This window comes from Hylobates moloch, unplaced genomic scaffold, assembly GCF_009828535.3.
Source record: "Hylobates moloch isolate HMO894 unplaced genomic scaffold, HMol_V3 SCAFFOLD_1, whole genome shotgun sequence".
Lineage (NCBI taxonomy): Eukaryota > Metazoa > Chordata > Mammalia > Primates > Hylobatidae > Hylobates > Hylobates moloch.
Window position 1 is genome coordinate 111,811,122 of NW_026652276.1, and position 72,089 is coordinate 111,883,210.

At 42.7% G+C, this 72,089-nt stretch overlaps 2 non-coding genes across 2 annotated transcripts; both read right to left on the minus strand.

Annotated features, from left to right (window-relative positions):
* Positions 1–33,890: 33,890 nt before the first annotated feature.
* LOC116809827 (U6 spliceosomal RNA) lies at positions 33,891–33,997 on the minus strand. Its single transcript, XR_004370010.1, has one exon. It is a non-coding gene; the product is annotated as a U6 spliceosomal RNA (small nuclear RNA).
* A 3,867-nt stretch (positions 33,998–37,864) lies between these two features.
* LOC116809802 (U6 spliceosomal RNA) lies at positions 37,865–37,971 on the minus strand. Its single transcript, XR_004369987.1, has one exon. It is a non-coding gene; the product is annotated as a U6 spliceosomal RNA (small nuclear RNA).
* Between the last annotated feature and the right edge of the window lie 34,118 nt (positions 37,972–72,089).

A 72,089-nucleotide genomic window follows, 5' to 3' on the forward strand; every position in this document is an offset into this window, starting at 1 on the left:
AAGCTGTTAAAGATGTTAAAGCTCACTTACTCTATTGTTTTCAGACTTTGGGAATTCCCCGGCAACTCAAGACAGATAATGCACCAGCTTATGTTGCTAAAGCCTTTCACTCTTTCCTTGCGCAATTTAATATTTCACATTGCACTGGCATCCCTTATAACCCACAGGGTCAGGGTATTGTTGAACGTGCACACTCCACCATTAAACATCAGCTTGAAAAAATTAAAAAGGGGGAACTTTACCCCCACACACCTGCGAATTATTTGCATCATGCTTTATATGTGTTGAATTTTTTGCGCCTGGATGCCGTAGGACGCTCTGCTGCCGAGCGGTTTTGGCATCCAGCGGCATCTACAAAAGCTCTTGTGAGGTGGAAGGACCCACTGACTGGACAATGGCATGGACCTGACCCTGTGCTAATATGGGGACGAGGGAGTGTTTGTGTTTTTCCTGAAGGGTCTGATGGCAGACCTCGGTGGATTCCGGAGAGGCTCGTCCGGCATGCGGAACGGATTTCTGGTGAGCCGGATGAGAAACCTCAGTCTGCACACTCCCCCGAGCAGCCCTCCGGGAGTTCGTCACGGAGCTCCTCGCCGTCGTCAGCGCCCTCGCTGTCTTGCCATGGAAACACGTAACTCTCCCTTTCCAACTTGGGGTCAAATAAAGCATCTTGCAGTTACCGCACAAGATATGCTTACTACTGAAGGCAAGCCCTTCACTCCTGAAAATTTGTTCCTGGCTATGCTGGCTCTCCTGAGCTTCCAGGTATTGCCCACTGAAGGGAAAACTTATTGGGCTTATGTGCCTGAACCCCCTCTTTTGTGTCCTGTTACATAGAATGACGCTAATGTGCCTGTATATACCAATAACACAGACTTATTTGGGGGTTTAGATGGAGACTTCATTATCCCTGTTTCTACCGTATATAATTATACAGGATCCACTGCTACACTGCCTATTTGCCTTTCCTATACTCCAATGGCTGGCTGCCTTACTCTTGGGCATGAAATTCGACGTGTGGCAGGATATCTGCCTACAGCGTTACATACTATTGTGCAGTGGCAGCTTTCATTCTGGGGATATTCCTTTGGGGCGGTCGCCCCAAACAGCCAACATCCGCCTCATGTTCTTCCCCCATGTCCTGTTATCAGGCCTGGACAACATGTTATCTCCAAATATCCTGAATGGCAAAGTTGTGCCTATCTACCTGGAACTCAACATCAAATTTCTCATTATGACGTTAATCTTACTGACTGGTCTCGCCCATATGCTTACCTTCCTTCCATTTCTGGGATGCGTAATGCTGCTACTGGAGATTGGACGATGCCTATTATTACCACTCAGAAGGGACGAGTACAAGAACACATTTGGCGAGCTGCCGCTGCTTTAGGAGTGGTAGAATTCCTCTATCCAGAACAGACCACTCCAGAACAGACCACTCTCAAGCGAGTTTGAACTGGGTTGCGTGCCTGTGTGCGTGCTCCCTATGTGTTCCTTTCTGGACCTTTTAATATTACTGTACAAGTCCACATGGGCAAGTTGGTGTCCCCACATTTAGCTCATAGCATTCCCCATCAAGGTGAAAAGGAATACATTATTCATTGCCTGCATTGTAACCTTACCAACTGTGTTACTAGAGACAATTTCAACTTAACTTTGGCTATTTTACAGCAGCCTCCTTTTGTGATGCTGCCTGTTCATCTTAATGAGACCTGGTATACTGATCCTGGTTTTGCTGCATTACAAATAGTTGTTGAGTCTCTCACCCGAACAAAATGATTTTTAGGACTCCTCATTGCAGGAATAGTAGCACTTGTTACTGCTGTAGCTACTGCAGCAACTGCAGCTGTGGCTATCACAAAAATTATTCAAACTGCTCACTTTGTAAACGATCTTGCAATAAATACTAGTACTGCTTTAGGAACTCAAGAACGAATTTATTTAAAAATCAATGCAAAATTGAATGCATTAGAAGAAGCTGTTGAATTTCTAGGCATGAAAGTAGAGGCCTTATCTACTAGACTCCCCTTAAAATGTCATGCTGACTATGAATGGATCTGTATAACAGCTCATGAGTATAATCAATCTCAATGGAGTTGGGAAGAAGTGCAAGCACACCTTCATGGAGTGTGGTCAGCTAACAACTTCTCTTTAGATGTTGCCTCGCTACATAATGAAATACAAAAGATGCAACAAGCACATTTAGATATCGTAAATCCAAAGGATGTTGCTGATAGCATTTTGTCTATTCTCCATAAATTATCCCCTGCATCTCATTTGTCTGCTATAATTGTCAGCCTAGCCACCCTTGCAGGTATTGTTTTATTAATTCTTTGTGTTTTCCCAGTCTGTCTCCAAGGAGCCTTCTCTGCCATCACCCAGCTCCGGATAAATCATCAACGGCTTCTTTTAGAAAGAAAAGGGGGAACTGTGGAGAGCCAAATTCACATTCCCATGCATTGGCAAAGCCTGCAGACAGGGAAGTAGGTGGGATGGCAAAGACCACCACTGAAGATCCTGTTATGGGTAGCTTCCTGTTCTTACCAGATCAGTGAAGTGTTGTGAATGGCTTCTCATAGTTCATAGTTAGCATAGGACAGACTGCAGAGGCCGCATCAAAGGAAGACAAAAATAATTATTGTCTGGACTGTTAACCCCTGGCATGTATAAAAGCACTGAATAAACCAGAGCTTGTCAGCGTTTCCCTATCAGGGAACCGTCCCTCCTAATCCCGCTTCTCTGTGTCTTTCTTTCATCATTCTTCTCACTACTTCTCGGTGCTTCCCTGAATAACCCCTGCGGCTGGACCACTAGAGAGGGCAGGGGAAAAAGAAATATATTTTAATAGTTATGGAGAAGCTCATTGTTCTCTCATTGCTCTTAAATCTTTTCAGTTATGCACAACAAAAATGGGCGAATGTTTTCTGCAAGGCTTGGTCTTTCTGCCGTGGGTGTGTGTGGCGGTAGCAGGTGAATAGGTTGTGCTTTAAAGGCGTATTCTCAAGATGCAGGTTTGATATGTCCAGAGCATCTTACCTGAAAATACATTTCAGAGAAAGAGGAGGAAAAGAAAAAAAGTCACTTTTTCTCTGGTGAGCATGTCCCAGATCAAGCGCTGTGTCCACTCTGCCTTTTGGAATGCCTTGTGTTCGGAACTTGGAAGTTTTTACTTCTCTACTTGTACTGTTGATCCCTAGTAAGTTTGTTTCAACTATTTTTTGTTATTTTTATGATAGTCAAGGGGTTCCGAAAAAAAATTTTTTTTCTATATACCACAGTGTTCTATACATTCTCTTCATCTTGGGTTCTTGTATGCCTTCCAGAATTCTCACCACAAATTTATGACCTGGAATATTTAAAATGTGCCCATTGTAGCTGTTGAACATGAGAAGGTGTGGATACTCAAGATTTCTATTGGTGAAACACAGTTGTCTTTGGATATTAGTGAAAAGTGAAACATGTCATGTTGAGGTTTAGAAAATGCTCATTTAAATAGGATAGCATTTATTACCCAGAAAGTTCTGAAAAAACTATTAGGAGGTACTTGCTCTCCAGGGTGCTAAGGAAAGACTACTTAAAATTACGATTACAAATTACAGAACAGGGAAGTTATCTGCACTTTCAACTTTGCATAAAACTGATGTTTCTTTATAATTAAATTTAGGCCAGGTGTGGTGGCTCAGGCTTGTAATCCCAGCACTTTGGGAGGCCGAGGCAGGTGGATCACATGAGGTCAGGAGTTTGAGGCCAGCCTGGCCAACATGGTGAAACCCAGTCTCTACTAAAAAAAAAAAAATACAAAAATTAGCCGGGCATGGCGGCATGCACCTGTATTTTCAGCTACTCAGGAGGTTGAGGCAGGAGAATTTCTTGAATTCAGGAGGCGGAGGTTGCAGTGAGCTGAGATTGCACCACTGCACTCTAGCTTGTGCGACAGAGCGAGACTCCATCTCGATAAATAAATAAATAAATAAATAAATAAATAAATAAATAAAATTTATATATAATTGAATTTAGATTACAATTTACTTTTCTGAGAGGAGAGAAATAGCAGTGGTGTTGTGTCCTGTGTGCATCAGCACATAATAAAAATGTGTCCCAGTGCAGTTGATAACAGTTTTGTTCACTTGGTTCAAGATCTTTATGACATTTTTTCCACTATAGAGTTAGTTGTTATTCTCTTAATTATTAAGTACACTTAGGAGATTTACTAGCTGAAGTGCATAAACCATCGTATTTAATCTGGAAGCTGTCCTTTCTTTTTAGATGACTTTTCATATATTTGTCTTTTAAAGATGAAGGCTCTTATCTTTATTTACAGGTGAGAGAAACTGGGAAAAACCCAGACTCTGCCACTTACTGGATATTTGACAAAATATTCTTACTAGGCTAGAAACATTGGTGAGCTTGCTAAAAATTCAGAAATTCAGACTTTCTCCTAAATCTCCTGAAACAAAATCTCACAAGAAGATCTTAATTTATTGCACATATTAAGAATTGAGAGGTACCTTCCACCTCATCATGAATTCTCTGAGAAACATACACAACTTATTCTGTATGATGTAAATACAGCACTCAAAAATAGACATGTTTGGCCAGGTGAGGTGGCTCATGCCTGCCATCCCAGCACTTTGGGAGGCCAAGGTGGGTGGATCACATGAGGTCAGGAGTTCAAGGCCTGCCTGGCCAACATGGATAAATCCTGTCTCTATTAAAAATACAAAAATTAGACAGGCATGGTGGCTCACGTGTGTAGTCCCAGCTACATGGGAGGCTGAGGCAGGAGAATTGCTTGAACTTGGGAGTGGGAGGTTGCAGTGAGCCAAGATCATGCCACTGCACTCCAGCCTGGGCAACAGCGGGAGACTCAGTCTCAAAAAAAAAAGAAAAGAAGAAAAGAAAAAAAACCAGATGTCCATGTTGATGCCCTTCATTTTATCATTTATCATCCAGAAAAATATCAAATCTACCATGGTATTGTGGATCTTACACTATCCTCTCAGAGTTAGAGAATAACTCAGTGTTAAAAATTATCTTACTGAATAATTTTAGTCACTCTTATAAGTGAGAACCACTTCTTTTTACTCTCTTTTTAAACTTGAGTCAAATAAAAATCTCTGCCTATGGCCACCTGGTGTTTGTGTGTTCATTTTTGTTTGTTTGTTTGTTTGTTTGTTTGTTTCAGGGACTGTTGACATTCAGAGATGTGGCTATAGAGTTCTCTCTGGGGGAATGGCAATGCCTGGATCGTGCTCAGCAGAATTTATATAGAGATGTGATGTTAGAGAACTACAGAAACCTGGTCTCCCTGGGTGAGGATAACTTCAATACACAATTCCTAACATATTGCCTTTCTCTCTTTTCTAAGATGATTTTGGTAATTTCTGCTTTGCATGAATGAATTGTAGCTCTCCAAATTTAAGAAAATCTTGGGGATTCATTGGTGTAGAACAGATTCTTCAGGATATTTTATCTTGACCTGAACTTTTCCCTTTCCTGAGCTTATGTATCTTTTGCTCTAGGTTAGTGGCAATTCCAAAAGTCTCGTGGCATAAAATATCATTGCCGACACCTTAGAATTCAGTTGCCACCATCGATTTTTGATTCAGTATTATTGAGTAGTGAAATTAAGGACCTACCCATTTAAAATAATTTCTAAATATTTAGAAAGTTCTGTTATGAATCAATATTAATTTTCTAGAACTTTCCATTATATCCTTTTTACTAAGCATAAGACTAGTTTGGTAATTAAAGAATTCAGCCAGATTTATGTTACTTTTTTTTCTTAATAAAACAGGTATTGCTGTCTCTAAGCCAGACTTGATCACCCGTCTGGAGCAAAATAAAGAGCCCTGGAATATAAAGAGAAATGAGACGTTAGCCAAACACCCAGGTAGGTGAGAGCAAATTAAGTCGATGACATGGATGAGAGGTACACAAGTTAAGAAGGCATCCAGTCCTTAAAATGTGGTCTGGGGAGTTGTGCTTTGGTGGAGACAGTTTCTGGGAAGCCCGAGTCATTTTTTTCTATTGCTCTCACATAGGGACACCTGTTGCAGGATTTAGGAGGATGAGAGAGACCTCGGGTTTAAAATAGGAGAATCTTTTATTGAGTGCAGACCCAGCAGACTCACCTCCAAAGACTGGGCCCAGAACAAAGACAGCACTTGAGTTTTATACACACTTCACAAAAGTGGGTGGGCTAGCTTGAAGCAGGTTTACAGTGGCATGAAAGCAGGGATACAGAGGCAGGAAAAAGACAGTTAATCAAATTGTAACAGGTTCATAACTCATGATTGCACATAACTATTGCCAGGCAACCCAGATGTCTGTTATCTAGGCTTGCCCAGGCACGGGCTTATCCCATAACCTTCACTATGGTGCCTAGACAGCTGTGGTTCAGGCCTGCTCAGGCTTCTCATGACTTTCACTGTACTTCTTAGATAAAACAGAATACTTGAAGTTACTAGTTACAGAGAACAGGAGTCTATAAACTTATACTATAAAACAAAGGAAAATTTGATTTTCTTCTCCCAATGTTGAGGGAGTGCTGGGAGAATCTCCAGAGCACATTAGATAATATTGTCAAGACTTTTCCTGGGTCTGGGCTGTGCCTGTTGCTGCCTCTGGGACAAGTCAGCCTAATACAAGAAAGCTTATTTCTCTTTCTTTTTTATTTTATTTTTCTTTAATTTCCCGCCTCACATCTTCTGCCCCATGCTGTTAAATTCTCTAAGGATTCTACTTTTGCTTCAATAATCTTTCTTCAAGTTTACAGTGTGAGCCAAAGTTTTCTTTATGGCTTATCAAGGACTGCACAAACTGACTGCTTTGCCATTGCTTTTGGGGACACACTAATTATCTGCATATTTTTGAGAAACTCTATTTTAAACCACTTTTAAAATTCTTTTTTTGCATCATGTCTAAAATGTGTGAGAACAGTAGTTTCTGTTTCATTGGTGGTTGTCCATTTTTCTGCACATGCCATTCTGTTTTTATTACTATAGCCTTGAAATATAATTTAAAGTTTTTTTACAATTTTTAAATTTTTATATATGTATGTATTTATTTACTTAGAGGCTGGGTTATGATATTTGCTGTGTGGGCATATGCAAGCAGGGTACCTCTTGTGTCTTCATTTTACTGTGCTGCATATTTTAGACATAGATTCATAAATAGTATTGCTGGATTATATAATTTCATTTTTAATTATTTGAAGAACATTTTGAAGAACATTCATGTTTTTTTAATGATGGTTGCACCTTTTTTCCTCATCAACAACTTACATAGGTTTGAATTTCTTTACATTATCAACATAGTTTGTGTTTTAAAAAAATTTATAGTGGCCATCCTAATTGATGTAAAGTAATTTTGTTTTGTATTGTGATTTTGTTTTGCATTTTTCTATAAATTGTTAATTTTGTGCAACTTGTCAAATGCTTCTTTTCATTTGTATATCTTTTTAAATTAAAATTTAGTTTAATCATTTGTCCATTTCTGTTTTTTTTTTTTTTTTTTTTTTTTTTTTTCGAGATGGAGTTTTGTTCCTGTTGCCCAGGCTGGAGTGCAATGGCATAATTTCGGCTCATGGCAACCTCTGCCTCCCAGATTAAAATGATTCTCCTGCCTCAGCCTCCTGAGTAGCTGAGATCAGGGATGTGCCACTATGCCCAGTATTTTTAGTAAAGATGGGTTTCACCATGTTGGTCAGGCTGGTCTCGAATTCCTGACCTCAGGTGATCTGCCCACTTCAGCCTCCCAAAGTTCTGGGATTACATGTATGAGCCACCGCACCCATTTCTAAATCAAGTAATTAATTTTTGTTGTCTTGTTTCAGGAGTTGTTTATATATTCTCAATATTAAGTCTTATCACATGTGATTTTCAAATATTGTCACCCATTTCTTGGGTGACACTGTCACTCTGTTAAATGTTTTATTTGATTGCAGAAATTTTGAAGTTTAGCCCAGTTAAATTTTTCTGTTCTTCTCTTTGTTGCTCATGCATTTGATGGCATATCTAAGAAAATGGTGCCAAGACCAATGTCATGTCTTTCCACTGTATTTTTTTTTCTAAGAGTTTCATTAGTTTTTTTCAGTCAAAGTATTTTGTTTAAAATATTTTTTGTATATGATGCAATTAAAGCATCCAACTTCATTGTTTCAATGTAGATATCCAGTTTTCAACACTGCCTGTTGAAGGGATTATATTTTCTCCATTGTTTGCTCATGGCAACCTTGAGGGAGATTATTTGGTCATACACAGAAGAGTTCAATTGCTGGGCTCCCTATTTTGTTCTATCATGTCTTTATCTGTCTTTGTGTGAATACCACATAGTTATTGTTATTGCAGCTTTTTATTATGATTTGAAATTATGAAGTATAATGCCTCTGTGTTTTTCCTGTGTGTTTCTCTAGATATAGTTCATAATAAAATTTAAAAATGTTAAACAATATTCTAGGAATAAATATATTTTTGGAATTTTGATACAGATTATACTAAATTAGTTCACCACTGTGGGTTATATTGACATCTTAACAAATTAAGTTGTCACTTAAATATGTTGACCCTTGAGCAAATATATTAAATTGTATTATTTGACCCTGTGCAAGAATACAGTGAAGAGTGTGTTTATTTCCATGTGTTTTTGATTTGCCAATATCACTTTTTTTCTTTTTAGTTTTATTCCGTTTTGGTTAGAAAACATACACTGTATGATTTTGCTCTTCTTAAATATTTTTGACACAGGGTTTCTCACTCTGTTGCTCAGACTGTAATGCAGTAGCAGAATCTTGGTTCACTGTAGCCTGAACCACTTGGACTCAAGTAATCCTTTTACCTTGGCCTCCTGAGTGGCTGGCACTACAGGCATACCCCACCATGCCCAGCTAATTTTTTTTTCTTTTTTTTATTTTTATTATACTTTAGGTTTTAGGGTACATGTGCACAATGTACAGGTTTGTTACATATGTATCCATGTGCCATGTTGTTTTGCAGCACCCATTAACTCATCATTTAGCATTAGGTATATCTCCTAATACTGTCCCTCCCCCCACCCCCCACCCCACAACATTCCCCGGAGTGTGATGTTCCCCTTCCTGTGTCCATGAGTTCTCATTGTTCAATTCCAACCTATGACTGAGAACATGCGGTGTTGGGTTTTTTGTCCTTGCGATAGTTTACTGAGAATGATGTTTTCCAGTTTCATCCATGTCCCTACAAAGGACATGAACTCGTCATTTTTTATGGCTGCATAGTATTCCATGGTGTATATGTGCCACATTTTCTTAATCCAGTCTATCATTGTTGAACATTTGGGTTGGTTCCAAGTCTTTGCTATTGTGAATAGTGCCACAATAAACATATGTGTGCATGTGTCTTTATAGCAGCATGATTTATAGTCCTTTGGGTATATACCCAGTAATGGGATGGCTGGGTCAAATGGTATTTCTAGTTCTAGATCCCTGAGGAATCGCCACACTGACTTCCACAATGGTTGAACTGGTTTACAGTCCCACCAACAGTGTAAAAGTGTTCCTATTTCTCCACATCCTCTCCAGCACCTGTTGTTTCCTGATTTTTTAATGATGACCATTCTAACTGGTGTGAGATGGTATCTCACTGTGGTTTTGATTTGCATTTCTCTGATGGCCAGTGATGATGAGCATTTCTTCATGTGTTTTTTGGCTGCATAAATGTCTTCTTTTGAGAAGTGTCTGTTCATGTCCTTTGCCCACTTTTTGATGGGGTTGTTTGTTTTTTTCTTGTAAATTTGTTTGAGTTCATTGTAGATTCTGGATATTAGCCCTTTGTCAGATGAGTAGGTTGCAAAAATTTTCTCCCATTCTGTAGGTTGCCTGTTCACTCTGATGGTAGTTTCTTTTGCTGTGCAGAAGCTCTTTAGTTTAATTAGATCCCATTTGTCAATTTTGGCCTTCGTTGCCATTGCTTTTGGTGTTTTAGACATGAAGTCCTTGCCCACGCCTATGTCCTGAATGGTATTGCCTAGGTTTTCTCATAGGATTTTAATGGTTTTAGGTCTAACATTTAAGTCTTTAATCCATCTTGAATTAATTTTTGTATAAGGTGTAAGGAAGGGATCCAGTTTCAGCTTTCTACATATGGCTAGCCAGTTTTCACAGCACCATTTATTAAATAGGGAATCCTTTCCCCATTTCTTGTTTTTGTCAGGTTTGTCAAAGATCAGATAGTTGTAGATATGCAGCATCATTTCTGAGGGCTCTGTTCTGTTCCGTTGATCTATGTCTCTGTTGTGGTACCAGTGCCATGCTGTTTTGGTTACTGTAGCCTTGTAGTATAGTTTGAAGTCAGGTAGCGTGATGCCTCCAGCTTTGTTCTTTTGGCTTAGGATTGACTTGGCGATGAGGGCTCTTTTTTGGTTCCATATGAACTTTAAAGTAGTTTTTTCCAATTCTGTGAAGAAAGTCATTGGTAGCTTGATGGGGATGGCATTGAATCTATAAATTACCTTGGGCAGTATGGTCATTTTCACGATATTGATTCTTCCAACCCATGAGCATGGAATGTTCTTCCATTTGTTTGTATCCTCTTTTATTTCATTGAGCAGTGATTTTTAGTTCTCCTTGAAGAGGTCCTTCACATCCCTTGTAAGTTGGATTCCTAGGTATTTTATTCTCTTTGAAGCAATTGTGAATGGGAGTTCACTCATGATTTGGCTCTCTGTTTGTCTGTGATTGGTGTACAAGAATGCTTGTGATTTTTGTACATTGATTTTGTATCCTGAGACTTTGCTGAAGTTGCTAATCAGCTTAAGGAGATTTTGGGCTGAGACAATGGGGTTTTCGAGATATACAATCATGTCATCTGCAAACAGGGACAATTTGACTTCCTCTTTTCCTAATTGAATACCCTTTATTTCCTTCTTCTGCCTGATTGCCCTGGCCAGAACTTCCAGCACTATGTTGAATAGGAGTGGTGAGAGAGGGCATCCCTGTCTTGTGCCAGTTTTCAAAGGGAATGCTTCCAGTTTTTGCCCATTCAGTATGATACTGGCTGTGGGTTTTTCATAGATAGCTCTTATTATTTTGAGATACGTCCCATCAATACCTAATTTATTGAGAGTTTTTAACCTGAAGGGTTGTTGAATTTTGTCAAAGGCCTTTTCTGCATCTATTGAGATAATCATGTGGTTTTTGTCTTTGGTTCTGTTTATATGCTGGATTACACTTATTTATTTGCGTATGTTGAACCAGCCTTGCATCCCAGGGATGAAGCCCATTTGATTATGTTGGATAAGCTTTTTGATGTGCTGCTGGATTCGGTTTGCCAGTATTTTATTGAGGATTTTTGCATCAATGTTCATCAAGGATATTGGTCTGAAATTCTCTTTTTTGGTTATGTCTCTGCCAGGCTTTGGTATCAGGGCAATGCTGGCTTCATAAAATGTGTTAGGGAGGATTCCCTCTTTTTCTATCGATTGGAATAGTTTCAGAAGGAATGGTACCAGTTCCTCCTTGTACCTCTGGGAGAATTCGGCTGTGAATCCATCAGGTCCTGGACTCTTTTTGGTTGGTAAGCTATTGATTATTGCCACAATTTCAGAACCTGTTATTGGTCTATTCAGAGATTCAACTTCTTCCTGGTTTAGTCTTGGGAGGGTGTATTTGTCAAGGAATTTATCCATTTCTTCTAGATTTTCTAGTTTATTTGCATAGAGGTGTTTGTAGTATTCTCTGATGGTAGATTGTATTTCTGTGGGATCGGTGGTGATATCCCCTTTTTCGTTTTTTATTGCATCTATTTGATTCTTCTCTCTTTTCTTCTTTATTAGTCTTGCTAGCGGTCTATCAATTTTGTTGATCTTTTCAAAAAACCAGCTCCTGGATTCATTAATTTTTTGAAGGGTTTTTTGTGTCTCTATTTCCTTCAGTTCTGCTCTGATTTTAGTTATTTCTAGCCTTCTGCTAGCTTTTGAATGTGTTTGCTCTTGCTTTTCTAGTTCTTTTAATTGTGATGTTAGGGTGTCAATTTTGGATCTTTCCTGCTTTCTCTTGTGGGCATTTAGTGCTATAAATTTCCCTCTACACACTGCCTTGAACGTGTCCCAGAGATTCTGGTATGTTGTGTCTTTGTTCTTGTTGGTTTCAAAGAACATCTTTATTTCTGCCTTCCTTTCATTATGTACCCAATAGTCATTCAGGAGCAGGTTGTTCAGTTTCCAGGTAGTTGAGCGGTTTTGAGTGAGTTTCTTAATCCTGAGTTCTAGTTTGATTGCACTGTGGTCTGAGAGACAGTTTGTTATAATTTCTGTTCTTTTACATTTGCTGAGGAGAGCTTTACTTCCAACTATGTGGTCAATTTTGGAATAGGTGTGGTGTGGTGCTCAAAAAAATGTATATTCTGTTGATTTGGGGTGGAGAGTTCTGTAGATGTCTATTAGGTCCACTTTGTGCAGAGCTGAGTTCAATTCCTGGATATCCTTGTTAACTTTCTGTCTCGTTGATTTGTCTAATGTTGACAGTGGGGTGTTAAAATCTCCCATTATTATTGTGTGGGAGTTTAAGTCCCTTTGTAGGTCAGTGAGGACTTGCTTTATGAATCTGGGTGCTCCTGTGTTGGGTGCATATATATTTAGGAGAGTTAGCTCTTCTTGTTGAATTGATCCCTTTACCATTATGTAATGGCCTTCTTTGTCTCTTTTGATCTTTGTTGGTTTAAAGTCTATTTTATCAGAGACTAGGATTGCAACCCCTGCCTTTTTTTGTTTTCCATTTGCTTGATAGATCTTTCTCCATCCCTTTATTTTGAGTCTATCTGTGTCTCTGCACGTGAGATGGGTTTCCTGAATACAGCACACTGATGGGTCTTGACTCCTTATCCAGTTTGGCAGTCTGTGTCTTTTAATTGGAGCATTTAGTCCATTTACATTTAAATTTAATATTGTTATGTGTGAATCTGATCCTGTCATTATGATGTTAGTTGGTTATTTTGCTCGTTAGTTGATGCAGTTTCTTCCTAGCCTCAATGGTCTTTACAATTTGGCATGTTTTTGCAGTGGCTGGTACTGGTTGTTCCTTTCCATGTTTAGTGCTTCCTTCAGGAGCTCTTTTAGGGCAGGCCTGGTGGTGACAAAATCACTCAGCATTTGCTTGTCTGTAAAGTATTTTATTTCTCCTTCACTTATGAAGCGTAGTTTGGCTGGATATGAAATTCTGGGTTGAAAATTCTTTTCTTTAAGAATGTTGAATATCGGCCCCCACTCTCTTCTGGCTTGTAGAGTTTCTGCTGAGAGATCAGCTGTTAGTCTGATGGGCTTCCCTTTGTGGGTAACCCGACCTTTCTCTCTGGCTGCCCTTAACATTTTTTCCTTCATTCCAACCTTGGTGAATCTGACAATTATGTGTCTTGGAGCTGCTGTTCTCGAGGAGTATCTTTGTGGCATTCTCTGTATTTCCTGAATCTGAATGTTGGCCTGCCTTGCTAGATTGGGGAAGTTCTCCTGGATAATATCTTGCAGAGTGTTTTCCAACTTGGTTCCATTCTCTCCATCATTTTCGGGTGCACCAATCAGACGTAGGTTTGGTCTTATCACATAGTCCCAAATTTCTTGGAGACTTTGTTCATTTCTTTTATTCTTTTTTCTCTAAACTTCCCTTCTCGCTTCATTTCATTCGTTTCATCTTCCATCAGTGACACCCTTTCTTCCAGTTGATCGCATCTGCTACTGAGGCTTCTGCAATCTTTGCGTAGTTCTTGATACTTGGCTTTCAGCTCCATCAGCTCCTTTAAGCCCTTATCTCCATTGGTTATTCCAGTTATCCATTCTTCTAATTTTTTTTCAAAGTTTTTAACTTCTTTGCTATTGCTTTGAATTTCCTCCCGTAGCTCAGAGTAGTTTGATCGTCTGAAGCCTTCTTCTCTCAACTCGTCAAAGTCATCCTCCATCCAGCTTTGTTCCGTTGCTGGTGAGGAACTGCCTTCCTTTGGAGGAGGAGAGGTGCTCTGCTTTTTAGAGTTTCCAGTTTTTCTGCTCTGTTTTTTCCCCATCTTTGTGGTTTTATCTACTTTTGGTCTTTGATGATGGTGATGTACAGATGGGTTTTTGGTGTGGATGTCCTTTCTGTTTGTTAGTTTTCCTTCTACCAGACAGGACCCTCAGCTGCAGGTCTGTTGGAGTTTACCAGAGGTCCACTCCAGACCCTGTTTGGCTGAGTGTCAGCAGCAGTGGCTGCAGAACAGCGGATTTTTGTGAGACCACAAATTCAGCTGTCTGATAGTTCCTCTGGATGTTTTGTCTCAGAGGAGTACCCGGCCAAGTGAGGTGTCAGTCTGTCCCTCCTGGGGGGTGCCTCCCAGTTAGGCTGCTTAGGGGTGAGGGACCCACTTTAGGAGGCAGTCTGTCCGTTCTCAGGTCTCCAGCTGCGTGCTGGGAGAACCACTACTCTCTTCAAAGCTGACTAGACAGGGACATTTAAGTCTGTGGAGGTTCCTGCTGACTTTTTGTTTGTCTGTGCCCTGCCCCCAGAGGTGGAGCCTACAGAGGCAGGCAGGCCTCCTTGAGCTGTGGTGGGCTCCACCCAGTTCGAGCTTCCTGGCTGCTTTGTTTACCAAAGCAAGCCTGGGCAATGGGGGGCGCCCCTCCCCCAGCCTCGCTGCCACCTTGCAGCTTGATCTCAGACTGCTGTGCTAGCAATCAGCGAGACTCCGTGATGCCCAGCTAATTTTTAATTATTTGTAGAGACAGGGTCTTACTGTGTTCGCAAGGCTGGTATCAAACTTCTTGCCCCAAGTGATCCTTCCACCTTGGCCTCCCAAACTGCTGGAATTACACCTGTGAGCCACTGCACCTGGCTGATCTTTTGAAAGTTTCTGAGACTTATGTGTTCTAACAGAATACATCAGGTGCAAATAAGAATATTGTGTATCCAATTGCTTTTCACTGGAGAGTTCTGTACATGTCTGTTTAGCCTATTTGGTTGGTCGTATGGAGTAGATGCCCTCCAAATCTCATGTTGAAATATAATCTCCAGTGTTGGATGTGGGGCCTAATGAGAGGTGTTTGCATCATGGAGACAAATCCCTCATGAATGACTTGGCACAATCCCCTTGGTAATCATAGAGTTCTCACTCTGTTAATCCACATGAGAGCAGTTGTTTAAAGGAACCTGGCTCCTCCACCTCACACTCACATTATCTTTCATTATGTGACATGTTTGGTTCTTTTTTGCCTTCCGCTATAATTGTAAGCTTCCTCATATCCTCACCAGAAGCAGATGCTGGCATATACTTCTTGTACAGTCTACTCAACTGTGAACCAAAGAAATCTTTTTCTTTATCAATTACCCAGTCTCAGGTTATTTTCTATAGAAATGCAAAATGAATTTATACACAATATAATGTTCTTCGGGTTTTCTGTTTTTTTAATTGATTTTTATTTAAATTTTTAATTCTTTATTGAAATTGAGGTATTAATGTTTATAATTTTTGTTGCTATTTTATTTCTTGCTTCATTTCTGTCAATATTTGCTTTACATATTTTGAAGCCCTGATGTTATATATGCATATACCTATAGATAGACATAATAGTTATAGATTCCTAGCAAATGGACTCGTTTTACCATTATATCATATCAATCTGGCTCATGCTAGTAATCGACTCATTTTCTTTTTGTGTGTCTATAAATGTTTTTTCTTTGTGCTACATTGGAGATTTTATAAAACCTCTTAATGTTACAACAGTATATTTTAAACTGGTAAAAAAATGACTTCAGTTGCATAGAACAATTTGTCCTCATTATATCTACCCTATACTTCATATTGATGTTGCAAATTATATCTTTGTGTATTTTATGATTATTTTTACTCCTATATTTCAAATTTTAAATTACTAACAATGCTTTCTGCACGATCACAATAATGCCACAGAATTTTATTTTTTGTATATGCATATGTTTTTCAGAAAGTTATGCATTTTTATATGATTATATATTTTTTCATCTTATTATTTTAAGTGGAAAGACCTCTTTTCAGCATTTTATTTAGGGCACATGCAGTGTTTATATGCTTTTCCAGCATTTGTTTATTCTGGAAGATCTTTTTTTTGTTGTTTATTTTGTAGTACATTTTTGCTGGTTATATTATTCTCACCATGAAGATTTTTTTCAGCACTTTGACCATTTTACACAGTTCTTTTCTGACCTGCAAGGTTTCTGTTGACAAATTCACTGGTTGTCTCGGAGGACTATGCTTATAAATAATACCTCACTTTTATCTTGCAGCTCCCAAGATTATCTTATTGTTTGTGACTTTTCAAACTTTGCTTAAATACGTGTTATGGATCTTTTTGTGTATACCCTAGTTTGTTTGTTTAGCTTCTTCATTTTTTATATTACTTTTTTCTTACTTTTAAATTTTGTCAGTTATTCTTTTTTACCTCCACAATTGTTTATTTTTAATATTCCAAGCCTTTTGTTGATATTCTTATTTTTCTGATTTTATTTAGGTGTCTGGTTTTCCATTTTTCTCATTGAGCATAATATGGATCATCTTAAATTTAAAAAATTAATATGTATCTCTTTATTTTTATAGTTGCTTTTTCACAAATTTTGATTTTTTTGGTTAGACCGTGTTGCCCAAATATTTTGTATACATTGTAATCTTTGGTTGAGATTTAGACATTAACATAAAGTTACCTTTCATGATCTTTATAATACAGCTCTTTCCTGGCATAGCCTGAAACCAATTGTCTTGGGTAAAGATTCTGGGAGTCTCACAAATATGTTCTCAGGATGTGTCTTGTCTGCAATTTTGTATTTATTTTTCAGTTAAAAGACTTCTTCATATTTCTTACTGGTCAGTAACTACTTTCTACACCTATTGTCTGTCCATGGTACTGCAGTCTTTCTGCTGTTGTAACATTCACTTTTGATCTCAGAAGAATTAAATCTGTCATTAAAGACACCACGTTCTTCTATTGGGGATGAGGAAGGGCTGTGTTGAGTAAATGTAGCAGACTTTTCTATCTATAAAGCTCTTGACATTGTGCTTACGTGGTGCACACACTTTATAAATTTCCAACAAAGGTATTTTGAATACTATGATTCTGTTACATTTATACATCTATGAAGGAATTATGGCCTGTGGTGTTTTGATATGCCATTTTGCTAATGTACCATATATAATTTTATATATTCGATTTGTAAAGTATATTTATCTGAGTCCAGTAAGTGGAGTAACTTGTGATTTTTATGTCTTTCAGTTATGTGTTCTCATTTCACACAAGATCTTCAGCCAGAGCAGGGCATAAAAGATTCACTCCAAAAAGTAATACCAAGAACATATGAAAAATGTGGACATGAGAATTTACAATTTAAAAAATGCCATAAAAGTGTGGGTGAGTGTGAGATGCACAAAGGAGGTTATAATGATGTTAAACAATGTTTGTCAGCTATCCAAAACAAAACATTTCAGACTCATAAATGTGTCAAAGTCTTTGGCAAATTTTCAAATTCCAATAGACATAAGACAAGATATACTGGAAAGAAACATTTCAAATGTAAAAAATATGGCAAATCATTTTGCATGCTTTCACACCTAAATCAACATCAGATAATTCATACTAGGGAGAAGTCCTACAAATGTGAAGAATGTGGCAAATCCTTTAACCGCTCCTCACACTGTGCTACACATAAAAGAATTCATATTGGAGAGAAACCCTACAGATGTGAGGAATGTGGCAAAGCCTTTAGCTGGTCCTCAAGCCTTAGTAGACATAAGAGAATTCATACTGGAGAGAAACCCTACGCATGTGAAGGATGTGGCCAAGTCTTTAGCTTATCCTCAAACCTTACTAGACATAAGCGAACTCATACTGGGGAGAAACCCTTCACTTGTGAAGAATGTGGCAAAGCCTTTAGCTGGTCCTCAACCCTTAGGAAACATAAAAGAATTCATACCGGAGAGAAACCGTACACATGTAAAGAATGTGGCCAAGCCTTTAGGCGCTCCTCAACACTTACTAACCACAGAGAATTCGTACTGGAGAGAGACCCTACAAATGTGAAGAACGTGGCAAAGCCTTTAGCTTATCCTCAACCCTCACTGACCACAAGAGAATTCATACTGGAGAGAAACCCTACACATGTGAAGAATGTGGCAAATCCTTTAACTGCTCGTCAACCCTTCAGAAACATAAGCGAATTCACACTGGAGAGAAACCCCACAAATGTGAATAATGTGGCAAAGTCCACCCTCAGGCCTCATAATACATAAAACAATTTATACTGGAAAAAAGCACTACAAGTGTAGAGAATGTGGCCAGGCCTTTAACCAGTTCCCAACCTTAATTGAACATAAGAGAATTCATATTGGACAAAAATCTTATAAATGTAAAAAAATGTAACAAAGCCTTTAACCCTTAAACCTAATAAACCTAAGAGAATTTATTGAAAAAAAATTTTTTTTGAGACGGAGTCTCACTTTGTCACCCAGGCTGGAGTGCAGTGGCATGATCTCAGCTCATTGCAGCCTCTGCCTTCCAGGTTCAAGTGATTCTCCTGCCTCAGCCTCCTGAGTAGTTGGGATTACAGGCATGTGCCACCACACTGGCTGATTTTTATATTTTTAGTAGAGACAGAGTTTTGCCTTGTTGGCCAGGCTGGTCTCAAACTCCCAACCTCAGGTGATCCACCTGCCTCAACCTCCCAAAGCCTAAGAGGATTTATATTAGAGAGACCCTAGAAAGGTAAAAAATGTGACAAAAGCTTTAAGCACAACTCAGGCCTTACACAATATCTTATAATTGATTCTAGAGAGAAACCCTACAAAAGCAAAGAATGTGGTAAAGCTTTTACCTAGTCTTGAACGCTTATTATACATAAGAGAATACTGAAGAGAAGCCCTACAATAAGGAATATGGCAATGTCATTAAAAAGTCCTCAAACCTGAACAAATTTAAGGAAATTGATATTGGAGAGAACCCCAGCAATTGTAGAAAAAAAATGTGGCAAAGCCTTTAACTGGTTCTCCATCCTTATTAATTTAAAAATTTTATACTGGAGAGAAACTCTACATACATAAAAAATGTGACAGAGCATTTAACCACACCTCAAACTTTTCTAAAAAAGAGAAATCATATTGGTGAGAAACTCTAGAAATGTGTTAAATGTGGCAAGGCCTTTAAATAGTAGTCACACATTTTGGTAGGTAAGATAATTTATACTGAAGAAAATTCCTACAAATATGAAGAATGTGGCAAAACTTTTAACAAATTTTCACATCTTATTGCACAGGAAAGCATGTATACTAGAGAAAAATTGTGCAAAGAATGTGAAAAGCCATTAATATCAGCACACATCTTACTCAGTATCATAAAGTTTATGCTTAATAAAAGCATTATAGGTTGGGCGTGTTGGCTCATGCTTGTAATTCCAGCACTTTGGGAGGCCAAGGTTGGTGGATCATGAGGTCAGGAGTTCAAGACCAGCCTGGCCAACGTGGTGAAACCCCACTTTAACTAAAAATACAAAAATTAGCCAGGCGTGGTGGCATGCACCTGTAATCCCAGCTACTCGGGAGGCTGAGGCAGGAGAACTTCTTGAACCTGGGAGGCAGAGGTTGCAATGAACCTAGATAGGGCTGCTACACTGCAGCCTGGGTGACAGAGCAAGACTCCATCTCAAAAAAACAAAAAAAGCACTATAAATGTGATTACTGTAAAAAGACTTTTCAGAAAATGTAGACCTTTAAAGTAAAAACTGTTTATTCTGAAGACAAACATACAAACATAAAGAGGATTGTTGTACCTTTACTTGCATTATGGATTTTATTGTACACATTTTATTTAAAGGAAAAATCTGAAGCAGTTAAACTGGTGAAACAGACACCAGTTTATACTAAACATTTTTGCAGGTCTAGTAAACGGGGAAAATACATTTAATCAAAAATTGTCTATATAAACATTTGAGGATTCACAGTAAAAATAATAAAGGCACTGAAACTTCAGACATTACACTAAATCAGACTGTTGAGTGTAAGAGAGATCCAAAGCTAACACTATATATATTTTAAAGAAGTAGATTGTTTTTGGAGATTTATAATTACATTCAAGGTATGCTTTTTCTGTAAAACAAAATTAGATTTTCTGAAAAGCAAATAATAATGTAACTCAAGTGTCAGATTACTTCATGTTGATTCTTCCCATTGTGAAAGTATCTCATCAATTGTTGCATCAGAGATATGAGAGATTGTTTTTATCAATGTACATTTATGTAATAAAATGCAATAAATTTTAAAAATTTTTAAAGATTATGTGTGATCTTAATTTTTCATTAAACAAAGTTGTTTTTAATGTGTTAAAACTATTGTACTTTGAATGAAGTGTAAATTTACCATCAACATTAATGTGTCCCATTTTACTTAAGGTTCTAAGTGAACAATGGTAACAATATACTATTTGGTAATGTAGGGGAATGACATCTCTGGTAATCTCTTTTTTGCCAGTGTTTTTTGTTTGTTTGTTTTGAAATGGAGTCTTGCTCTGTTGCCCAGGCTGGAGTGCAGTGGCATGATCTTGGCTCACTGCAACCTCCACCTCCTGGGTCCAAGCAATTCTCCTGCCTCAGCCTGCCAAGTAGCTGGGACTACAGGCATGCGCCACCACACCTGGCTAATTTTTGTATTTTTAGTAGAAACAGGGTTTCACCATGTTGGCCAAGCTGGTCTTGAACTCCTGACCTCAGGTGATCCACCCACCTTGGTGCCCTAAATTGCTGGAATTATAGGCGTGAGCCACTACACCTGGCCCTCTAGTGGTTTTAAGCTGCAAATAAGTTGAATAATTTTGTTCTCATAGGTCAAATTTGTATTCTTTTTTACCTTATTTAGATTTTTAAAAATTTTTGTGGGTAGACAGTGTGGCATACACATGGCATATATGAGATACTTAAACACAGGCATACATTATTTAATTATCACAGCAGAGTAAATGAGGTATTCATCACCTCGAGCATGTATTTATCCTTTGTATTACAAGCAATCCCATTATAGAGTTTTAGTTATTTCAGTATGTGCAATTGAATTATTATTAACCACAGGGTCATTTTATGATCATAAAAGTTACATGAGTGTAATTAATATGCATACATTTCTGAGTCTTGATTAAATAGTTATTGAAATTTATTTTATATTTCTTTTGTACATGTGGCCTCTCTGCTGACAAATCAAAACAGACTTTTAGTTTTTATTTACATAGAGTTACATATACAAATATATAACTCTAAAGATATATCAGCCAGGCACGGTGGCTCATGCCTGTAATCTCGAAATGCCATCTCTACTAAAAATACAAAAAATCAGCTGGGCGTGGTTGTGCATGCCTGTATTCCCAGCTATTAGGGAGGCTGAGGCAGGAGAATCGCTTGATCCTGGGATACAGAGGTTGCAGTGAGTGGAGATGCCACCACTGTGCTCCAGCCTGGATGACAGAGCAAGACACAGTTTAAAAAATTTTTTAAAAAGATATACCTTACACATAAGAAAGTTATGTAGCAAGTGGGTGTGTTTGTGTGTGAGTTTGTATGCATTTCAGAACTGAAGAACAATATTGAAACAAAAAAGATTATTTTAATAAGGTGGATAATTAACGAGAAACCTGGAAACCTCAGAGATTCTCCAAAAAAATCTATATTCTGTGCCTTGTATTGAATTTGTTACTGTAAAATCTTATCCCACCCAAATCTTATCTCAAATTGTAATCCCCATGTGTCAAGGGAGGGACTTGGTGGGAGGTGATTGGAACACGGGGATAATTTTCCTCCATGCTGTTTTTATGATAGTAATTGAGTTCTCAAAAGATCTGATGGCTTTATAAGTGGTGGTTTATTCTGCTCTCCCTCTCTCCTGCTGCCTAGTCAAGAAGGTACTTGCTTATCCTTTGCCTTCTACCATGATTGTAGGTTTCCTAGACCTCCCAAGCCATGCAGAATTGTGAGTAAGTTAAACCTCCTTTCTGTATAAATTACCCATTCTCTGGTAGTATCTTCACAGTAGTGTGAAAACAGACTAATACAGAAAATTAATCCTGGGAGTTTGGGGCACTGCTATAAAGATGATTGAAAATGTGGAAGTGACTTTGGATCTGGGTAATAGGCAGAGGTTGAAACAGTTTAGAGAGCTCAGAAAAAGATAGAAAAATGTGGGAAAGTTTGGAACTTCCTAGAGACTAGTTGAATGCTTTTGACCAAAATGCTAATAGTGATATGGATGATAAAGTCCAGGCTGAGGTTGTCTCAGATGGAGATGGGAAAATTATGTTTAAAATGGAAGCAGAACATAAAAGTTTGGAAAATTTACAACCTGACCATGAAGCAGAATATAAAATCCCATTTTTTGGAAAGAAGTTCAAGCCACTGCAGAAATTTGCAAAAGTTAGAAGAAGCTAAATGTTAATAGCCAAGACAATAGGGAAAATGTCTTCAGGCCATGTCAAAGATCTGAGATGGGTCCTTCCATCACAGGCCAGAAGCCCTAGGAGGAAACAATGGTTTCATGGTTGAGGCCCAGGGCCCCACTGCTCTATGAAGCCTTGGGACTTGGTGCCCTGCATCCCAGCTGCTCCACATCCAGCTGTGGCTAAAAAAGGCCAAGGCACAGCTTGGTTTATTTCTTCAGAAAGTGCAATCCTCAAGCCTTGGTGGCTTCCATGTGGTTGGGCATGTGAGTGCATATAAGACAAAAGTTGAGCTCTAGGAACCTCTGCCTAGATTTCAGAGGATGTATAAAAATGCCTGGATGTTCAGGCAGAAGTCTTCTACAGGGGCAGAGCCCTCATGGAGAACCTGTAATAGGGCAATGCAGAGGGAAATGTGGGGTTGGAGCCCTCACGCAGAGCCCCCACTGAAGCTGCCTGCTGGAGTTTTGAGAAGGCCACTATGCTCCAGACCCCAGAATGACAGATCCACCATGAGCTTGCACTCTGCATGTGGAAAAGCCACAGGCATTCAATTCCAGTCCATGAAGGAGCTTCCAAAGGCCATGAGGGCCCACCCTTTGCATCAGCATGCCCCACATGTGAGACATGGAGTCAAATGAGATCATCTCAGAGCTTTAAGAGTTACTGACTGCCCCGTTGAATTCAAACTTGCATGGGGCCTGTAGCTCCTCGGTTTTGGCCAATTTCTCCCATTTGAAATGGGAGAATTTATCTACAGCCTGTACCCCCACTGTATCTTGGAAGTTACTAACTTGCTTTTGATATACAGGCTTATAGGTAGCAGGGACTTGCCTTGTCTCAGATGAGACTTTGGACTTAGGCTTTTGGGTTAATGCTAACATGAGTTAAGACTTTGGGGGACTGTTGGGAAAGCATGTTTGGTTTTGAAATATAAAAAGGGCATGAGATTTGGAAGGGGCCAGGGGCAGAATGACACTCATGGTGTTCTCATGATAGTGAGTGAGTTCTCATGAGATCGGATGGTTTTATAAGTGGTAATTTTTCCTGCTCTCCTTCACCTAGTGAAAAGGATACCTGCTTCTCCTTCACCTTTTCCCATTATTGTAAGGTTCTTGAGGCCTCCCCAGCCACGCTGACCTGTGAGTCAAATTAATCTCTTTCCTTTATAATTTACCTAGTCTTTGGTGTGTCCTTATAGCAGTGTGAGAATGGACTAATAGACATGGTAACTTAATAATAAAAGTGTCATTATTATCCTCAATTTATAAAGAAAGAAACAGAGCCAGTGAGAGAAATAAATTCCTCACAACAGCAGAGCCAGTATTAAAACACAAGCAACTTTGACTCCAGAAATAATGCTCTTGAAAACAACAATCAAAACACTTTCAAACAGAAAATAAGTTACCTTTAACATCCATTCTTAAAAATTTAACAAATATGAAAATAGATACATTTGTAATATATATGTATATGTGTGAATGTATATTATAAATAAGAAATATTCATATAAGCCAGAGAAATATAAATAACTTTAATGAATAAAATTGAAAAGCAGTTCAATTAATTATTGTTTGCAGATGATATGTTCATTTACTTAGAAAGACAACAAAAGCAACTGAAAGGCGATTTTAGAAGTCTATTCAGGTAGGTAGGCAAAATTCTCAGATGACCCTCAGGTTCCCACTTCCGTGCACACCTGCTGTGTAGTCCTTTTCTCCTGAGTGTCAGAAAATGTGTGACTGTGGTGAGACATTATTCGTGTAATAGTGTTACTAATGTATTGGCTTCCTGTTTATCATAAGAGAGATTATCTTGATTAGACTAAACTTAATCAGAGGTGCTTTTAAGAGAAAGGGCACATCATAGAAGAACACCCCTGCTTCTTCTATGCCATAAGCTGTTTACGGTGGCCACATGGAAAGGGATATATTTGTATATTGTCTCCATTTCTGCCTTCAACCTGTTGATTTCAGTAAGGAGAATAGGAGGATCTCATGGCAGAGGAAAAAGAAGGGATCTCATTTATGCAAGAAATAATCACCCCTCATCTGGGACAGCTTAAGAAAAATGGACCAGAACATGATCACACAAATGGGAAATAAAGGCAACTTGGTTGAAAGGGTTCCCTGGCATTATGAAGCAATATCTACACAGCTGAAGTAAATGATCAGCCTCTGGGATACCAATAGTCTACCAACAAGGCTGAATTCATTCCCATTCTGATTAAATTAGCATTTCTGCACCATTGTGGTAACTCCGTTTTACATAATTAATGACAAAAATACCTGCAGGGTGCGGTGGCTCACGCCTGTTATCCCAGCACTTTGGGAGGGTGAGGCAGGCGGATCACCAGAGATAGTGAGTTCGAGACCAGACTGATCAACATGGAGAAACCCCATCTCTACTAAAAATACAAAATTAGCTGGGAATGGCGGTGCATGCCTGTAATCCCTGCTATTCAAGAGGCTGAGGCAGGAGAATCCCTTGAACCCAGGAGGTGGAGGTTGTGGTGAGCCGAGATCACACCATTTCACTCCAGCCTGGGCAGCAATAGTGAAACTCCATCTCCTACCCCCCAGAAAAAAAAAGGGGAAAAAATATGCAGACCAGTGAGTACTATCCTAGAATTGAATTTATCATGAAAAAGCATAGCCAATTATTTAATTTCAACATTGGAAAATGTTGAAAAATTGATGAATTTATAAATAATCTGACTAATTTTAGAGTATTCTACTATTCTGTAATACAATATTGAACTTTGATCACCTTAACATGAATATTTCTTGAATGCATAAATTATTATGTAGATAGTTTCTCTTCTACATCAACACAATAAGACAATTAGAGCAAACAATTAGAGAAAACATTTGAAATAAAATAAAAGTCATCAGATCCACATTTTTAAATGGCTTGGCATAATTGCCATGCTCTTTTAAAGAAGCAAAGACAAGAGTTTGGCTTAGACCAATTATTAAGTCCTTGACCTTTTGAAATCTAATATCCTGGCTAAAAAATTAGGAGGGAATGTTTTTTAGGTGACTGCCTAGAGTGTCCAAGGCAATATGAGAAGAATTTTGATAGTTAAGCAAGAAAATGCATGCTACATATACACATTACTCTTCTCTTATTTGCTTTCACATTGAAAGATTAGAAATTGCAAATCTAGTCCCTCAATTTAGGGTAAATTAACAAAATATTCGTGTTTTAGCTGAGCAAGTTATTGTATGAAACTTACGGGAAATAGGTGTCATTAGCTGCTAAAAACAAAACAGTGTGACTAGATTCAGTAACTATCTAGCCATGCAAATGATAGACCAATTAGATTAAGATCCTAACAGGTGCATGTAGAAAGCATTTATGTGTAATGTTGTGATCCTCCCCCAAACACCTATTTCTGCCTCCTTACAGAGATACCAATTTTTCCTGAATGACTCAGTTTGAACACTGGGAACTGAGAATGCTCAGTGTTCACAGTTGATTACTGGGAACATAGTTAACACATTTCTTCTGTATTATGAAGACATTTTATGAATCTTACTCTGCCTCAGAAAGGCTTTTTTTTTTTTTTTTTCAAAGTTTCACTCTTGCTGCCCAGGCTGGAGTGCGATGGCAGGATCTCAGCTCAATTCAACCTCCATCTCCAGGTTTAAGCCAGTCTCTTGCCTCAGCCTCCCGAGTAGCTGGGATTACAGACATGTGCCACCATGCCCAGCTAATTTTGTATTTTTAGTAGAGACGGGGTTTCTCTATGTTGGCCAGGCTGGTCTCGAACTCCCGACCTCAGGTGATCTGCCCGCCTCAGCCTCCGAAAGTGCTGGGATTACAGGCGTAAGCCACTGCACCCAGCTCAGAAAGGTTTTTAGTAAGATACTGTTCATGTATAACACTCTATCTGGATTCATAGAAATTTTCAATATGCCATTTAAGTCAGAGACACCGAAATGTCAACCAAAATTCATAAAACGTATTTGAATGAGATCAAGTATTTCTTAGCTGAGAATTTTATGTCATCAGTAAATTTAGAAGAAAATAATAAATGTGTAGTTTACCTTGGACCATATAACAGTGTTTGCCACATGGGAAAAATTCAGACAAGTGCTCTTCATCATTACTCCTAAAGTAGCCATAGCACCACATCAGAAGGCATTGAAACAGTGAAGAAGGGTGATATAAATGGAATACTTATATGAAGTACAGTTGTTAATAAAAGGTAGCATTTGATATTATACAACTATAGGTAAGATGATTAGTATGAGATAAAAATATTTTTACTTTAATTGACAGAATAACTTTATCCACAATATTTCAATTTCAAATAATTTTTTTTGCTCTATATTTGCTGGTTTTTTATTTGCTATTACCTGAGCTCAAAAGGAATCAACAAAATGAATCTTTATTTTACCACAAGAATTGTATTCATGCATATGCTTAATTTGCTGAGAACATGTTAGCTTTCCATGAAAGATTTATAGTTTTATTGTGTCATGTTTTGCCGAGAAGTGGCTGTCCTGCCAGAAAACTGCTATTCTCAGCTCTGCCCACATTGACTCTGCTGAGCATAGTGACTAGAAGTGATGTGTGGATAAAAAGCACATGTGTCTTCTTTGCATCTTTTTTCATCTATTGGAGGAAGAAAGAGGAGAATGCAGATAGAAAATTTAGAAAAAAATCTAATCTCCGAATAATCACGAAGAAGTTTTCTTAAGCAGAAATAAACCAAAGGGGATGGTGGTGTAAGCAGAAAATGTATTATATTGCTAAGCCTTTGAAATTTTAGGGTTTATTAGTATGATAATCTGCATTGCTTTTACAAACATACTAGTCTTTCAGTTTTAATTCTTCTGGATATGATTCAGTTTCCTGATGAATCTGAACGGAGAGGAGAATAACTTATTTGTCAAAATTAAAGATGTGGGAAAAAATATGTTGACTAACATAAGATAGTCAAAAAGAGACAGACAAAACAGAAAGTAAAATGATGTTCTTCAGAAGCGGAAAAGAGAAGGAGAAGACAGTTTATTGAACATTAGATTGTACTTTTTAAAGATAAAATTATCTAGAGATCTGTTTCATATAGTGTAAATATACTTAAAAGTACTAAACATATAGCTTAAGTATACAACTTTAAGATGTTTAAGATGGTAATTTTATGTTTTTAATCACAAATATTTACATCTCTCATAAAATAGTTACATTTTTCAAAAATTACTTCAAATGACAAGTGTTTTTCTCACACAATAACATAGATTCAAACAATAAATAGATGGTAATTTTAGACTGCCTGACTACTCATCAGACAATAAAACACTGACAACCACCTGAGAAAAGAAATAAGCAAGATAATAAACAAAATGGAGCAATATTTATACACGCAAATATTACATTAGTAAATTTTATAGGCAATAGAAATGTCTGACTTATGGGGCTGGGTGCGGCAGCTCACGCCTGTAATACCAGCACTTTGGGAGGTTGAGGCAGGTGGATCACGAGGTCAGAAGTTCAAGACCAGCCTGGCCAGCATGGTGAAATCCCGTCTCTACTAAAAATACAAAAAAATTAGCCGGGCGTGGTGATGCGCATCTGCAGTCCCAGCTACTCGGGAGACTGACAACAGGAGAAGAGCTTGAACCTGGGAGGTGAAGGTTGCAGTGAGCCCCGATCCTGCCACTGCACTCCAGCCTGGGTTACAGGGCAAGAGAAAGAAAGGAAAGAAAGAGAGAGAGAGAGAGAGGAAGGAAGGAAGAAGAAAGGAAGGAAGGAAAGAAGAAGGAAGGAAGGAAGGAAGGAAGGAAGGAAGGAAGGAAGGAAGGAAAAGAGAGAGGGAGGGAGGGAGGAAGGAACGAAGGAAGGACGGATGGAAGGGAGAGAGAGAAAGGAAGGAAAGGAAAGGAAAGAAAAGAAAGAAAGAAGGAAGGAAGAAGGAAAGAAGAAAGAAAGAAAAGAAAAGAAAGAAGAAAAGAAAAGAAAAGAAAGGAAAGAAAGAAAAAAGAAAGAAAGACATGAAGTTCTTGCCCATGCCTACGTCCTGAATGGTATTGCCTAGGTTTTCTTCTAGGGTTTTTATGGTTTTAGGTCTAATGTTTAAGTCTTTAATCCATCTTGAATTAATTTTTGTATAAGGTGTAAGGAAGGGATCCAGTTTCAGCTTTCTACATATGGCTAGCCAGTTTTCCCAGCACCATTTATTAAATAGAGAATCCTTTCCCCATTTCTTGTTTTTGTCAGGTTTGTCAAAGATCAGATGCTTGTAGATGTGTGGTATTATTTCTGAGGGCTCTATTCTGTTCCATTGGTCTATAGCTCTGTTTTGGTACCAGTAAAGAAAGAAAGAAAGAAAGAAAGAGAGGGCAGGGGGAGGGAGGGAGGAAGGAAGAGATCTCACTTATCCTTGTTCTTTAAAATTTGCTCCAAGTGAAACACAGTGATTTATATTTGATTAAAACACATTTTTGTTTTGTTTTGTTTTGAGAGAGAGGTTCACTCTTGTTGCCCAGGCTGGAGTGCAATGGTGTGATCTTGGCTCACCGCAACCTCCGCCTCCCAGGTTCAAGTGATTCTCCTGCCTCAGCCTCCCGAGTGGCTGGGATTACAGACGTGTGCCACCACGCACAGCTAATTTTGTATTTTTAGTAGAGATGGGGTTTCTCCATGTTGATCAGGCTGGTCTCAAACTCCCGACCTCAGGTGATCCATTTTCCTTGGCCTCCCAAAATGCTTGGGTTACAGGCATAAGCCACCACTCCTGACCCTATTAAACACCACATCTTTATAAATAATACATAGTGAAAAATTACCATCCAAATCATAAATGTAACATTGAAAACAAAAATACAATTAAATAATCCAAAGGAACCTATATGAAAAAAACATGCAGTAAAATGGAGTTAAAAACAAAAGCAAGGCCGGGCGCAGTGGCTCACGCCTGTAATCCCAGCACTTTGGGAGGCCAAGGCGGGTGGATCATGAGGTCAGGAGATCGAGACCACGGTGAAACCCCGTCTCTACTAAGAAAATACAAAAAAAAAATTAGCCGGGCGCGGTGGCGGGCGCCTGTAGTCCCAGCTACTCCGGAGGCTGAGGCAGGAGAATGGCGTGAACCTGGGAGGCGGAGCTTGCAGTGAGCCGAGATCGCGCCACTGCACTCCAGCCTGGGCGACAGAGCGAGGCAAAACATGTTGACCTATAAAATACTGAATATTAGCATAGATGTATCAGAAAATAATTCTTTAAATAACTACAGTTTTCAAATGTGACTATGAACTTATGAAAATCTGGCATTTTTAATTATTGGCATGCAATGTATAGCAGTAAAACTTCACAAAAAATACATTAGAAGAATTAGTAAAAGTCTAATGAAAAAATGGAACCTTTAAATTAATAAGTATTTAAAAGATACTAGGTAAAGTTATTTATGTTATTAATATATTCTTGCTATTACACAAAACATAAGATCTATAATACAGCCATATGAACACAAGAAAATAATATTCCAAAGCAAAAACAATATAATTTTCTAGAATACTGTGAAATTAATTATACATAAAATAAATATTGGAATTAAATTACATCATTATTTAGGTATAGATGGAGAAAAATGAATAAAATACTAATGATACCTGTAAATGGGGGTGCATGAATTACTTTTAACTTAGGGATAAAAGCCACAAGACAAAAGTATTCAAAATACATATAGCTTAAATAATTTATTATGAGATACACAATACAAAAAAGTAAAGTGTGATATAAATCATATATTGAAGAGAATACAATTGTTGAGTCTTTCTATACATTGAAGTTGAATTGTTATTATCGTAAGCTAGACTGTTTTAACTGAGATGTTTTATGTAAGTCTCTTGGTAACTAAAAGAAAATGTGTAGTATACACACAAAAGAAAAAGGAATCAAGTGGCCAGGCGCGGTGGCTCACACCTGTAATCCCAGCACTTTAGGAGGCTGAGGCAGGTGGATCACCTGAGGTCGGGAGTTAGAGACCAGCCTGACCAACATGGAGAAAATTTGTCTCTACTAAAAATACAAAATTAGTCAGATGTGGTGGCACATGCCTGTAATCTCAGCTACTCGGGAGGCTGAGGCAGGAGAATCACTTGAACTTGGGAGGCAGAAGTTGAGTTGGCGCCATTGCACTCCAGCCTGGACAACAAGAACAAAACTCCGTATGAAAAAAAAGAAAAAGAAAAAAAGAAATGGGAATCAAAGCATATAACAACAAAAGCAAAAAAAAAAAAAAAAATCAAGAAAACACAAGAGAGGACAACATGAAAAGAAAAACAAAGACATTATTTTATTGGTGCAAAAGTAATTGCGGTTTTTGCCATTAAAAGTAATGGCAAATCGATAATTTTTTAAATATCAAATAATTTAGTTATCTAATAAAAACAAATTGCTATGGTTTCAATCCCGCTTCAAAATTCATGTTGAAATTTAACTGCCATTGTTATAAAATTATAAAGTTAGACCTTTAAGAAGATGTTAGGTTCTGAGGGATCTACTCTCATGAATAAATTAGTGTCACTATTTCCAGAGTGAGTTAGCTGGCCGGAAATTGGGTCTATTATAAAAGTAAGCTCTCTGGTGTCCACCTTCTGTCATCCTCATGCCTTTGGCCATTTTGTGATGTGGAGATCTGATTCTCATCAGATGTCAATGGCGTGCTCTTGGACTTCCATAATCTAAAATTGTGAGCTAAGTAAACTTCTAATCTTTATAAAATACCAACTCTAAGGGCGGGTGCAGTGGCTCACGCCTGTAATCCCAGCACTTTGGGAGGCCAAGGTGGGCGGATCACCTGAGATCAGGAGTTTGAGACCAGCCTGGCCAACATGGTGAAACCCCGTCTCTACTAAAAATAAAAAATTTAGCTGGAGCCTGGTGGCAGGCACCTGTAATCCCAGCTACTCGAGAGGCTGAAGCAGGAGAAGCTCTTGAACCTGGGAGTGGGAGGTTGCAGTGAACCGAGATCATGCCACTGCACTCCAGCCTGGGCAACAAGAGTGAAACTCCATCTCAAGGAAAAAAAAAAAGGGTAAGTTTACCTCTACTTGATGAGCCAAGTCTCTACTCAGTGTGTGAAAAATAAATTCTTTTTTTTCAGCCACCCCAGACTTCTGGGAAAGGGGCCTGGAGCTGTGCCCAAGCATCCCAGCCTTCGCCCTCAATTGCAAACAGAGTGGAGTGTCTCTTAGCTCAGGAGTTTGTGCTACTCGAGAGTTTGCACAAACACAAAGCTGAGAAATACCGCTTGCTGAAAGGGGTGTAAAAGGCAAAGGACAAACCGGTTGTCCTCTGAAGTGGAGACACTTCTATGTTGGGCTATGATCTTGGAGGATGCAGGCAGGGAACGAGTTTTGCTGGTTTTTCAATGAAAGACCCCTTGTGGTAAGAGAGGCTCTTCTCTCTCTACCTGGTGAGTTACTTCGTCTCTTTGGTACCCAGTTTCCTCATGCTTAAAATTAGGGAGTGAAACCACACATCCCCTAAGACTCTTTCCTCTTAGCCGTTCTATGAGTTAATTAATGAGATTTGTTTTCCCATTAACATACATCCAAAAAGGCACTCAAGCTAGGTTTTCTGTATTTCCTGGAATCTTGTAACTGCCCCAGATGAAGTGGGCGTATTTGGAGGAGAAGCTCTTCCTTGCTTCCTTTCTAGAGACAAAATCTCTCCCTGTCGCCCAGGCTGGGGAGCAGTGGTGCAATCCTGTCTCACTGCAACCTCAAACTTCTGGCCTCAAGTGATCCTCCCATTACAGCCTCTGGAGTAGCTGGGACAACAGGCACACACCAACATGCCCAACTAACTTTTAAAATTATTTTTGGGCTGGGCACCGTGGCTCAAACCTATAATCCCAGCACATTGGGAGGCCAAGGTAGGCAGAAAACCTGAGGTCAAGAGTTCGAGACCAACCTGGCTAACATGGTGAAACTGCCTCTACTAAAAATACAAAAAATTAGCCAGGCAGGGTGGCACAGGCCTGTAATCCCAGCTACTCAGGAGGCTGAGGCAAGAGAATCACTTGAATCCAGGAGGCAGAGGTTTCAGTGAGCCGAGATCACACCACTGAACTCCAGCCTGGGCAACAAGAGTGAAACTCTGTATCAAAAAAAAATCCCAAAAATAAAAATAAAATAAAATTATTTTGTAGGGACAGGGTCTCCTATGTTGCCCAGGCTGGTCTCAAACTCCTGGCCTCAAGTGACCCTTCTGCCTCAGCCTCCCAAAGTGCTGGGATTACAGGCATGAGACATTGTACCTGCCCTTCATTGCTTTTTAATAACCTTAGTTACCTTCTTTTGAATATCTGTAGAATTCCACTGGCTTTTTGTCTCTTGAGGCTAGAGTTGACTTCCATAAATAGTCATTTTGAGCCAGGTCTTTTGAATAAAGTGAGTGGCCAGAGATGACGCCACAACTTTGGCTAAAACAGTTTCCCAGAGAGCAGGCCGTGAACTCTAAAATGCTTTGTGCCGGTCACCAGGCCACAGTTCACTCTTCTTGCAAACTCAGAATTGCAAATTAAAAAAAAATTAAAATTTAATTAATCTATTGCTGGGCGCGGTGGCTCATGCCTGTAATCCCAGCACTTTGGGAGGCTGAGGCAGGAGGATCACCTGAGGTCAAAAGTTCAAGACCAGACTGCCAATGTGGTGAAACCCTGTTTCTATGAAAAATACAAAAAAATTAGCCAGGCATGTTGGCGCGTGCCTGTAGTCCCAGCTACTCAGGAGGCTGAGGCAGGAGAATCCCTTGAACTTAAATTAATTAATTTGTTTTTTAGATGGAGTCTCACTCTGTCATACAGGCTGGAGTGCAGTGGTGTGATCTCGGCTCTCTGCAACATCCGCCTCCTGGGTTCAAGCAATTCTCCTGCCTCAGCCTCCCACATAGCTGGGATTATAGGCATGTGCCATCACATCCGGCTAAATTTTGTACATTTTTTTTTTTGAGATGGAGTCTTGCTCTGTCGCCCAGGCTGGAGTGCAGTGGCATGATCTCAGCTCACTGCAACCTCTGCCTCCCAGGTTCAAGCAATTCTCCTGACTTAGCCTCCCAAGTAGCTGGGATTACAGGCACTCACCACCACACCTGGCTAAGTTTGGTATTTTTAGTAGAGATGGGGTTTCACCATGTTGGCCAGGCTGGTCTTGAACTCCTGACCTCAGGTGATCCACCCACCTCAGCCTTCCAAAGTGCTGGGATTACAGACATGAGCCACAGCACCCGGCCTAATTTTGTACTTTTAGTAGATATGGGGTTTCACAATGTTGGCCAGGCTGGTCTCAAACTCCTGACCTCAAGTGATCTGCCTGCCTCAGCCTCCCAAAGTGCTGGGATTACAGGCATGAGCCACTGTGCCTGGCTGATTTTTTCTACTATCAAAGGAATCACTAGGGTCTTCTCCTTCTTTTGATTCATTTATTTTCTTGGTTCTGAAATTTTTTTAAAATATGGAATGCTTCGTGAATTTGTGTGTCATCATTTCACAGGGACCATGTTCATCTTCCCCATGTCATGCCAATTTTAGCATGTGTGCTGCCGAAGTGAGCACTAGTTCTTTATTTATTTATTATTTATTTATTTTTGAGACAGGGTTTCACTGTGTCTTCCAGGCTGGAATACAGTGGCATGATCATAGCTCACTGCAAACTTCACTTCCCAGGGCTCAAGTAGTCCTCCCACCTGGGCCTCCCAATGTGTTGAGATTACAGGCATGAGCCATTGTGCCCAGCCTGGAATGTTTAACTGCTGACTTTGATGCCTGGTTTTGGTTGTACTAGACACTCCCACTACTTTTTTCTTTAAAAATTACTGGTTTGTTCAGCTCCTTAAAAGGATCTTCGGTGTTTTATATATCAAAATATGTGAGGCCAGGCATGGTGGCTCATGCCGGTAGTCCCATCCGTTTGGGAGGCCAAGGTAAGAGGATCACTCTAGGCCAAGAGTTTGAGACCAGACTGGCTAACAAAGTGAAACCCCCATTTCTACAGGAAAAAAAAAAGTAGCCGGGTGTGGTGGTGCAAATCTGTAGTCCTTGCTACCTGGGGGGCTGAGGCAGAATTGCTTGAGCCCAGGAATTTGAGGCTGCAGTGAGCTATGATCATGCCACTGCACTCCAACCGGGATGACAGAGCGAGACACTGCCTCAAAACTAAATAAATAAAATCAAATAGACAATAGAATCGTCTGAGCTTTTCACCCTTTCCACAGGTTATAGGTGCCTGCAAGAAATAGTGAATGTTGAAGGTAGACATTTTTCACTGCAATATAACTAGGATACCTTTTCTTTTTTTTTTTTTTTTTGAGACGGAGTCTCGCTCTGTCACCCAGGCTGGAGTGCAGTGGCGCGATCTCGGCTCACTGCAAGCTCCGCCTCCTGGGTTCACGCCATTCTCCTGCCTCAGCCTCTCCGAGTAGCTGGGACTACAGGCGTCCGCCACCACGCCCGGCTAATTTTTTGTATTTTTAGTAGAGACGGGGTTTCACTGTGGTCTCGATCTCCTGACCTCGTGATCCGCCCGCCTCGGCCTCCCAAAGTGCTGGGATTACAAGCGTGAGCCACCACGCCCGGCCACTAGGATACCTTTTCTAACCATGTTCCTGTGCAGACATAGAATGAAAAGCCAGTCGGTCGGGGCTATAGCATGAATTCAGGCCTCGTACGGATGGCTCAATTTGAAGGGCCTTTGTTTTTCTTTTGTTTTCTTTCTTTCTTCTTCTTTTTTTTTTTTTTTTGAGACGGAGTCTTGCTCTGTCGCCCAGGCTGGTGTGCAGTGGTGTGATCTTGGCTCACTGCCACCTCTGCCTCCCAGGTTCAAGCGATTCTTATGCCTCAGCCTCCCAAGTAGCTGGGATTACAGGTGTGTGCCACTATGCCCAGCTAATTTTTATATTTTTAGTAGAGATTGGGTTTCACCATTTGGCCAGGCTGGTTTTGAACTCCTGATCTCACGTGATCCCCCAACCTCGGCCTCCCAAACTGCTGGGATCACAGGTGTGAGCCACCATTCCTGGCCGATACCCTCCTCTTAAGTCTAGATTAGACCTGCTGGCTTGCTACTTTTTTGTTTTTTTATGAGACAAGGTCTTGCTTTGTCCTCCAGGCTGGAGTGCAGTGGTGTGATAGTTCGCTGCAGCCTCAACCTCCTGAGCTCAAAAGATCCTCCTGCCTCAGCCTCCTGAGTAACTGAGACCACAGGCACATGCCACCACTCCCACCTAATATTCTGTAGAGAGAGAGGCAGGGTCTCACTCTGTTGCCTAGGCTGGTCTTGAACTTCTGGCCTGAAATTATCTTCTCACTTTGGCCTCCCAAAGTGCTGAGATTACAGGCAAGAGCCACAGTGTCCGGCAAGAAATAAGATGGTTTAATTTATTGGTGTGAGCTGTCTGGTTGGCTGTGCAGAGAGCTGCTGATGTAAGTGGATTCAGGGCCAGGATGAGAAGCCGTGATCCTTACGAGCTCCTCTGCACCTCCACCTTCTGGAAAAGGGCAGGGTCCCAACAGTCAGACTGTCTGCCAGCTCTCAGTGGGCCCTGACTCAATACCCTTCTGACTTGTCATTGTGGCTCCTGGCATGTGGCACTAAGCACTATTATTATTATTTTTTTGAGTCAGGGTCTCACTCTGTTGCCCAGGCTGGAGTGCAGTTGTGCAATCTCAGCTCACTGCAGCCTCCACCTCCCATGCTCAAGCAATCCTTCTGCCTCAGCCTCCCGAGTAGCTGGGATCACAGGAGCCCACCACCAGACTCGGCTAATTTTTGTATTATTATTATTATTATTATTATTATTATTTAGAGATATTCGGTATCCCTATGTTGCCCAGGCTAGTCTTGAGCGCCTGGGCGATCCTCCCACCTCAGCTTCCCAAAGTGCTGAAGTTACAAATGTCAGTCATCACAACCTGGACAGAGTTTTTTTAAAAACCAAACTGAGATTTTGTTTCAAAATTTAAACAAGATTTTTAAATGTTTAAATTAGGCCGGATGGGCCAGGCACAGTGGTTCACGCCTGTAATCCCAGCACTTTGGGAGGCTGAGACGGGCGGATCACAAGATCAGGAGATCGAGACCATCCTGGCTAACACGGTGTAACCCCGTCTCTAAGAAAAATACAAAAAATTAGCCAGGCGTGGCAGCGTGTGCCTGTACTCCCAGCTACTCAGGAGGCTGAGGCAGGAGGATGGCGTGAACCCAGGAGGTGGAGCTTGCAGTGAGTCAAGATCGCGCCACTGCACTCCAGCCTGGGTGACAGAGTGAGACTCTGTCTCAAAAAAAAAAAAAAAAATAAAATAAAATAAAAAATAAATTAGGCCAGGTGTAGTGGCTTATGCCTGTAATCCTAGCACTTTGGGAGGCTGAGGCGGGAAGATTACTTGAGGCCAGGAGTTCGAGACCAGCCTCGCCAGCATGGTGAAACCCTGTCTCTACTAAAAATACAAAATTTCTGGGCCGGGCGTGGTGGCAAGCACCTGTAATCCCAGCACTTTGGGAGACTGAGGTGGGTGGATCACAAAGTCAGGAGTTTGAGACCAGCCTGGCCAACATAGTGAAACCCCATCTCTACTAAAAATACAAAAAATTAGCTGGGCGTGCTAGTGGGAGCCTGTAATCCCAGCTACTTGAGAGGTTGAAGCATGAGAATCACTTGAACCCAGAAGGTGGAGGTTGCAGTGAGCTGAGATCGCACCACTGCACTCCAGCCTGGGCAACAGAGCAAGACTCCATCTCAAAAAAAAATAATAATAATAATTAATTAATTTTTTTTTTTTAGATGGAGTCTCACTCTGTCATATAGGCTGGAGTGCAGTGGTGTGATCTTGGCTCCCGGGTTCAAGCAGTTCTCCTGCTTCGGCCTCCCACATAGCTGGGATTACAGGCATGTGCCATCACTGCCGGCTAATTTTTGTACTTTTTTTTTTTTGAGGTGTAGTCTTGCTCTGTCACCCAGGCTGGAGTGCAGTGGCATCTCAGCTCACTGCAACCTCTGTCTCCCAGGTTCAAGCAATTCTCCTGACTCAGCCTCCCAAGTAGCTGGGATTACAGGCACTCACCACCACACCTGGCCAAGTTTTGTATTTTTAAGAGATGGGGTTTCACCATGTTGGCCAGGCTGGTCTTGAACTCCTGACCTCAGGTGATCCACCCGCCTCGGCCTCCCAAAGTGCTGGCATTACAGGTGTGAGCCACCGCACCTGGCCTAATTTTTGTACTTTTAGTAGATACGGGGTTTCACAATGTTGGCCAGGCTGGTCTCAAACTCCTGACCTCAAGTGATCTGCCTGCCTCAGCCTCCCAAAGTGCTGGGATTACAGGCATGAGCCACTGTGCCTGGCTGATTTTTTCTAATATCAAAGGAATCACCAGGGTCTTCTCTTTCTTTTGATTCATTTATTTTCTTGGTTCTGAAATTTTTTTTAAATACGGAATGCTTCATGAATTTGTGTGTCATCCTTTCACAGAGACCATGCTCATCTTCTCCGTGTCATGCCAATTTTAGTATATGTGCTGCCGAAGTGAGCACTGGTTCTGAATTTATTTATTTATTTATTTATTTATTTATTTATTTATTTATTTATTTTTGAGACAGGGTTTCACTGGGTCTTCCAGGCTGGAATACAGTGGCATGATCATGGCTCACTGCAAACTTCACTTCCCAGGGCTCAAGTAGTCCTCCCACCTGGGCCTCCCAGTGTGTTGAGATTACAGGCATGAGCCACTGTGCCCAGCCTGGAATGTTTAACTGCTGACTTTGATGCCTGGTTTTGGTTGTACTAGACACTCCCACTACTTTTTTCTTTAAAAATTACTGGTCTGTTCAGATCCTTAAAAGGATCTTTGGTATTTTATATATCAAAATATGTGAGGCCAGGCATGGTGGCTCAGGCCTGTAATCCCATCCGTTTGGGAGGCCAAGGTGGGAGGATCACTCTAGGCCAAGAGTTTGAGACCAGACTGGCTAACAAAGTGAAACCCCCATCTCTACAGAAAAAAAAAGTACCCTGGTATGGTGGCACAAATCTGTAGTCCTAGCTACTTGGAAGGCTGAGGCAGAATTGCTTGAGCCCAGAAGTTTGAGGCTGCAGTGAGCTACGATTGTGCCACTGCACTCCAACTGGGATGACAGAGCGAGACCTAGCCTCAAAAATAAATAAATAAAATCAAATAGACAATAGAATCTTCTGAGCTTTTCACCCTTTCCACAGGTTATAGGTGCCTGCAAGAAATAGTGAAGGTTACAGGTAGACATTTTTCATTGCAATATAACTAGGATACCTTTTCTAACCATGTTCCTATGCAGACATAGAATGAAAAGCCAGTCGGCTGGGGCTATAGCAGGAATGCAGGCATCATGCAGATGGCTCAATTTGAAGGGCCTTTTTTTTTTCTTTTCTTTTCTCTCTTTCTTTCTTTTTTTTTTTTTTTTTTTTAATGAGAGAAGATTTGCTTTGTCCTCCAGGCTGGAGTGCAAGGTGCAATAGTTCACTGCAACCTCAACCTCCTGAGCTCAAGAGATCCTCCTGCCTCAGCCTCCTGAGTAACTGCGACCACAAGAACATGCCACCACTCCCACCTAATTTTCTGTAGAGGCAGGGTCTCACTGTGTTGCCTAGGCTGGTCTTGAACTTCTGGCCTGAAATTATCTTCTCACTTCGGCCTTCCAAAGTGCTGAGATTACAGGTACGAGCCACTGCATCCAGCAAGAAATAAGAAGGTTTAATGTATTGGTGCGAGCTGTCCAGTTGGCTGTGCAGAGAGCTACTGATGTGAGTGGGTTCAGGGCCAGAGTGAGAAGCCGTGATCCTTAAAAGCTCCTCTGCACCTCCACCTTCTGGAAAAGGGCAGGGTCCCCAGTCAGACTCTCTGCTGGCTCTCAGTGGGCCCTGACTCAACACCCTTCTGAATGGTTGTCATTGTGGTTCCTGGCATGTGGCACTAAGCACTATTATTATTATTATTATTTTTGAGTCAGGGTCTCATTCTGTTGCCCAGGCTGGAGTGCAGTTGTGCAATCTTAGCTCACTGAAAACTTGACCTCCCAGGCTCAAGCGATCCTTCTGCCTCAGCCTCCCAAGTAGCTGGGATCACAGGAGCCCACCACCAGATTAGGCTAATTTTTGTATATTATTAATATTTTTTAGAGATACTGGGTATCCCTATGTTGCCCAGGCTGGTCTTGAACTCCTGGGCAATCCTTCCACCTCAGCCTCCCAAAGTGCTGAAGTTACAAATGTCAGTCATCACAAGGACAGAGGTTTTTTAAAAACCAAATTCAGATTTTATTTCAAAATTTAAACAAGACTTTAAAATGTTTAAATTAGGCCGGGTGTAGTGGCTTGTGCCTGTAATCCTACCACTTTGGGAGGCCGAGGCAGGAAGATTGCCTGAGGTCAGGAGTTTGAGACCAGCCTGGCCAACATGGTGAAACCCTGTCTCTACTAAAAATACAAAATTTCTGGGCTGGGTGTGGTGGCAAAAGCCTGTAATCCCAGCACTTTGGGAGGCTGAGGAGGGCGGATCAGAACTCAGGAGTTTGAGACCAGCCTGGCCAACATAGTGAAACCCCACCTCTACTAAAAATACAAAAAATTAGCTGGGCATGCTAGTGGGAGCTTGTAATCCCAGCTACTTCAGAGGCTGAGGCATGAGAATTGCTTGAACCAGAAGGTGGAGGTTGCAGTGAGCCAAGATCATGCCACTGCACTCCAGCCTGGATGACAGAGCAAGAGTCTCTTTCTCAAAAAAAAAAAGAAAGAAAGAAAGAAAGAAAAAGAAAATTATGAAAATGGTCTCTTGAATATATGGCCACCTCCTCAAGAGGGAGTTGGTTAATGGGAGGTCCTGGCAGGTGGGACAGGGTATCCTGGCAGGGCAGGAGCTGGGACTTCAGTGTATTCAGTGTCTGTACCACAATGGTGCCCTTTGTCACAAGTATCCATCTGCATCCACTGACTTATGTGGGAGAACCTGGGGAAAAACCAATGATATGGTTTGGTTGTGTCCCACCCAAATCTCATCAAGAATTTTAGCTCCTGTAATCCCCATGTGTTTGTGGCAGGGACCCAGTAGGAGGTAACTGAATCACGAGAGCAGGTTTTTCCTGTGCTGTTCTCATGATAGTGAATAAGTCTCGAGATCTGATGGTTTTATAAAAGGGCAGTTCCCCTGCACACGCTTTCTTGCCTGCCATCCATGTAAGATGTGCCTTTGGTCTTCTTTTGCCTTCCATCACGATTGTGAGGCCTCCCCAGCCATGCCGCACAGTGAGTCCATTAAACCTCTTTTTAAATTACCCAGTCTCAGGTATGTCTTTATAAGCAGCATGAGAATGAATGCATACAACCAACTTCAATAGCTTAAGTGGGTCCAGCCACCACTCCACAAGATGCAAGATTATAAACCATGGCAGCATCCACATGGTGCTAACTCAGTATATGTGCAGAGTATATGAGCTGTGGGGCTAATTATTTTAGGGACAAGGTCTTGCTCTGTGGCCCAGGCTAGGGTGCAGTGGTGTGATCAGAGCGCACTGCAGCCTCAAACTCCTGGACTCAAGCGATCCTCCCATCTCAGTCTCCAGAGTAGCTGGGACTACAGGCACATGCCAACATGCCACCATGCCCAGTTAATTTATTGTTATTAATTTTTGTAGAGACAGGGTCTACTATGTTGCCCAGGCTAGTCTCAAACTCCCAGCCTCAAGCGATCCTCCCACCTCGGCCTCTCCAAGTGCTGGGATTATAGGCAGGATCCACTCTGTCAGCTCCCCTTGCTTTTAGACAAGCCCAGACTTCTCTGCTTGACCCCAAGGTCATGCATCATCTGGCTCCCACTGATGTCTCCAATCACTGGTTCTCTCACTCACTGTGCTCCAGCCACACTGGCCTGTCTGTTTCTCAAACTGGTCAAGCTCTCTCCTTTTACATGCCCTTGTGCCTTTATTCCCTCCGCGTGGCTTACTCCACGCCCTGTCCCTTTTATGGCTGGTTCGCTTGCTCTCTTGCTTCAGGTGTTTATTCAAATATCACTCCACAGGGAGACCTCCCACAGCAGAGGGTTGAGCAGAGTGTGCTAATTCGCTCATCAATATCACACAGAAGGCAGTGTGGAGCATGGGCTGGACAGAAAGTCCTTCCAGGGAAGGTTTTCCAAAGCGGGAGGGCAAAGTGAACGTGTGAGATTCTCCCACTCCTGAGCGGGAGGCTGTAGGCTGGCAGCCTGGCCCTTGCATGGGTCCCTGTTGATCGGCTCCTGGAGGACCTTATTTTCTCTCCACCCTGGGGATTCCCTAGGACATAAATTTCCTAGATAAGCCTAGGAAGGGATGAGTGGCCCAGCTATGTAATAAGGTATGCCTTGACCCCAGGAGGGGTGAGGTGGTCTGAATAATGGCTCCTCCAAATAGAGCCATGGCCTAATCCACAGAACTGGGGAATGTTACCTTGTATAACAAAAGGGACTCTGGGGATGTGCTTAAGTCAAGGACCTTGAGATGGAGAGATTATCCTGGAATATCCAGTGGGCTCCATGTCATCATAAGGGCTCTTAGAAGAGGGTGGCAGGTGAGTCAGAGTCAGAGCAGAGGTCATGTGATGATGAAAGTGGAGGTTGAAGAGGGAGGAAAGTGCTACAAACCTAGGAATGACGGTTCCCCTAGGATCTGGAGAAGTCAGGGAAACCGATTCTCCCCTTAGAGCTTCCAGAAGGAACAGGCCCTGCCAATCCCTCAACTGTAGCCCAGTGAGACTGACTACAGACTTCAGACTTCCAGGCCTATAAAATGACAGATGCGTGGCCTGTTGGGAACCAGGCCACACAGCGGGAGGTGAACAGTGGGCTAGTGAGCACAGTTTCATCTATATTTACAGCCGCTCTCCCTTGCTGGCATTACCGCCTGAGCTCCGTCTCCTGTCAGATCACCTGTGGCATTAGATTCTCATAGGACTGTGAACCCTATTGTGAACTGAGCATGCGAGGGATCTAGGTTGCATGCTCTTTATGAGAGTCTAATGCCTGATGATCTGTCACTGTCTCCCATCACCCCCAGATGGGACCGTCTAGTTGCAGGAAAATGAGCTCAGGGCTCCCATTGATTCTACATGATGGTGAGTTGTAGAATTATTTTCTTACATATTACAATGTAATAATGAGAGAAATAAAGTGCATGATAAATGTAATGCTGGCTGGGCACAGTGTCTCACATCTGTAATCCCAGCACTTTGAGAGGCTGAGGTGGGCAGATCACTTGAGATCATGAGTTCGAGACCAGCCTGGGCAACATGGCAAAACCCCATCCCTACAAAAATACAGAAAACACACACACACAAAAAAAGTAACGCCCTAGAATCATCCCAAAACCATCCACCCCCCACCCACAATGGTCCATGGAAAAATTGTCTTCCACGAAACCAGTCCCTGGTGCCAAAAAGTTAGGGACTGCTGTTTTAAAGCCACTGTGTTTGTGCTAATGTGTTACAGTAGTCCTGCAAAAGTAATCCATGTGGACAGGACCTGGGCTGCTTTCTCTTTTCCACCAGAGTTGGTTCTTTATTTTCCTTTCCTTCTTTACTCAAATCCAGGAAAAGTCAACCAGAGGCAACTGAGAACTTGTACTTGTCTGGTCTAACGACATCAGATTCAGGTAATGACGGCCAGCTCCACTGCTTAGGTACTGGCTGATGTAATCTTCCCTCCTCAGAACTTATTCTATACCCTTAAGCTCCATTTGCTCTCTGACTCCTGGCCTGGACTTGTGAGAAACATCTGTGCAGCCCCCACCAGGCCTGCATCTCCACTTTCTGCTTCCCCTTCTCCCTCTGGTTTCCCAGGACCCTTATTCATGTGGTCTAGAGATGCTGGATGCTGAATAGCAATAGAAGAACTTTGAGAGAATTCAATAGACCAAGGCCAACTAGAAAGAGTCTACAATCCTCCAGACCAGCCACATCTGGAGTACCAGATGCAGGAGCATGTCTGGGAGGTGACATGTAAAAGTGTGAGTCTGGAAAGCAGACCAGACTCACTGTGATGGTGAATATTGAGTGTCAACTTGATTGGACTGAAGGAAGCAAAGTATTATTCCTGTGTGTGTCTGTGAGGGTGTTGCCAAAGGAGATTAACATTTGAGTCAGTGGACTGGGAGAGGCAGACTCACCCTCAGTCTGGGTGGGCACCATCTAATCAGCTGCCAGCGTGGCTAGAATAAAGCAGCCAGAGGAGCCAGGAAGGACTAGACTTGCTGAGTCTTCTGGCCTCCATTTTTCTCTCCTGCTGGATGCTTCCTGCCCTTAAAAATCAGACTGCAAGTCCTTCAGCTTGCGGACTCTTGGACTTACACCAGGGGTTTGCCAGGGGCTCTCAGGCCTTTGGCCACAGACTGAAGGCTGCACTGTCGGCTTCCCTACTTTTGAGGTTTTGGGACTCGGAGTGACTTCCTTGATCCTCAGCTTGCAGATGGCCTATTGTGGGACTTTACCTTGTGATTGTGTGAGTCAATTCTCCTTGATAAACTCCCCTTCATATATACATCTATTCTATGAATCCTGTCCCTCTAGAGAACTCTCACTAATACACCAAGGATTGGCTACTTGGAAATGGAGGAAGAAAGGCAAGATCTGGGTATTCTGCTAAGCTGTGGTCAGTGCATAGCCCAGGATCCCAGCCTTTGATGCGGCCTAGAATAGAACAAGCAGCTATGGAGTCCTCAACCCCAGAAGCTTGTCCAGAAAGCCTACTACTGGTTCTTTTTGGGAGCTACTAGGCCATGGGTCTTGATGCTTGAGACACCCATTGCCAAGGAAGTGGAATCAGGGGTCAGGGGCTTGGAGAAAGGAGATATGGGCAGAATCTAGCCCTGGAACACTGGGAAGGAGGCCCAGAACCAGGCACTGGGAACAACACAGCAAGAAGCAACTAAACCCCTTCCTCCATTCTTTAGTCTGCCTCTTGTTTCTCCACTTGAAACACATTGCCTCCTTGCCAAGCCTCAAGCTTGCTGATCACGATCCTGCCACAGGGCCTTTGCACAGGTTAGTGGGATTTGCCTAAATGCTCTTTCCCCATAGAGCAGCTAAAAATTGGAGGAGGAAGAAGTAGGAGCCAACTCCAAGAGCCTGGGAGTGGGTCTCAAAGTAGAAACCAGCCATCATGAAATGTGGTTGCTAAGGTCAGAGCAGGCTGAGGAAAAACACCAGATTGATGGTTGAGAGCTGGGGCCCTTGTCTGCAGGGATGAGGGTCCCCAGGGTGGAGCAGGTAGAGAGGAAGTGGGCTCACCTATTGCTGGGTTGAAGGGATGTGATTCCCGGCATCCTGGTGAGCTCTGAACTTCCCTTCATCCTGATTATACCTGACAGGGTCCATGACTGTGGTTTGGTCCTAAAAATGCAAATAGAGGGCTGAAAAAGTTGGCTCACAACTGTGTTTTGGGAGGCTGAGGTGGGAGGATTGTTTGAGCCCAGGTGTTCATGACAAGCCTGGGCAATGTAGTGAGACCTTGTCTCTAAATAAATTTTTAAAGATTAGCCAGGTGTGGTGGAATATACCTGTATTCCCAGCTACTTGGGAGACTGAGGTGGGAGAATTGCTTGAACCCAGGAGTTGGAGGCTGCAGTAAGCTATGATTGCACCACTGCACTCCAGCCTGGGTGACACAATAAGACTCTGTCCCTAAGAACAAAAATGCAAACAGGAAGAATGAGATCATACCTAACACTCTTTTTTCCAGGACTGCTGTCATCAATAAAGTGGACTGGATCTGATTGTGGAGCTCTTCCCTTTGGTAAGCAATAATTAAATACCTATGATGCACAGACCATCATGCTAGAGCTGAAGACATATAACCCATCCATTCACTTATATATTCATTAGTCCACAAATACTTACTGAGCATCTTCTATGCATCAGGTACCAATTTAAGTGCTTGGGTTTATTTGTCTGTTCTCATGCTGCTGATAAAGACATACTTGAGACTGGGTAATTTATAAAGAAAAAGAGGTTGAATGAACTCACAGTTCTATGTGGCTGGGGAGCTTCATAATCTTGGTGGAAGGCAGAAGGCAGAAGGCATGTCTCACGTCGTGGCAGGCAAGAGAGAGCTTGTGCAGGGAAATTCCCCTTTATAAAACCATCAGATCTCTTGACACTTATTCACTGTTATGAGAACAGCATGGGAAAGACCCACCCCCATGATCAAATTACCTTCCACTGGGCCCTTTCCATGACACATGGGAATTATGGGAGCTACAACTCATGATGAGATTTGGGTGGGGACACTGCCAAACCATATCATTGGGATATGTCTGTGAGCAAAATAAAGATTTCCATTCACAAGGAGCTTACAGGGCGAGTGGAGAAACAGAATAAATCTCCACTTAAAACAATAAGTATAAATATAATACATTTTTATAATATGATAAATGTAATAAAGGTAAATTAATACATAATACAAAAATGCAATAAATATAGTAAATAAATTGATGTATAATAAATTATTCTGTGTAACATAAAAAGCACAGCAGGGTAATAGGAGTACAGGGGTGAGGTGCTGTTTTAAATATGGTAGACAGGGTAGGCCTTGCTGAGAAGGTGACATTTGAGGAAAGTCTAAACAGAGGTGAGTGATCCGGGCAGAAGAGCATTTAGGCAGATTCACCAGCCTTTGCAAAGGCTTTAGCCCCCTCTAAGTGTTTATTGAAAATCACTGACGTAAGGCAGATTGATTACTAGGAGAAAAGGCATACAAATTTATTTAACACGTATACACAAGAGCCTTCAGAATAAAGACCCAACCCCCCAATGAGTTACAGAAGATTATATGCCATCTTGGCAGGGCGCAATAGCTCATGCTTGTAATCCTAGCACTTTGGGAAGCCCAGGCAAGAGGATTGCTTGAGGTCAGGAGTTCAAGACCAGAAGCTTATAGATCATTTTGAGGTTACAGAAAGAATGCAGGCCTGGATCCTGGTAAAACAGGTTATGGGAAAGGATCAGGGAGAAGAATTCTGTCGAGGGGATTACTAGGGAGAATAAATGGATTGGGGAACTTGCAAATAGTTATCTTTGGAATTTAAATGATCCTCAGAGACAATCCTTACACTTGTAAAAGGGTCTATTCAAGTGTGGTTACATCTTGGTCTTCTTTTCTGCAATAGATAATGAGATAGACAAGGAGAGGAAGGAAAAACAGCTGTTCTCCCTGGTGGTTCTGGATCTCAGGCAGATAAAGGAATTTCAGCTTCTCAGGTGTGGAGGTAGGGAGGACAGAGAGACCTTGAAGGTCCTTCATTTCAGCATGTCTAAATGTCATATTTTGCGGTATTGGTTTCTGAGCCAGTGGGTATGAGAGACAAGAGGCAGAACAAGCATACTGACAGTGTTCCAGTAGGCAGTCAGGCAGACATGAGCATGGCAGGAGAGGACATCCCCACTCCAAACCCAGCAACGTCAGGCAGCCAGCAGGTGATGGGCAGGCAGGTGGCTGTTAAGCTGTCTCTCTAGAATATAATTTGTTGCAACCAGTGCCAGGGAAAGGCAGTCTCCCTATAGACAGAAAAAATCCGAAACTGGTGATCAGCAGCTTCCCAATAAGACCTCAGGAGTTGGGCGAGTGGGCTCAAGCATGCACCCTAAGAAGCAAAATGGCCGAGTTTCACTGGTATATTACCTTCCTCTAGGAAAACTTGACTGGTAAGGGAAGAACGCCTCAAGTGAGCATGCTTACAATTTCAGGAAACACACTGTGCATGCGGCCCCTCCCAGATGCTGGAAGGCCACTGTGCTTGTGGGCAGCCCAACCCATGGGAAGAATTAGGGAGGAGGGATGCAACCCTCCAGAAGCAGGCCAACCTATAAAACCCTAAGTCCAAGGTCAAACTGCACTTGATCTCTCAAGTCGCTATGTGGTCCTCTTCCAAGTATACTTTACTTCCTTTTATTCCTGCTGTAAAACTTTTTAACAAACTTTCATTCCTGCTCTAAAACTTGCCTCAATCTCTTCCCATGCCCTATGCCCCTCGGTCGAATTCTTTCTTCTGAGGAGGGAAGAATTGAGATTGCTGTAGACCCGTGTGGATTTGCTGCTGCTAAGAAAAGTGCCCCACGTACACAGACTCCATGTATTTTGTTCACCTACTGTGTGCTTGGCACATAGTAGGTGCTCACTAAATATTTCTGAAATGAATGAATCCACAGGACGTGGCTACTGATTGAATGTGGGGGCAAGAGAGAAAGAACAGAGTGAGGATGAGGCCATCGATTGCAGTAAAGGCTCAAGTCATGAGTTATGCTCAGGAGAAGCAGGAAATGAGGGAGAGAGGCAAACAAATGAAAACCAGAAAACAAAGAGCAACTCCAAGAAGACAAAAACTCAACCACACATGACAGAAGACATGGGCTCTGACTTCCTGCTGGGGCTTCTAGACCAGTGGGGTGCAGAGACATGCATGCTTCAAAGTTGAGTTTTTCTATAGAAAAGAATCCCAGCCCAAGAGCCAGACTTCTTGGGTTGAAATCCCAGCTGAACCTCCTGCTAGCTGTGTGATCTTGGGCAGATTATCTCATCACTGTCAGTGCCTCAGCTTCCTGGAGCGATTGTGAGGATGCAAAAATCAATACCTGCGTAGGGCTTATGGCAGCACCTGGCATATAACAAGTGTCTGATGCACTTAGCTGCTACTGTTAATTGTTACTACAAGAGAAGAGAGCCCCAGTGCAAAGTGTAGCAGCATGGGACATCAACATGGGGCCACGGTGGGCTGATGGGTGCCAGAGGCTGTGGCTCTGGGTTGCACCTTGGTTCTGTCTGTCCTTGAACTCAAGGTCCCAGGACAGATTGATGGGGCCAAGTAGTCTGCAGGACTGGGAGGCAGGAGGCAGCTTCTGGGAGTGTCAGAGGAGAGAAAAAGTCTGAGGGAAAATGACTGTTAATGACCAGAAAAGGGGCCAGGTGTGGTGGCTCATGCCTGTAAACCCAGCACTTTGGGAGGCCGAGGCAGGCAGATCACTTGAGCCCAGGAGTTTGAGAACAGTATGGGCAACATAGTGATACCCCATCTCTACGAAAGATTTTAGAAGTTAGCCAGTCATGGTGGTGTGCACCTGTAGTCCCAGCTACTCGAGAAGCTGAGGCAGGAAGACTGCTTGAGGGTAGTTCGAGACCAGCCTGAGCAACATAGTGAGACACCGTCTTTTTAAAAAAATTTTAAAATTAGCCAGGAGTCGTGGAGCAAACCGGTAGTCCCAGCTACTTGGGAGGCTGAGAAGGGAGGATTGCTTGAGCCCAGGAGTTCGAGGCTGCCATGAGCTGTGATCACACCACTCCACTCCAGTCTCAATGTGGAGCAAGATCCTGTCTCTAAATAAATAAATACATGAATTAAATGGGGAGAAAAGGGCTAGACTCCCGAGTCCTGAGGATAGCAAGGAAACGAACCCATGGCTTCTGTAGTGAGGGTCTTTCTTGAAGAAGCAGAACAAACTTGCCCAGGCAGGGCAGCAGCTAAGCTTCCCGAATGCCCCAGGGGTAGAAAACATTCCAGAGCTGTGATTTCAACCAACAGCCTGAGCAGATGAGTTCAATAAAGCCAATGGTTATTTACATCAACGCGAAGGCTGCCTGTGTTTATTTCTGGCTCCTGGAGTCTGGAAAGGAAAAGGAATGACTGAAACTAGGAACGTGCTGAAAGGCAAAAACTGGACAATCTAACAAGAAAAAAAATGTTCATGCTTAACATAATCTCTTTCATCCCGGGGCCTCTGAGGGCTCGGTGAGGGGATCTGGTAAGCCCTTCAGAGACCTCAGACTCATATAGCTGGGATCCCAGGAGACGGCCTTGGGAATCACTCTCTTATGGTCTGGGGAACACGGGGCTGGGAGTCGGGGGAGAGTAGAAGGGATGCCTACTCAAGTGTGTGTTGGAGTTCAAATCTGGCCCCACACTTTACTAGCTGTGTGACACTTGGAAAGACCAGAATCAATCTGAGCTTCCAGGACCAGGCATGGTGGCACACTCTTGTAATCCCAGCACTTTGTGAGGCTGAGGTGGGAGGATCAATTGAGGTTGAGAGTTCAAGACCAGCCTGGGCAATGTAGTGACACCCTCATCTCCACAAAAAAATAGTAAAAATTAGGCAGGTGTGGCTGCACAAACCTGTAGTTCCATGACTCAGGAGGCTGAGGCAGGAAGACTGAGCCCAGGAGTTTGAGGCTGCAGTGAGCTATGATTGCACCACTGTACACCAGCCTGAGTGACAGAGCAAGACCCTTTCTCTTAAAAGAAAAAAAATCTGTACTTCTGTTCCCACATCTGCAAAGGGAGCAAAGTAATGAAATATTCCTTGGAGGGTGGTGGGACTTGCTGTTACAGTTAGGGAAGTCTCATTTGGTCATGTGGTAGAGGGACCTCCTCTGCCTCCTTGACAACTTCATGCCACAGTAGGCATCTCCCCGGGAGGGCAGGACTCACAGACCAACCTTGCACCAGCTTTTGTCTTGCTCTTTCCAGGATTTGGGAGTAAGAAAATGCAACATGGTATTGCTCCTAGCTGATGTGACAAGCAGGCAAATCTAGGATCTAAGATGGAATATAGTCTTTAAGCCAACTCAAGCTCTCAGAGGCAGGGGCTGGGCTATGCTGGTTTAATGGGGAAACAGAGCCCAGCCTGATAGCTTGTCAGAGTCACTCGGGATGCTATCAGTATTACTTGTGGTTTTAGAAAGTGCTGTGTAAGTATGCTGTGTGTCCAGGGGAAATGATGTTTGTGTCTCCATGCAAGGGAGCCTGGAACGGCCTCTCTTCTCCCATGTGAATAAATGGGAATGCCCTGGAGAAAGACCATCGGGGAGGAGGGCTGAGTCCCCCATAAATCAGGAGGTTCCATAAATCTCTTAACTCCTACTTTTCTCAGGGGAGAAGAAAAAAAAATTACCAGAGCATGTAGGGTTTTCTAAGTCTGTAAACACTCTTGTCCATGGCTCTCAGTGGTTTCAGTATGAATCAGGCCCCACCAGATGCAGTGCCAAGCACATAGCTTTTTAGCTGAGACCTGGCAGCTCCTCCAGCTGAGCATTTTAAGAGCTCTCTGATGCTGCAAATGCTTCCACAGAGCCTCACCATGGGAAAGCTGCCTCCCACTGGTGCTTCTGTTCTCAGATCCTGGGTGCTGGGAAGCTGGACCAAGCTGTTAGGCTGCCTCATGTCAACTGAGAACCACTAATGAGCTGAGAACCATCACTAAGCCAAGGCCTGGTCTCTGTCCTCATTTTGCCTCCTATAGTCCTGGGTTGTAGAAATGCATTTATATTTTATTTTATTTTTTTGCTGGGCAAGGATACTGACTCACTTGCCTGGTACCAGCTTCAGTCAGTGCTGGAGCCAGCATGCTAGTGCTCTCCTGTTAGTAAATCTCTGCATGTGTACTCTTTGCCTTTTTCAGACAACAGGGATTTCTGCATTGGGTGGCACCTATAAGTCACATGCTCTCTTACTCCTGAATCCCAGAAATGCCTGGCATGTGACAGGTGCTAATGAATATTGACTGAATTGATGAGTGCATAAAACAAGCTATTTTGCAAAATGGACCAAACCAGAGAAGGAAGCAGTGGAAATTGTGGAGGGGTTGGGGAGTGGGATGAATTAACCTGACTGCAGGGCTGGCTCTACAAGGATATGGTGATGGGGGAAGAGAGAGCCATTTGTTCAAATGACATAGTCCAAGGGATACAGGTAAACTGACTTCACTGGGGCTGCCCATAGTCCCCAAAGAATTCCCAAATGCAGGGGCTTTGGGTTTGCTGCAGAGGTCTTTGGAGAGTGACATTTATTAAAGTATGGTGAGTGTCAGGGCTTTGGTTGTAAATGTCTTATCCCATCTGAGCAGGAGTCTAAGTGGTAGCAAAGGCTTTCCAGGCAGGGTCCTGACTGCAGAAACATGGGTCTGGCAAGAATTAGACAAGGTGGGAAGGACCCAGCCAAGCTATCTGGGCTTCAAGGAAAGGTCTTTTTATGGGCTGAATGTTTGTACCCCTCTCCATTCTCACAAATTCATACATTGACATTCTAATCTCACCTTGATGGTATTTGGAAGTGGGATCTTTGGGAGGTGATTAGGTTTAGATGAGGCCATGAGTTGAGGCCCTTGTGATGGAATTAGTGTCTTTACAAGATGAGAAAGAGGCACATGATTCATCTTCCTCTGCAATGTGTAGATTGAACAAGAAGGCAGCAGTCTGCAAACCAGGAAGAGAGCCCTCACCAGAAACCAAACAGGCTGGCACCTTGATCTTGGACTCCTCGGCCTCCAGAATCATAAGAAATGACTTGTTGTTTAAACCACCCACTGCGTATATTCTGTTATAGCAGCCTGAACAGACTAAGACAAGTCTGATACTAATGGAGAAGCACATGGCCCATGAGAACCAGTCATATAGATGGGGCAGACATTGGGGAATGGGGAGATGTAAGTGGACAGACACATGGGTACGCACATGCCTAGTAGACTTAGGGCACCAAGACCAACTGCAGACTTCACCTCTGATGTGAACATGTCTGTGTGTATATGTGTGCTTAACATACTGTCTGAGGATTTTACAACTGCCCAAGCCTCTGGTTCCTATGATTGTGTCAGGGTATGAACTCCCCAAATGAAGCTGGGGTCCACCATGATCCTAGGGACAGCATATCTCTAGCTTCTAACAACTCTGTTCTCCTCCTCCTTGCTCTGTCCCACTGTCTGAACTCCAGTCCTATTTTCCTGGTAGAAGAGATGCAGTGCACACATACGGGGCATGGAGGCTAAAGCAACTCCATCTTGGATGCTAATCCACCATGTTGACTTCTGATTAACCCTAGTTCTGGGGATGCCTCTAAGATTTCTATTTTATCTACTGTTCCTTATGTAAGAACATTTACTTACTGTAAATCCTGCCCTTAGGTCAAAGCAACCTGGATGTTATTGTAAACACACACTTACTGTATATCTTGCCCTTAGGCAATACCCTGTGGTACATAAGCCCTGGGTCTGGGGGGTAATAGTGTAGGGATCCAACCATCTTGAGGCTGCCTGAGACATGGCTTCTTTTCATAAGTTCCCATTAAATGTTATTTCTGAGAAGCTGGATTTCTCTGCCTCTTTCTTTGGTCTCAGCTTCCACAGACTTTGGCAGTAGATTTGCATAGATCTCACCACAGAACATGGGGCATTGCTCATTTCCCATTGGCCTGCAGCTCTTCTGGGCACTTTGGTCCCACCAGCAAGTACCTGTATCTGGTTATCTAAGAGTTGTCCCATCTGGAAGCAGCCTAGGCAGGAGCTTGATGAGCTGGAGGTAGTTCTGCCCCCATGTCAGACAGGCCATAGACGTTCCCTATCCTCTCACCAGCAACACTTAAGCAATGACCGATAGATAATCTTTCATGCTTCCAGTGGGATAACTCAGAGACATCTCCCAGAGTTACTCGGCAGGGGTATTAGTCTGTTTTTATGCTGCTATTAAAGACATACCTGAGATTGGGTAATTTATAAAGAAAAAGAGGTTTAATGGACTCATAGTTCCACATGGCTAGGGAGGCCTCACAATCATGGCAGAAGGCAAAAGGCACTTCTTACATGGTGGCAGCAAGAAAGAATGAGAATCAAGTGAAAGATCAACCATCAGATCTGTGAGACTTATTCACTACCAGGAGAAAAGTATGGGGGAAACTGCCCCTATGATTCAATTATCTCCCACCGGCTGCCTCCCACAATATGTGGGAATTGTGGGAGCTATAATTCAAGATGAGATTTGGGTGTGGACACAGCCAAACCATATCAGCAGGATTAAGCTTCAGTTGTGCAAAGTGGTAAGTTGCTAGACAGCATACCCTTTGTTGCTTCCTTTCTCCCCCAGCCTCATTTCCCCCCTCTTCTACCTGTGCTTCCTGAGATTATCTCCCAAATATATTATATCCATTTGAATCCTTGTCATAGAGTACACTGCTGGGGAAACCCAAACAAAGTTATGGGGTTTCAGCATTCTCTCCCTTTACACCAACCTAACTATTCAGTGTTGGTTCAAGACCCAGGCAATATAGAACTAAAACCCAATTTTAGGGGGCAAATAGACTTCATCTCTGGATAAGAGGAGCTACAGGCTGGGCGCGGTGGCTCACACCTGTAATCCTAGCACTTTGGGAGGCCGAGGCGGGCAGATCATGAGGTCAGGAGATTGAGACCATCTTGGCTAACATGGTGAAACCCCGTCTCTACTAAAAATACAAGAAATTAGCCGGGCGTGGTGGTGGGTGCCTGTAGTCCCAGCTACTCGGGAGGCTAGGGCAGGAGAATGGTGTGAACCTGGGAGGCGGAGCTTGCAGTGAGCCTAGATCGGGCCACTGCACTCCAGCCTGGACGACAGAGCGAGACTCCGTCTCAAAAAAAAAAAAAAAAAAAAAAAAAGAAAACAGGAACTACAAAGTCACATTGCAAAGACTGTGGATGCAGGGTGGTGTGGAGAACTGGAGCTCTTTCTGCAAATGACTCCGGAGCCATCTTCAACTCCTTCTACCTCTCATAGCCAATTGGTTGCCAAGTGCTATTAAATCTACCGCTGTAATATCTCTTGAATCATGCCCTCATTTCCATTTTCTCATTACTGCTGTCTGTAATCGCTTGCTTGAACATATGCCACCACTTTCTAAATGGATTCTATGTCTCCCACTTCCCCATCTCACCCCAATCTGCTGTCCCCAGTGCTTCTGGAGTGATATTTCTAAAGCACACTTGACTATGTCACTCTTTTGCTCAAGACCTTTGCCAGTGTCCTAGAGCTTACAGGAAAACATTCAAATTCCTCAGCCTGACATTCAAGGCCCTCTGTGATTTGGTTTTCCTGCATCATTTCTTGGCATTTCCTACCCACATATTCTAGAAATACCAGGATTTTCTCCATTCCCTAGAAGTTCTCATCACTTCCCTTTTGCTGGAATACTTTCCTCCACTTTACTGACTGCCAGAGTCCTCATCATCTTACATAGCTGAGTGGAAATATTTTCTCCTCGTGTCACATTCTCTAATTACTGTTGTCTCTGTGCCTGTCTAGCACTGTGTTTATAGGTCATTGAGCAAACCCAGTCATCCAATCAACTCTTGCATGTGCTGAGTATTATGGTTATAAGATGTGTATTGTTCTGTTTGCTTGTTTCCCCTTTTTCTAAGCATGAAATTGTAAGCTCCACAAATAAATGGAATATACCTTCCAGTGTGTGCCTTAGTTTGGGATGAGCAGTGGGTGTTTGATAAACCGTTGTAATTCAAATTGAGCTAAAATGAATCAGAACCTGGACAATAAGAGAGTCACCTTGTGCCTGCTATGAATGATCAAATTCTGTAGATGTGGAATACAGTATAAAATGCACTTAACACTAAGTGTTACTGAACATAATTTAATCTTTCTTGGGTGATTCAAAGTCTCTCCAGGATCTTGTAGTGCTGGAGCGTCATCAATGCAAGCATCAGTTCTCATTGTGTGGAGCTGCCAGATACGGAGTGCAGGCAGATAGCGTTCTGGAGAAATCAGGATTCTTCTTCTTTTTTTAAGCCAACAATTTGCCTAAGTGTCTTTAAAGTGCATATTACAATCAAATCCTTGATTTAAAACTTTTTTTGGACAGAGCAGATTAATTCTGGTGAGCTGTTGGGTGGATAAGTGTATAAATAATAGTGATTATCTGGGAGATGAGTTTGTGTAGTCCAGTCCTTGCTTAGGGTAGGGAGTTGAAGTGTCTGTACTGAAAAATGTCAGTTATGTCCTGAAACAATGACACCAGTGTCATTGAGGTTGTAACCAACACCAAGCAGGGACTTCACTGTTCTTCTTGCTTTGTGCAAGTAACACCATGTCTGGGTTCCTCAGATCAGACTGGAAGATTAAATGATCTCTTTCATGTGAGCTAGAAAATACTCTGTCTCTCTTTTGAGTCCACAATTGGCTAGTTGGATGAAGCATGCCTGAACTGAGGCTTGGATGCTTTTGAAAACCAGCAAACACAACTACAGTCTCCATGATATAAACCAATCTGCTGGACCACTTCCAATTTCAGCTCCGACACATGAAGAGCTTGGAAGTCATCATTCCCATCCTTCACAAAAAGTAAAAGCCAAACAAACTGAAAATTGGTGACTTTTCTTGGGTCCCTCAGAGAATAGAGGTTTCAGGCAAACTGCCACCTTGACATCTGGAGACAGAGGAAAATCCAAAGAGACATAGCCAAGATCTGTTTACCTGAACCTGAAGACAACAGAATGATCAACTGGTAGAAAAACTTAAATAATAATTTTAATGACTTGTTGGAGGCAGAGTGTGAACTTGCCCGAGAGTGCGAGACCTGGTATTTGGTGATTACAGCATATAGGCAAGTAAAATGAATGACAGCAATATCATAGGGGATGAGAAGGATAAATTGGGAAGATTTTAAGGTACCTGCACTACATGTGAACTGGTTTAGTGTTACTTGGAAGCGGACTTAATTAGTTAAAAATGCAAATCAGAAACCCTAGGACAACCACTAAAATGTTTTTAAAAAGAAGTATACTTGATATGCTAAGATATAAAATGCTTGAATAAAAACGAAAAAGGCAGAAAAAGAGGAAGGAAAGAGGAACAAAATATAATGAGTAGAAAATAGTTACAAACATGGTAGATATGAATCCAGTTAAATCAATAATCACTTTAAATGTGAATGGTCAAAATATATAAATTTAAAATACAGTTTGTCATAGTAGATTTTTAAAAACCCACCCAATTATATGTTGTTTACAGGAGACCCACTTTAAATATAAAGAGGCAAGTAGGTTAAAAGTAAATGTTTGAGGTGATGAATATGCTAATTACCATGATTTGATCATTACACACTGTAGACATGTATTGAAATATCACTCTATATCCCATAACTATGGACAATTATTGCATGCCAACTAAAAATAAAAGGAAAAAAAAGAAAGAAAAAGCAAAGACACAAAAATATACCACGCTAATACTAGTCAAAACAAGCTAGAGTAGCTCTGTTAATTTCAAGCAAAGCCAACTTCAGAGCAAGTAACCTGATTAGGGATGAAGAAAGGTATTACATTATGATAAGGAGGGCAATTCTCTAGAAGTTAAGAAAATCTAACTATCCTACGTGTTTGTATATCTAATCACCAATGAAAATATGTAAGGCAAAAACTGAGAGAAATGCAAGAAGTAGACAAATCCACTATTACAGTTGGAGACTTCAATATCCCTCTCTCAGTAACTGATAGATCAAGCAGGCAGAGACTCGGTAAGGATATACTTGACCTAAAATAACCTGCTGAGTTACATGTGAAACATACTTTTCTGTTGTCTTTTATTTCCCTAGTCTCTTAATTTTGTTTCTCAAACCTCTTTGAAATGTCTGAAGAGAAAAAGGATAGAGTAAGTCTAGAAATGTGACTGAAATTTAATTGAGTAAAACAACAACAACCCAGTTCTATTAAAGAAAATAATGACCTCCTCCTTTAGATTATAAGAAAGAAGATAATGGTACTCATATGACTTTTCATTTGTATAATCACTGTTTCATTTCAAAGTACTTTGTTTCCTAATTTTAAAAATTTCACTTGTTTAATTAATTTATTTATTGTGTAGAGACAGGGTCTTGCTATGTGCCCAGGCTGGTCTTGAACTCCTGGCCTCAAACAATCCTCCTACCTCAGTCTCTCAAAGTGCTGGGATTACAGATGTGAGCCACTGCACCTGGACCAAAGTACTTTTATATGCCTTTAGTTTATATACCTTTATTTTATTTAGTAGAGACAAGGTCTTGCTATGTTGCTCAGGCTAGTCTTGAACTTCTGGCCTCAGGCAAGCCTCCTACCTCAGTCTCTCAAAGTGCTGAGATTACAGGTCTGGGCCACTGCACCTGGCCCAAAGTATTTTTTTTTTTTTTTGAGACGGAGTCTCGCTTTGTCGCCCAGGCTGGAGTGCAGTGGTATGATCTCGGCTCACTGCAAGCTCTGCCTCCCGGGTTCACACCATTCTCCTGCCTAAGCCTCCTGAGTAGCTGGGACTACAGGCACCCACCACCACGCCCAGCTAATTTTTTGTATTTTTAGTAGAGATGAGGTTTCACCGTGTTAGCCAGGATGGTCTTGATCTCCTGACCTCATGATCCTCCCGCCTTGGCCTCCCAAAGTGCTAGGATTACAGGTGTGAGCCACCATGCCTGGTCAAGAATGTTCACTTCTAACAAATACCCAGGTGATGCTGATGCTGCCAGTCTGGGGACCAGACATTGAGAACCATGGGTTCAACTCACTGTAAGTCAGGACAACAACTATTTGCAGTGGAACACAATCCTAACTGATACCATGCCATATCTGAGAGCAGAGACAATGACAGGGCCTCCTCAACAGATGTCAGCATGCAGGCATGACCATACCTGAGAGAATGTTCCATCTTGAGAGGTGGAGAGTGGAAGGCCAGAACTTAAATAGTATAATGAGGAACCAGGGGCTGGTCAAAAAAATTAGCCTGGTGTGGTAGCAGGCACCTGTAATCCCAGCTACTCGGGAGGCTGAGGCTAGAGAATTGCTTGAACCTAGGAGGTGGAGGTTGCAGTGAGCCGAGATTGCTCCTGGGCAATCTCGCTTGGCCACAGAGCAAGACTCCAGCCTGGGCCACAGGGCAAGACTCCATCTCAAAAACACAAAACAAAACACACACATAGAAGGAAGGGAAGAGAGGATTCCAGGCAGAGGCATGGCCTGGGCAAGAGTCTCAAGGCAGAAGAGTCTGGCGAGAGGTTTCTATAGGGGCAGATGAAGCAAGGAGAGAGGATAGAGAGGGACAGATGCTAGAATTGGCAGAGCCTTAGAAGCTGCATGAAGACTTGTGTTTTTTTGTCCTAAGGATGTTGGGGAGCCTTAGAAGGGTGTTGTTGTTGTTGTTTTTTAAAATAGGCTAATGTTTTTTTAGAAGGGAGAGGATACAATTCCAGAGCAGCAAGAGAGAGAGCCAAAAGGAAGGAGAAAAAGCAAATACAAAGCTTTAGGCTGGGTGCAGTGGCTCAGACCTGTAAACCCAGCATTTCAGGAGACTGAGGCAGGAGGATTGCTTGAGGCCAGGAGTTCAAGACCAGCCTGAGCAACATAGAGAGACTCTGTCTCTACAAAATTTAAAAATTATCCAGGCATGGTGGCACATACCTGTAGTTCCAGCTACTCAGGAGGATGAGGTGGGAAGATTGAGCCCAGGAAGTCAAGACTGCTGTGAGCTGTGATCACACCACTGCATTCCAGCCTGGGCTACAGAGTGGGACCCTGTCTCCTAAAAACAAAAAACAAAAACAAAAACAGAAAACAAAAAAACCCCTCCCAAAATGGTGCATTAGGGAGCTGGCCACAGCTTCAAGGGCTGCATGGTTGGGCCATATGGACCATAATTCATGGCGCACAGAGTGATCCACCAAGGGGTGAGGGGGTAAATCCATTTGCTGGATTTTTTGCACCTCCTGTCTCTCTTTGGTCAGAGTAGACCTCAAAGGGTGATAACTCTTGATATGGTTTGGCTGTGTCCCCACCCAAATCTCATCTCAAATTGTAGCTCCCAGAATTCCCACATGTTGTGGGAGAGACACAGTGGGATATATAATTAAATCATAGGGGCGGTTTCCCCCATACTGTTCTCATGGTAGTGAATAAGTCTCATGAGATCTGATGGTTTGATAAGGGGTTTCCCCTTTTGCTTGGCTCTGATTTTTCTCTCTTGCCTGCTGCCATGTAAGATGTGCCTTTTGCCTTCTGCCATGATTATGACGCCTCTCCAGCCACACAGAACTGTGAGTCCGTTAAACATCTTTTCCCTTATAAATTACTCAGTCTCAGGTACATCTTTATCAGCAGCATGAAAATGGACTAATAAAACTCTCTGGCACTCCTGGGCTATGTCACCAAAGACCCCTCCAGGGAACCCCTGTAAGTCATAGCTGGAGTGAGGCATGGTGCTATCTCTGAGTCTGGAAAGGGTGGGAGGAGCCAGAGACTCCATGGTCAAGGTCAGGTTGGGCTGGCTTGAGAACTGTTCTGGCAGGTGCAATGGAGGCCACACCTGAGAGTGTCCTCACAGCAGAGAAGATGAGCACAACCAGAGCTGTCCATTTAGCAAGCAGCTTGTCAGCCAGTGAGGCAAATATGGGGAAGCACATTACAAAGTCCAATATGGGCCAGGCATGGTGGCTCACTCCTGTAATCCCAGCACTTTGGGAGGCAAGGCAGAAATATCCCTTGAGGTCATGTGTTTGAGACTAGCCTGGACAACATGGCAAGACCCCATTTCTACAAAATATTTTAAAATTAGTCCAGCTTGGTGGCACACACCTATAGTCCCAGCTACTTGGAGCTGAGATGGGAGGATCACTTGAACCCAGCAGTTGGAAGCTGCACTGAGCTATGATGTTAATAGCTTCACTGCACTCCATCCTGCTCAACAGAGTGAGACTCCATCTCTCGCTCTCTCTCTTTTTTTTTTTTTTTAGGGAGACAGAGTTTCGCTCTAGTCGCCCAGGCTGGAGTGCAATGGCATGATCTTGGCTCACTGCAAGCTCCACCGCCTGGGTTCAAGCAATTCTCCTGCCTCAGCCTCCCAAGTAGCTGGGATTACAGGCATGCACCACCATGCCCAGCTAATTTTTATATTATTAATAGAGACGGGGTTTCATCATGTTGGCTAGGCTGGTCTCAAACTCCTGACCTCAAGTGATCTGCCTCCACCTCCCAAAGTGCTGCGATTACAGGAGTGCACCACCGTGCCTGGCATGAGACTCCCATCTCAAAAAAAAAAAAAAGTTTGGGGCTGGGCACAGTGGCTCATGCCTGTAATCCCAGCACCTTGGGAGGCTGAGGCAGGCAGATGACTTGAAGTCAGGAGTTCGAGACCAGCCTGACCAACATGGTGAAACCGTGTCTCTACTAAAAGTACAAAAATTAGCCAGGCGTGGTGGTACACACATGTAGTCCCAGCTACTCAGGAGGCTGAAGTAGGAGAATCACTTGAACTAGGGAGGCAGAGGTTGCAGTGAGCTGAGATCACATCACTGTACTCCAGCTTGGGTGACAGAGTGATGCTCTGTCTCAAAAAATAAATAAATAAGTCCAGTACAGTGTTAGAAGGGTTTTAAGCAGATGTTTGGGTAGGAGTTGAGCAGGTAGGGATGGGGCAGGGTGTGTAGCATGTGGAAATTGTGATTGTGTGTGTGTGTGTGTGTGTGTGTGTGTGATGTCATCACCTATGTTTTTCAAAAGACAATTCTCTGATACTTTGAAATATGACCATTGGAAGAGACTTTCTACCTGTCCATTTTTTGGACAGCTTTCTTGGTTACAAAATAATTCCTTAAAATAGGCTGTATAGCCTATTTCTTCAAACATCTTTGGACATTTGAAGATAGCTAGCACGGACCCAGACGTTTTCTGAAGGCTAAGCAGATCTGGTCCTCCATGGGTTTCTCATTAGACTGGATCTGATGTCTTCTCACCACCTAGTATTTTTCCTCAACACCTATTACTGTCTGAGTCCTAAACTGTGAAGCTCAGAATGAACCCAGATCTATAGTATGGCCTGACTGCACTGCATGTATCCCTTCTCTCATTCTGGAAACTACACATTCAGTGCAAGCTAAGATTGTGTTAATTGTTTTGGCAGTCGGATCACACTATTGATCCGCGCTGAGCTTACTGATAAGTCTAACTCCCCAGGCTTTTCATACAAACTGCAACCACATTAACTCGTCATTTAACATTAGGTATATCTCCTAATGCTATCCCTGCCCCCTCCCCTAACCTTCACATTGTGTACATGTACCCTAAAACTTAAAGTATAATAAAAAAACAAAAACAAAAAAACTGCAACCACATATGGCTCCCTCTTCCCACACCTGTGCCTTTTGGACCTAAGGGCAGAACCTTACATTTGTTCCAATTAAATTTTATCTTGTTAAACCCAGTTCATCACTCAATCCTTTCAAAAATGCCTGGAGCCCTTATTAGGTTTTCCAAAATACATGGAAACTCCCACAAGTTTCCAACCCATCTATCTACACACATTTGAATGCCTCTTCTGTGTCAGTGCTGTTCTCGACATTGAGGATTTAGAGATGTTTGAGACTCTCTCATTGCCTTCAGAGAGCTCACAGACATGCACAAAGACAAAAAAGATGCAGTGCACTGGGTGCAATAAAAGAGAAACCAAGTTTAATGGAAGCAGGTAGAAGTCCCTAATCTAGACTGGGGTGAGAAATGGGGGAAGGGGAAGGCATCCCTGCAGGGGTGACAACTACAATAAATCCTGCATACAAAGTAGGAAAGCAGAAGATGTTGGATACCTTAATGCGTGGAACACTTGAGAACCTGCAAGCAGTTGGGGAATGGAGAGGTCAGATATGAAAGGCTGAAGACTTCAGACTTCATCCTTACGGGCAGTGGGAGCCACAAAGGGGCTTCTACAGAGGGCTGATACATGTAGATTTGGGTTGAAGAAACACCATGCAGCTTGAGAGTGAAGGGGATTGGGCACATGGGGTGCATACCTAGAGGTACATACCTCTGTGGTACATACCTAGAGGTGGAGAGGACAGTGGGACTGTTAACCATGCTCCTGGTGAGAGTTGTTGGGGTGATGACAAAGCAAGGTGGTGTGGATGGACAGGAATGTATGTAGATCTGGGATTGAATCAACAGGTCTTGGCAATGACTGGAAGGAAAGAGTGAAGGTTGGTGCCAAGAATCTTGGCCTTAGCACCTGAGTACATAATGGCAATCTTAATTTGGATAAGAAATTGAGAAGAGAAATAGGTTTCAGTATGGGTCTTTGATCTTGATGCACTGTGAGGCATCTAATTAGAGATGTCCAGAAGACAGTTGAATATATCCATCCACATGGGCAGAAAAGAAGTGGACTGGGAGATACAGATTTGGGGATCATCAACCCTGAGATAATAGTTGAATGTGGAGGAATGAAAATGTTTAGGGTAAGTGTAAAGAAAGGGCTAAGATGAAGCCTTTATGAGGTCAGCATCTAGTCACTCAACTATCCATCCATCCATTCATCATTTGTCTATCCATCTAACCACTCACCCACCCATCCATCCATCATCCATCCATCCACCCACCCACCCTCCTACCCATTCATTCATCCATCATCCATCCATTCATCCTTCCATCTAACCACCCAATCACAATCCATCCATCCATTTATCATCCATCCATCTAACTACTTAACCATCCATCCATCCATTCATCCATCCATCTGACCACCCTATCACCAATCCATCCATCCATTCATCTGTCCATCCATCTAACCACCCAATCATGAATCCATCCATCCATTCATCATCCATCCAACTACTAAACCATCCATCCATCAATTTATCCATTCACCCATCCATCCATCTATCCATTCATCTATTATCCATCCATCCATCCATCCACTCATCCATCCATCCATCCCTCTATTCCTCTATCCCTCCATCCAACCATCCATCAATCTAGCAAACAGAAAACCTTCTATGGGTCAATGACAGTGGCAAATGAAAAAAGGCACAGTCCTCTATCCCTAAGGAGTTTGTATTCTGATAGCTGTGGTGGGAGACAGATAATAAACATGTAACAAATAAGAAAATGAGGTAACCGTAGTTATCAAGTGGCACAAAGAAGGTAAAATAGGGTGACATGAAAGAGAACTAGTGAGGCAGCATTAGCTGAGGTGGTAAGGAAAAGAGGAGGGACATTTTGATTGAGACCTGAATGAGAAGGAGGCAGTTTTATGTGACAATCTGGGGGAGGATCCTGGGATGACTAAAGAATGACAGGTACAAAGATGCAGAGAGAGGAATCAGCTTGGCCTTTGTGAATGAGAGAAGCTGGAACATCTGGAGAGTAGTGAGCAAGAAGGGAAAGAGTGGCGAGGATGATGTGAAGCAGGTGGTCAGGTGCCTTGTAGATTAAGGATCTTACAGACCTTGCTGAGGACTTTGGCTGTGATGGGAAGACTGTTCATCAGAAACATAAGTATGATCTGAGTTATGATTTGGAAAGATCATCCTTGTTGATATGTGGATGACGTTTTGTAGTGAGGAAAAAGTGGAGGCAGGGAGACCAATTAGGACAGTGGTCCAGGCAAGACAGAATGGTAGTTTGATGAGGAAAGTAGCAAGGGAGATGGGAGAAATGGTCATATTTGATATCAATTTTGGAGGTTTAGTAGATAGAACTTATTTGTGGATTAGATGTAAGGTGTGAGGAAAATAATCAAGAATATGCTTAGGTTCTGTGCATAAGAATTTGGACGATGATGATGCTATTTGCTGAGATAAAGAAGGCTTGAGGATGGAGCAATGCTTTCTTTTTGTGGGAGATGGGAGTAAATGGTTTGCTTGTTGCCAAGTTAGATTTGAGGCTTCTTGTTATCATTCAAATGAAGATATTGGGCAGGATGTTGGAAATATGAATCAGTAGCAGAAGGAGAGATAGGGTTTAGAGATACAAATTTGAATGTTGGGAGCACATACAGGCAGTCTCAAAGCCATGGGAATGAAGGCACACTCCTAGCACAGAGAGAGAGAAAAGAGATGACCAGCAGGGGAAGGTCTGTGAAGAAGACTGGGAAGGGCCAGGTGCAGTGGCTCAGGCCTCTAATCCCAGCAGTTTGGGAGGCAGAGGCAGGCAAATTGCTTGAATCCCACTGACCCCCTGGCAACCAAAGGCTCAGCCCATCAGGGGGCCTCTAGAACTCCAGGCCAATGCTGCCTTCTGATTGGTCAGCGTTTTTGCCTTACAGGTGGTCAAATATATTTGAACATCACTCTTGCAATTTCTGGGAAGCAGAATTCAGCGTGTACATCTTCAGGTCTACTCTTTTCTGCTTCTGCTACTGGCTTGGTGGTCTAATTAATAAGTTCTTAGCATTCCTTTGGAATCCACTCAGTTCAAGAGACTTGCACTCTTGAGTGCCTAAGTGCGGTGCTGCAGAGTCCACCCCACTTGATCTCTGATTCCTGCTTTTCATGGTTTATTCTGTCTCCTCCTGAACAAAGATTACTCTCTCTGACAGGTACAAAAGAACAGAACAGAAGCTGGAAGGACACAGGGCATTTCAGGTGGAGGAAATAGAATGAATTAATCCCTGGATGCACTTGGGAAATGGTGAGAGGCCAGTTTGAGCTCCGGCCTTGCAGCCAGAGGCTGGAGGGAGCTTTGGGGGGAAATGGTCCTTTGGGGTCAATGCACACAGGACTCTGATTGTCAAGCCTGGGGAACTTAGGGTTCATTTTGGGGCCATGAAGAATCTGTGGAAGGCTCAAATTAGGACAGAGACATGATGAGCCCTTAGCCTGTGGAAGGTTGACTGGACTGCACTGAGGAGAGGCAGAGGGTAGGAGAAGCTTTAGGGGATTTTGCCCAAGTCCAGAAAGGAGACAGCTGAGGGCATGGGGTGGGCATGGAGGTGACAGCAACCCTTCTTTAGGGTCACTGGATGTGAGGAATGGCTGTTGAGCTTGGCAGCTCTGTGCTCCGGGCAGCTCTGTGTTCCAGTAGTGTTGCTGTGAAACCCATACTGATTTTGCTTGTGTCTAAAATCCAACACGTTAGCCAATTCCAAATTGGGTTTGAGTTGAAACTTTGGTTTCTAACAAATGATTTATTTAAATGACCTCTTTAGGGATTATTAAACATGCTTGTAATTTTCTATAAGCTTCCTTAAGATCTTAAGGGTAAATGCAAGTAGAGCTCTAACCCTTTAATATAATTTTACTCTGATAATACTTCTCTCTCTCTTTCTTTCTCTCATAGTCACATTTTTTTGGGAGGGATGTGGGTAGGTGGCTGAGATGATGTTCAGACATTGCTCACGTTGACAACTTTTCCACATCCCACGTCACACACAGGACAGATCCCTGAGGCATACCACTGGAGTGTTCCTTCAGACCACACACATATAATCTCTATTCCTCCATCCTACCCCTGTCCATACTCCAGATTTTTAATTTTCACAGGAGACTTATTAACTGGGGAAACAGATGGAAAAGAAGAGGGGGAGGAAAAACTCAACGTGATGGGTATTTCTAGGTCTGTCCCTTTGACTGGGTTGAGGCTCTTGGGTGGGGGTCCAAGAACAGGGCTGAGAGAACTCCTGCACATTCTTGCTGTGCAAAGCGTAGTTGGATAAGGAGCACCGCCCTGTAGCTTGCAGCAATGCAGATTTCCAGGCCCCACCATTGACCAAACAAAATCAGAATCTGTATTTTAACCAGTTCTCTAGGTGATACCTCAGCACATTAAAGTTTGAGAAGCAGTGGAGATAGTGGTTTTAAGCTCAGCTACGCATTAGAAACACTTGGGGAGATTGAGGAAGTCTTGATGTTGGCCAGATGCAGTGGCTTACCCTTGTAATTGCAGCACTTTGGGAGGCAGATTCAGGAGGATTACTTGAGCCCAGAGTCTGAGACCTGCTGGGCAACATAGAGAGATCCCCATCTCTACAAAAGATAAGAAAATTAGCCAGGTGTGCTGGCATGTGCCTGTAGTCCCAGCTACTGGGGAGACTGAGGCAGGAGGATCCCTTGAGCCCAGGAGGTTGAGGAGGCAGTGAGCCATGATTGCACCATGAGACATTGTTTCAAAAATAAAATAAACTCCCAATGCCTCCGCTGCACCCCACACCCATTAAATAAGAATCTCTGGGACCTGGGCATTTCTACCAAGCTTCCAGGTGATGTTGATACTCTGGGTCCATGGGCCAGCCCTTCAGCAGCAAGATTCTAGAGAATGTACTAGCCTCTGATCACTATCAGGGCTGACGAGTAATGTGAAGTTGGGGAGGAATCTCTGAGGGCATCCAGCACTCCCTGGGCAGGCTGAGGAATGGCAATGTTGGGATCACCCCCAAGGAAACAACCTTGGCTCTTGCATGAGTTTCCCACACAGGGACTGTTACAGGGGCAGCTGCAATGCTCCCTTGAGGGGGATTACAATGGTGGAATCCATGTGGAGCCAGGGTGTTTGTGGGCTACCAGAAATAACGGGAGGATCCTTGGATAAGGGTTAGTTTTCTTCTTGGGTAAGTTGAGGGGATTTAGATTCATTCTAATATGACCCCATTTTACCTTTTCTAAATAGTGAAGCATGACATATTGGATAGAGATTTTTATCTGTCTGTCCATCCATCCGTTCATCCATCCATCCACTCATCCATCATCCATTCGTCCACTCATCCATCCATCCACATATCTATTCATTCATCCACCCACTTACCCATTATCCATCCATCCATCCACCTATCCATCCATCTATCCAATTAGTCATCTACCCACACTACTATGCAGTCTATCACTTTGCTTATTGTTAATGAACACCAGCTTGCTAACTGTTGCTCTCTAGAATAGTCTGTGATTAGCCATCATTGTTAAACTATCCTATGAGGATAGAAGGCAAGGCTCTAAAGAAGGCATACAGAAACGAGCATTCATTCTTCATGTGGGATGGCAGTTGCTGAGGTCAAAACTCTAGTACCATTTAGAAACATCTAAAATAGCCACTTGTGGGAGGCCACAAGGCCAAGCCTTTTAATGTTTTTTCTTTTTCCGAGATGGAGTTTTGCTCTTGTTTTCCAGGCTGGAGTTCAACTGTGCAATCTCGACTCACTGCAACCTCTGCCTCCCAGGTTCAAGTGATTCTCCTGCCTCAGGCTCCTGAGTAGCTGGGATTACAGGCATGTGGCACCACACCCAGCTGATTTTATATTTTTAGTAGAGACGGTGTTTCATCATGTTGGTCAGGCTGGTCTCGAACCCCTGACCTCAGGTGATCCCCTCACCTTGGCCTCCCAAAGCTGGGATTATAGGTGTAAGCCACTGTGCCCCGCCAAGGCCTTTACTGTTAGTGCTCTGAATGCTTCAAGAGTTCTTGGTGTGGTTAGAAGCTGTGTCTTGAAATAAAACACCCTGTGTCTTTAGGCCATGTGCAAATTTGCTTGGAATTCCATGCAGACATAATGCTCGGCTATGGAAATCAGGCCTTCAGTGACAACCAATCCTCGTTAGTCAGCACGAATGATCCACAAATGGCCACAGATCAGCAGCTCATGGGCTTTGTGCCGTGGCAGATTGGCCCCACTGGAAAGGCATGCCAGAATGGGCAGCGCTGCACAACAGCCCTTGAGTCAGCCTGAAGCCTCGTCTCCCCACCCCCAAGCAGACGCAAGCCCTGCGTGAGTCCCTTGGCATTCTGTGATGCAGATTGTTTGATGCACACAGCTGCCTGCACAACAGGAGTGATGATGCTGTGTGGATCTCATTCACACAGAAGAAAGGGAACAAAAGATCCCCACGCCCTTCCTGCTACTCTCCTTCTGCGGTGCCATTACTCCTCCTCCCAGGCTGGAAACATTGCTACTGGCTCTAACTCTGCTATCACTTTCCTCCTTCCTGTAGCTGTGGTTTGGCATAGCTTCGTCCAGAGACATCATTGTCCTTGATAGACATTGGGTCAGCCAAGATGCTGCAGGAGAGAGGGCACAAAAGGCAATCACCTAGGCCAAGACAGGCAACCTTAGCTCCAGAAACAATGTCTGAGGGCATCCATCAGTCTCATTGTTAATTCTAGAAGGGGTGAGCTCCGAAGAACCCATCAGTCAAGGGAGCACAGCAGCGGGGTTTCTGGGTGGCAGCCAGTATGTAGCTGTGTATAGAATTAGGCAGCGGTTTGGGTAGGTATTGGCTCATAAAGAATCATGAGAGCTTGTGGGCCAGGCTCTGGCCAGAGGCTTGTTCCTTTTTCTTTTCTAAATGGGGTCTCACTCTGTCATCCAGGCTGGAGTGCAGTGGCGCAATCATAGCTCACTGCAGCCTCAACCTCCGGGGCTCAAGTGATCCTCCTGTCTCAGCCTCCCAAGTAGCTAGGACTACAGGCATGTATTACCATGTCTGGCTAATTATTTTTCATTTGTCATAGAGATGGAATCTTGCTGTGTTGCCCAAGCTCATCTTGGACTCAAGCAAGCCTCCCACCTTGGCCTCCCAAGTCATGAACCACAGTGCCCAGCCCGGAGACATGTTCTGAAGTGCTTGGCAGAGCATGTGATGGAGCCAAGGACAGAGCTGTCAACTCCACAGCAAGGTCAGTGGGAGAAGAAGGGAAGGAAGCTGTTCCTGGGGGCTTCCCCATAGTATTGACTCCAGGTATGCTTGGCATCAATGGAGGAATTGGGACTGAGACAACTGGGTCCAAAGTCTGGGATCATGCCAGGATCCCAGAGCAGCAGAACTGTGGTTGCTGACAGGTGTCATGACACTCAACAAGAGTGTCAGCTTTTACATGGGGGTTTGGGAGGCCATTGGCCATGAAAAGCTAGGAAGACTGAGGTGGGAAAGGAAGTAGAGGTTGGCAGTCCTTCAGATCTTACTCTTACCCAGCTCCGTTTCTTCCTTCAAAAGGCCTTTCCTCCTCGTCTTCATGGAGCCCACTCTAGGAGCTAGGTCCACTGCTTCATAGTCTGACTGCTACCCTACGCATTCTCTGCCTCATGTTAATTCCCTGGAGAGGTAGTTCTGGGAAATCATTAAGAACCTGATTTAAATATCCCAGCTCTGTGACTTTGTGTATGTAACTTTATCTCCCTGTGCCTCAGTTTCTTCATCTGTGAAACCGAGATAATAATAATAAAATCTACTTCACGGGATTGCTGTGAGAATTAAATAATGATATAGCAAAGCCCTTAAAATAATGCTTGGTATATAGTGTCATATATGTGTTTGGTGCTGAAGCTACTTCTGCTACCATTACATAACTCCTCCTACTCCTCCTCTTCCTCCTCCACACATTCCAATCCCTTTAAGCCTCCCTGCAGCCTCCAGATGCAAGCACCCCCCAAATCTTCTGATGTTTAACCCACAAGTTTCATCTCTCCTCCGTTCCAATGGTCACCACCTCATTTCTAGTCTTCATTGCCTCTGGCCAAGAAATGGCCTTCAGATTGTCCTCCTTTCCTGCAATTAAGTCCCTTTTGAGCCATTTTCCAATCTGCCTCTGAGAGAGTTATTTTTAGAACATGCAGATCAGATCATGTTATTTTGTCTTATTTTCAGTAACTACATTGCCCATACAATAGAGGTCAAACTTAATCTGACCCCAAGCCATCTTCTGAATTCTCTCTGTACCTTTTGCTCTAAATATATGCAAATTCTTTCTATTCTTCAAACCTATCCATGTTTTTCCTTCTGCGTAGAAGTAATGAACATTTCCTTCCTTCCCTCCCTCCCTCTCTTCCTTCCTTCCTTCTTTCCCTCCTTCCTTCCTTCTTCTCTTCCTTCCTTCTTCTCTTCCTTCCATCTCTCCCTTCTTTCCCTTTCTTCCTCCTTCCTTCTTTCCTTTCTTTCTCCTTCCTTCCTCCCCCCTCCCTCCTTTCCCTCCCTCCCTCCCTCCCTGTCTTCCTTCCTTCCTTCCTGCCTGCCTGCCTGCCTGCCAACTATACTTTTATTCTAACTTTAAAACCCAGATTGAGAGAAGTCTTCCCCAATTCCCTCAGTGCATATACACAGTAGATGGCAATCCTTGAAGGCAAGGACAGAATCTTATTCATGTGGCTCACACATGGGTAGAAATGAAACAAGTGAGTAGAAAATCATGTTCTTCCACATAAGGGTGGTGTCTTAGTCCATTCTGTGTTGCCATAACAGAATGCTTGAGACTGGGTAATTTATAAAGAAAAGAGGTTTATTTAGCTCCTAGTTCTGCAGGGCATGGCCCTGGCTTCTGGCATGGGCTTCTGTGCTGCATCATAACATGGCAGAGATGGTCAAAGGGAAAGCAGACATGTGCAAGGGGATAAAATGCAAGGGGCATCCTGGCTTCATACCAACCTGCACCTGAGGGAACTAACCCGGTCTTGCCAGAGTGAGAACTCACTACCAGGAGAATGTAGCAAGCCATTCATGAGGGTCCCACCCCAAAGAAACAAACACCTTCCACTAGGACCCACCTCCCAACACTGCCACATTGGGAATCAAATTTCAACAAGAGTTTTGGTGGGGACAAACTTAAACTGTGGCAGATGTCATGTCTGAAAATGAGTTATGGGAAGTAAGGTAGCTTCAGTAATTTATGACAGAGAGGGAAACTTTTCAGGTAGTGCCAAATAAGGATGTTTCCTCTTTCCATCCAAACTGTCAGGTACCTTGCAATAGCCAGAGAGAAAGCATTCCAAATGACAGCAGTGGGTATAGAGGAGTGGAACTCTCTAGGTTTCTGCTTTGTAGGAAGTGCGCACTTTCAAGTCAGGAATACCTGGAGCAAGAGATTCAGGAAAACAGAAGCAGACAAACTCCAACTCAAATCAATGTGTGCTGAACTGTGAGCAGCTAGGGATAGAGATCCTGGAATTATTAGAGGGGAGGATGTCAGCCTTGGTCCAAAGAAATGGCCAAGTGCACTTGAATTTGTGTTGGATGTGAAACATTGTGGGAACCAGAAAGCAAGGGCAAAGCTGGTGGATTAAAGGTAAAAGGGCCTATGGAAGGCAGAGGTGAGCTACTCCAAGCTACCAGGAACTATGTTCTGGTCACTATTGCTGCTGAACAAATCATCCCTGACCTCAATAGGTCCTCATGAATTTGCAATTTTGTGCATGAATCTGCAACTGGACAGGGTTCCTTGGTAAGGCTGGTCTTTGCTCTTTTTGGCATCAGCTGGCAGCTGGAGAATCCACTTTAGGACAGCTCTCTCATATGGTTGGCAAGTTGGTTCTGGATGTGAGCTGGGAACTCAATGGGGGATGAGGGCCAGGGGTCTTGGTTTTCCTCCATCTGGGCCTCTCCACAAGCTGCTCAGGCTTCCTTACAACATGGCAGCTTAGTTCTGAGAGTGAGCTCACAAAAGAACCAGGTGAAGCAAAGTGCTAGCAAATGTTGAACAATTGGCTTCCTGGGGTAGAAAAAGCCCTAATTTGTAGTGTTTGCTAATTTCCAGGGAGTAAGTAATCCTACCATGGCTAATTTCAAACTACTGAACATAGAATTGGGAAGAGATGTACACAGTTAGCTTTCAAGAGCTGGTATAATCTCCAGCACCTCACTGGGTGGAAACTGCCCTAGCCTTGGAGGTCACATAGTGTCACTTGTACTGCAGTCCGTAGACATGTCCACATGAAAGAGAAAGGAAACTAGACCTCTATTTCTTGATGGAAAGAGTACCAAAGTACCATTGTAAGAAGAACTGTGGGATGGGAGATATTTTTGCTACAATTTAGAAAGTACAGTAGGCCGCAGAGTGGAGATATTAATGCCTAGAGAAGCCAGGTAGAGAATGAAAATTGGTAGGGAGGTCACGTGTCAAATGATGAGAGCAATTGACATGTGCCCTCCATGCCTCCACTTACTCCAAGAAGTAAGTGGGGAGGGCTGGGTGTGGTGGCTCCTGTCTGTAATCCCAAAACTTTGGAAGGCTGAGGTGTGCAGATCACTTGAAGCCAGGAGTTCGAGACCAGCCTGGCCAAGATGGTGAAATTCCGTCTCTACTAAAAATGCATAAAAATTAGCTGGGCATGGTGGTGTATGCCTGTAATCCCAGCTACTCGGGAGGCTGAGGCACAAGAATC